The sequence below is a fragment of the Saccostrea echinata genome, unplaced genomic scaffold, assembly GCF_033153115.1.
Source record: "Saccostrea echinata isolate AGI-Se365-2 ecotype Australia unplaced genomic scaffold, CSIRO_AGI_Sech_v1 ptg000046l, whole genome shotgun sequence".
Taxonomy (NCBI): Eukaryota; Metazoa; Mollusca; class Bivalvia; order Ostreida; family Ostreidae; genus Saccostrea; species Saccostrea echinata.
In genome coordinates, this window is record NW_026889795.1 from 9,950,001 (window position 1) to 10,008,815 (window position 58,815).

The 58,815-nt window shown below is 34.3% G+C and overlaps 3 protein-coding genes across 5 annotated transcripts; 1 reads left to right on the forward strand and 2 right to left on the reverse strand.

Moving 5' to 3' along the window:
* Nucleotides 1–9,730: 9,730 nt before the first annotated feature.
* On the reverse strand, nt 9,731–37,673 carry LOC133201900 (probable C-mannosyltransferase DPY19L1). Of its 3 annotated transcripts, none has more exons than XM_061337692.1 (22): nt 37,471–37,673; nt 36,597–36,621; nt 36,287–36,374; nt 34,299–34,436; nt 32,080–32,200; nt 30,174–30,267; nt 29,886–29,943; nt 29,478–29,569; nt 28,894–28,966; nt 26,818–26,922; nt 26,081–26,167; nt 24,422–24,478; nt 22,402–22,482; nt 21,983–22,084; nt 21,614–21,658; nt 21,403–21,429; nt 18,876–18,977; nt 17,665–17,784; nt 13,575–13,749; nt 12,676–12,775; nt 11,953–12,078; nt 9,731–10,921 (listed from the first exon to the last, which is right to left on the reverse strand). In XM_061337692.1, exons 1-22 carry the CDS (start codon nt 37,622–37,624, stop codon nt 10,762–10,764), a joined length of 2,130 nt encoding a protein of 709 aa, XP_061193676.1. In that variant the 5' UTR covers nt 37,625–37,673; the 3' UTR covers nt 9,731–10,761. The 3 variants fall into 3 exon arrangements, with proteins under 3 accessions (XP_061193676.1, XP_061193675.1, XP_061193674.1); XM_061337691.1 differs by lacking the exon at nt 21,403–21,429 and adding an exon at nt 21,495–21,521; XM_061337690.1 differs by lacking the exon at nt 21,403–21,429 and having other exon boundaries at nt 21,587–21,658.
* Nucleotides 37,674–37,985: 312 nt separating this feature from the next.
* On the forward strand, nt 37,986–48,151 carry LOC133202045 (protein SPMIP7-like). Its single transcript, XM_061337821.1, has 9 exons — nt 37,986–38,707; nt 41,289–41,350; nt 43,460–43,551; nt 44,280–44,418; nt 45,030–45,097; nt 45,194–45,235; nt 45,595–45,702; nt 46,698–46,808; nt 47,098–48,151. The coding sequence occupies exons 1-9, from the start codon at nt 38,173–38,175 to the stop codon at nt 47,234–47,236; spliced, it is 1,296 nt and encodes a 431-aa protein (XP_061193805.1). The 5' UTR covers nt 37,986–38,172; the 3' UTR covers nt 47,237–48,151.
* Nucleotides 48,152–53,705: 5,554 nt separating this feature from the next.
* Nucleotides 53,706–55,676, reverse strand: LOC133202021 (uncharacterized). The gene has a single exon (XM_061337799.1). It carries the CDS (start codon nt 55,674–55,676, stop codon nt 53,706–53,708), a length of 1,971 nt encoding a protein of 656 aa, XP_061193783.1.
* Between the last annotated feature and the right edge of the window lie 3,139 nt (nt 55,677–58,815).

Sequence of the window (58,815 nt, forward strand, 5' to 3'; positions counted from 1 at the left end):
AGCATTTTCATGTTATTCAATTTGAAATCATGTCAAAGTAACCCTGATACCTATATTCAATTTAATATCATTTTAAAGTAAAGGTCAAGAAGATAAGAAAAAATGTTTTCTGGGAGACTGTGGGCAATATTGATATATTTCCTTTCCTCAAATGGAAAAAAACTCCAAAATTTATACCTAATTTTCTTCATTTTGCATTGAAAATGCTGGTTTAAAGTATGTTTTTTCGTTGAGTTTACCTAAAAATTATGTACCGATACACCTTATTTTACCCAGCTATATTGTCGCCCGTGTGGCGCGGTGGTTAGAGCGTCTGCTCTAGAGTCGCAAAGTAAGGAGTTGATCCTTTTGTCGCGGGTTCGAATCCCAATGTGGGACGTGGAGACCGGTCCTTCGGATGAGACCGTATAAACTGAGGTCCCGTGTCGCAGTAGGTGCTGGCACGAAAAAGATCCCTCACTGCTCAATAGCCGTAAGTGCCAAGTATAGGACAAAATTTGCAGCTCTCCACTGGCAAGTGGTGGCGTCTCCATATGAGTGAAAAATTCTTGAGAGGGACGTTAAACAACATACAGTCTAGACGAACTCTAAAAACGGTGTGAACTACGAAAACGTAGTCTTTGGCTCCATCATGCATTGCGGCAAAATGGATTATCGTTTGCTTTCTCCAAATATACAGCTGCATAAGGCCAGGTAAAATTAATCTTTAGATTCTCATCCCCGCCCGCCCCTCTTAAAAGGCCCCGCCCCGTTGTTTTTTATTTTGCTTTTTGAGCGTCAAACGTATTATTTTCATGTATTTTTATACAGCAAGAATCTGGGTCAAAATTTAAGAGTTATCTCCCGTCTGTATTAAAAGTCGCGTGGCGCTATTTATAGCAAAAAAACTATGTGAAGAATGGAGAAAAATCGGCAATAAAAGCAGTTTAAATATGTAGGGTAAAGATAATTTGTTAGTATAGAGAAGGTAGAAAAGCAAAAATAACATAAACACATCTAGATACCATCACTGGCATGAACAAGTTTTTAAAGAGATTTTAACCATGTAAAAACAGACGAAGAAAATGACACATGGTCAAGTTTTAAATAACGATCTCCAGTTATATGTGATTTTGCATTAAAAAAATTAAACATCGTCCAAAGACTTTAGAGAATAACAGTGCTAAGGAAATGTTAAATCTTAAAACTGTTCAGGCCTAGGTCTTTTCAGTAGAATATTTTACAGATATACACAATCCTGTTTTGCAAATATGATATATTTTAATGTCGAACATATCAAGTCTCAAGAACGATTGAATGTATGAGGACAGTGGAAATCTGTGATATCTGTATATCACACAGAACAGAAGGAGTTGTTGATAAAACTATAAGGTATTTGGGGAAAGACCGATGAGAAAAAATGCATATGCAATTTATTAGGATCAGCACCCCATTTTGTTTAGCGTGTGCCGTACCTATCTGTACTTGATATTTGTTAATAAAACTATAAATATTTTAATTTTCTATAACAAGAATCTTCTGTAGATATTTAAAAGAATATGAAAACAATAAAATCTTTTCATATTGGCATTAACATAATGCAAAAATTATGTGTACGAATGTTTTGTTGATACTTTCAATTATAAAAAATAAAAAATAAAATCCGCCCACCCGCCCCAATTTTTTAGCAAATTAGGATGAGAATCTAAATTTTAAATTTATGTGGCCTAATGGTGTATTTAGTGCATTGTGACTTTATTTTAATTTATATTGAATGGATAATTACATTTATGAAATTATTTTGTGGATGTTGACTTATTTATTGCTTCAAACTCTTGCATACTAATAAATTGAATATACGACATCAAATTAAATACTGCCGGTAAGAATTATTTTCTTATTTGATTTATTGTCTCCTTGATTTAAATTTTATGTCGTTCCTAAAATAAAGGTGCTTTTATTTGTTTTTGAAGACATCCAGCTTGTATTTATTTTAATCAGAAAATGCGTATTTTTCAACACGGAGCAGAGATATTCACAGGTTCATTTTTAGAAGACATATTGTGACCTTTACTTCTAGAAGAGTGGTTTTTAAAGTTTTCATATTGATAGATTATAGTTTTAAAAATGTTCTCATAATATTTGTTCGTATGTGATAAAAAAATCGGTAAATAACGACGGTAAGAACTTACGTGTTCAATTCAGATGTCGTATACAAATAAAAAATCGGTATGCTAATTTATATGTAAAATTCAGTCAAGTTTTTAACAGTTACAAGATATATTGTCCAATTATGCATATATATCCCTTTTATTAAATGCATATTTACTTCTCAAACGTATCATTTTCTCTGTAATTGATCGGACTTCAAACATCAACTTTGAAAGTAAATATCTCCTTTTTTGCAAATAAAATCAAAAATCTAACAAATACGATCTCTTCCGAAGTCTTTTATTTAGCATTTCCGAGTACTGTCATAATTGCCATATTTTCCAAAACCTTGCATGGACAGTTTTTGTAGACCCATCATTTTTGCCGAAAATCGTCTTTTTGTGTATGTGCGCATGCGCGGACTCTTTTTTCGAAGTTACTTCCGTAAACGCTGTTTTTGGAGTTCGTCTAGACTGACATACAAACAAACAAAACTGAAAATCTGTAGGCACCTTTCATTTACTAGATCTTGACCTTAAAAACTTTCTTCTTTTATGAAAACTTCAAAATTTTGTAACAAAATTTCAGGCATTTGTTAATTTTGATTATATCCTTAAATAACTTCCTTGTTCATGATAAACAAAACTTCATTAATTTTCGTAAACAAAGCCAAACACAGGTGATAATTCAGAGATATAACTATACATGTATATATATAAGCATATGGATTACCAATTATTTGATACGTGTACCTATTTCTTCTTACGGTGCAGGCAGCAGTGAAGAGCGCTCACCAAGTGCTCGCCCTCAGTCTCGTCTTGACGTCTGCGCGTAGACGGTGTACATTGAATTCGCCCTCATGTGTTAGAGTACATATGTGGGTTCGTCGATCTCTTCACCGAAACAGAACCAATATTGACATATAAATGGGCTTTAATCGAGACCCACATAAAATCGCTTTAAAAACTTAAATGAACACAGCCAGGTGTACTCTTTTTTCGAAACATATGTAGACATTTTAATCAAAATGATAACATGTTTATTGCTACCGCGGACCTCAGTTTTATTATTTTCAACAGAACTTTAATTAATTTTTTCTTATACTGTTATAAAAGCTAGATCTTATGTATTTTCATTCGTATCTCAATTGATATGGTTTCGTGTATATTCCTCCAGGGTTGGAATTCTCTACTGAAATGTGTGAAAAGGGGGGGGGGGGTGTAAACAGAGGAGTAGTGATTGAAGTATGCAAACAGGTACCTGTAGACCAAGGAAGAGAAAAACTGAAGAAAAATCTCAAAACATTAAAACATTATAGATAGGTCTAGAGAAAGATCTATGTGCAGGATCCAGATTTTTTTTCTTGGTTGGATTGGGGGGGGGGGGGGGCTTCAATAGCGATACTTATACAATACACTTTCCCCAATTCATGACAAAAAATTGAAGGTTTTAGTATCTAAATAAGATTTTTTAAATTTTTTTTTTCCTGTATAAAATTTGATCCCCAATTCTAAACTAACCCTAAGCTCCGGGAATCCATAATTTAAAAAATAAAAAGATCAATTCCTCAGAACTATGAAGAAGATGGGCGTGTTTGGCGTGTGATCTGCAGGAATGAGGCGTACGAAACATTTATAGTTTAAATGTCTACGATTTGGTCGGTTGACCATAGCTGGACATACTTTACGAAGTTACGCACATGGAAAAATGTTACATTTAGTTTGTAATACTTTGTCAAATTTAATATATCCCCCTCATCTTAATAATTACTACATATAAGACTTAGTAACGCTTCACGTAAATAATAAGCACATATCAGCATATAGGGCAACACAATTACAAGTACATGTATATATATATTAAAGTATCAGTACATGTAGGTTGGAAGAATTGCTTTCGCTTTCGGTGCAAAGGAACCAGAATTTATCTATTTGAAAATAAATAAGTACATAAAATTAAACAGACAAAAGGATTGATTGTTTGTACTAAAAAAAAATATTAACGCTCCATGCGAGGATCGAACCAAAAATATTTGTTTTATATTGCACTGTACGGGTAATGCATACTACTGAGCTATCACCGCTACAGACACTACATGGTTTTTAAAGCGACAATGAAGCACCGCATTACACATTGGAATTTTCTGGGGAAAAGTTTATTTTTTATCGTCTCTGGGCCTCCTTTCCATTTTTTACAAATGTTTGTTAGTTCCTTTGAATTAAAATGCACACAAATAACGTTTCAAAATCATGGAGAGATGACCCAGAGATAGCAAATTTTTAGAAAAACGTGTTTAAAATGTAAGATTTTGTACCAAATGACTCATCTAGCCAATTTTCAAGTTCTCTTTTAGCAAATCAGAATACAATATCGGGAAAATATTGCCCTTTCCTATTTCACAGGAACCCGATACATGAAAAGAATGCTAAAATTTCATGTGACAGATCAATGAAATTTTCACTTTTCAAGTGCGCCCAGATTCCTGCCGAATGCCAATCAAAAGCGCCCTCGTTCTTTATATGTTGCATGGCCCTACTATACAGGGTTAATAATTATATTCTCCCTCACTATGTTCGTCCGAATATAAAACAATTATATTCTAAGTATGAGAGTAATGAAAAGAACTCATATGTTAGGAATGGTACTCGCTATAACCTTTTATTTTGCATTGCCTTATATAATTATAATATTGATTCTGTCTATTATAAATAATTTTTTCATTAATCAATACATTCAGAACCATAAACATACATAAAATATCAAATACATAATGTTTATCTCATTTTTAAATATATGTGTATACCCGTAGGTTATAGCGAGACTCGATAATCGAACATGAATGAGTGAGGATATATATAGTATGTGATCACGTGATAAGTATGGAATGCAACGAATTTAATTTTATGTACGTCCCTGCTACTACTCTTTAAAAGATTTTTTGAATTTCAAATATCACAATCTTAACTCTAGCCCCACCCTGATCCTGTTTTGTAGGCTGTAGCCCCATCCTGACCCTGTTTATAAGCTATAGCCCCACCTGATCCTGTTTTGTAGGCTATAGCCCCACCCTGACCCTGTTTTTAAGCTATATCCCCTCCTAATCCTGTTTTGTAGGCTATATAGCCACATCCTGTTCCTGTTTTGTAGGCTACATGTATATAGCCCCAACCTGATCCTGTTTTGTAGGCTGTAGCCCCACCTTGACCCGCTTTTAAGCTATAGCCCCACCCTGATCCTGTTTTGTAGGCTATAGCCCCACCCTGATCCTGTTTTTAAGCTATAGCCCCGCCCTGATTCTGTTTTGTAGGCTATATAGCCACATCCTGTTCCTGTTTTGTTAAGCATTGAATTCTTATTCTTTGGATGTCGTCGCTCCTATAACAGCATCTGGCCGTGCCGACAAATTGAATACCGCGCGTTAGCGCGGTATGATAGTTTGTCGGCATGGACAGGTGCTGTTATAGGACCAACGACATCCAAAAATAAGAATTCAATGCTTATATTTACATTCTCTAATTTTATCTCTTCATAATTGTTAATTTCGTTAATTTTTTTTTATGAATTTAGCGCCTTTAAGAACTGATGTGCTTAATAGACGTAAGAACCGTTGTGACATGGAAAGTTAAATAACACACTGAAATGAATATTGCGAGGGGGAAAAAATACAAATTAATTTTAAATGTACAATTGTAATATTCTTATAATAATTTAATAAGGTAATTGTTTTAAATTAAACTGAACCAAAACAATGTACATTTTTGTGTTCCTAGAGTATTGAAAATGCATATAGTTCCCTTTGTGTATTCTTTCGCGTAGTGACAGGGTTTCGTGTGTGCTATATAGTATTTAATGTTGTATATTTCCAATAATAAAGAAAAATTACACTGAATGTAAATATTAGGCTATAGCCTCACCCTGATCCTGTTGTGTAGGCTATAGCCCCATCCTGATCCTGTTTTTAGGCTATAGCCCCACCCTGATCCTGTTGTGTAGGCTATAGCCCCACCCTGATCCTGTTTTGTAGGCTATAGCCCCATCCTGATCCTGTTTTTAGGCTATAGTCCCATCCTGATCCTGTCTTGCTAGCTAGCCCCACTCTGATCCCGTAATGTATTACACTCTACTCCTTGAGGCTATTATTTGAACAAACTTAAATGAAGAATACCCGAGGATGCCTGCATATTAATTGAAATGACTTATCATGGCCCTGTTCTTGAGAAGAAGATTTCTAAGCCCCCCCTTTTTTTATGTACATATATACATCAAAAATGTAAAACTCCATTTTCTCACAGTTCTATCTCAGTGGCCATGATTTGAACAAACTTGAATTTATATGCATGTCAGTAGGTATGTTTCACTTTTTTTCTGACTCAGTGTTTCTTTAATAGATGGAAAATGTAAAAATTCAATAGAGAGTGAGACAAATTACTTTTAAGTAGCCTTTGACTCAGGTGAGCTAAAATCTATTTTGTGGGAGGGACACTTATTACATTAAGTCTTTTGCTCAGTAGAGCTAAAAGCCTATTTTGTGGGAGGGGGGATACATCTCATAAGCCTTTGGCTCAGGTGAGCTAAAAACCCATTGGGGGGGGGGGGGGGGGCTTCTCATTAACCTTTGGTTCAGGTGAACTGTAAACATATTTTATGGGAGGGGGGAAACTTCTCATCAGCCTTTGGCTCATGTGATCTAAATACCTAATTTCTGAGAGAGGGACACTTCTAATTAGCCTTTGGCTCTGATGAACTATAAACCTATTTTGTGGGAGGTGGAAATTTCTCATTAGCTTGGGGGAGCGGGGGGCTCTCCCATTCGTCTTTGGTTCTGGTGAGACAAAAACTCAAATGAGCTAAAAACCTTTTTTGTGGGAGGGGGCACTTCACATTACAGATGTATAGTCATTTGCATAGGTGAGCTTCTACATATTTTGTGGAAGGGGTCACTTCTCATTAGCCCTTGGATCGGGTGAGCTAAAAACCATCTGTGGGTTTACAAACCACTTTCGTTTATACGTCATTCTACTGTACATATCAAATTGCTAGGGTTCCACATTTCTGAGGGGGTCTTAAGAAACATTTTTTATTACGTTTATTGTACAAATTCAAAAACTCTAAAAAAAAAATTTTGCAGGAGAGTGAGACCTTTAATACATGACCATTGATTGAATATGAAGAAAGAGAATTTTTAAGGGAGAGTTTAATGAATTATTCTTGCTGAAATATTTATTTATTTACCTCTCTATGTATAGCTTCTTTGTGTGTGTGTGTGGGGGGGGGGGGGAAGGGGGTCTAAAATACCTTTAAGTTAATGTAGCACAAAGAGTTTGTTCAATTTCAATGTAACACCATGCAGCTTTTCTCTCTGACGAATGTACATAATTATGTTTGATTTTTTTTTAACTGACATGAGCGTAAAACATTTATTTGAACATGTTGAATTCTTTAAAACGACACAGTGACGCAAAAACTGGAAAATTGACAAAAATAGAACTCATACAAATTTTGTTCGATTCTTGAAAGTACTATCATGTTTAAAAAAAATTACAGATTTCAAAACCTAAAAAATCTCTTTCTGTGGAGAAAAAATAATTTCTGTCTGCCACAAGATGAAAGTTTTTCCTTATTGTGTGCATGCGCAGAAAAGTTGAAGAGGCTATACCATGATTTTTAAGCCCCAAGAAATAAATGTCGGTCGACCGAGGATTTCGATAATAATACAATCTTCAAAAAAAGATTTTCAGAACATATTCCTCACCTTTGCATGCTTCAATTCAATGCTGTTTACAAATGTTATGCTAAAAACAAAAGTCGTGTGACCTTGACATTTTTTTTTTACACAGGGTGCCTGGCTTTTACCGCCAGGAGAAATGTTCAAAGTCAACAAAGTTTTGATGAACAGAAATCACTGTTGTTTACCTAAGTGGTGTAAAAGCATGCAGATGAGGTTTTCAATTAATTCATCTTGGCCCATCAAAATGTTAAGAATGCTTGAATTGATTAGAAATTGATCGATAACTTGTAAATTTCAATTTATTTTATTTCAGAACTAAGGGCAGATTACTCTAACTACATAAAAATACCACAGAATCAGAACTCTTTAGTGTGCAGTGTATAGAGGGTTCTTAATGATTTACTCGGCACTTTTTCTACAATTGATTGTGTGCTCTATCTTGACTATAGAGAGCTCTGTAACTTTTTCTACAATTGATTGTGTGCTCTATCTTGACTATAGAGAGCTCTGTCACTTTTTCTACAATTGATTGTGTGCTCTATCTTGACTATAGAAAGCTCTGTAACTTTTTCTACAATTGATTGTGTGCTCTATCTTGACTATAGAGAGATCTGTAACTTTTTCTACAATTGATTGTGTGCTCTATCTTAACTATAGAGATGTAACTTTTTTCCAATAATTATTTGATACATACATGTATGGGTGTTTGTGAATAATAGACTATGTATTTGATTTAAATATAAGTCAAATTTTAGATGAAAACTAGAAAATAACAAAACAAAGCAATATCTTTGTCTTCTTTTATTTTCCAACCCCATTCAACAAAGTTCAGAACATACAGAATAAATGTTATATGATAAGACAGCAATAATTTTTAATGACGCACTAATTAAAAATATATGATTTCAGAGTACTCGTTATCTAGAAATGATTACAATTTAACATCTCAACATCTGGCTTGAGCTGCTGATGTAAAATATGTGATTTCAGAGTACTCGTTATCTAGAAATGATAACAGTTTAACATCTCAACATCTGGCTTGAGCTGCTGATGTAAAATATGTGATTTCAGAGTACTCGTTATCTAGAAATGATAACAGTTTAACATCTCAACATCTGGCTTGAGCTGCTGATGTAAAATATGTGATTTCAGAGTACTCGTTATCTAGAAATGATAACAGTTTAACATCTCAACATCTGGCTTGAGCTGCTGATGTAAAACTGTTCATTCTACAGTGACTTCTGTGTGACCAAGTACAAGATAATCCTATATTATGAATCAGTTGTAAAAAATGTAACAATAAAGTTGGTTGATGACAGCTTCTCTCTGTTGTTGAACATGCAGTCAAGTCGGCATCTTCTCACTATCTCTGAAAGACAATGTTCAACTAAAGGGAGACAAATTTAAGCCATGGAATGAAATACAGACTGACAATTATATTTTTGAAAAGGGAATGAACTTAAAAAGAAAAAAAATAGTATATAAACTTGAGAACATAATAACTTGCAAGAATATGTAATACCTGCTGGGACAATATCAAACTGTTACAGTAACTGCTTTCTACTGCATTTTGCATGTTGTAACAAATTAATTTTAATTAACTGTTTGAAAGACTGAGTCAAATGTTCCTTAATCATCAAGCTTTTACCAGGAAATTGTTAAACGATGACTTCTTTCAAGTTCATTATCAATTACTTCTGAGACAAGTTTTCTTTTGTTTGGTTAAATTTCTTATACGAAGCTTTTAACTATTTCATCACCCTACTCTGTCTTAAATACCAACAAAAGTTGAGAAAAATAATTTATGGTATTAAAAAATGTTTAAAAAAACATAAAATAAATAAATAATAATGATAAGAAAGTAGACAAGAAGAATTTTCATGATTATAATTGTACTCACAAACTTTAAATGAGCAGACAATCCTGTCCAGTGATCATCTCATACAAACACAAACCCATGTTAATAATAAAAGCAAGTAATGATCAAATTAACACAAAGTCCAACAGCCAATAAAAAAAAACAAATAATGGGTCACTATGTATAACTTTTTAAATTTTGAACTACAGTAAATCATGGTTAGAGAAAAGACTCTTACAATGAATTCATGTTTACAACGAACCGAGGTCAATAATGTTTACAACTAGATTTTAAACTCAAAAGGAAATAAATAAGTTGAACAATAACAAGGAATTTAACAGCAAGTTTTTCGAAAACATACACTACAAATCTTATCTGTCTACTGTCCCCTTTCTACACCCAAGTCTTGTCATCCAGAAAATATACATAAAAATTTAAGTTAAAAGAAGTTCCAATAAAAGAACAGACATGAATGACTCAATTACATATATACATCCTAAAAAAAATAGCATAAAAGGGGTTTCAAACAGGATTTCTGACAATATTATAGTTTGGCAGCTTATATATTACGCAACTAAAATCAAATTTCCATGAGGAGCAATCTTTGATGTACCAAAAATAAGTACGGTATTGTAAACATTATTTTTTTGGAGCAGGGATAAAAATACTATGTGAAAAGTCATCTCTCAGAATTTTGTATCTTTCCATTTTTTTTTTAAAGTTGTGTGTAATTCTCATACACAGACCATTGTAACAAATGTGTAAACAATTGCTAAAATTTCTTTATCTTATACATAACATTCTGTAATACTGCATGTAAAACACATTTTGGCAAGAAAAAAAATATCCTTTCATAAAGCAATTTGTGTTTCAAAATGATAAAAATAAATATTTCATTCACACCTACTCTTTCATGTTTAAAAAAAAACCAGTCATACATTTTGGTTAGCTATCAAAGATCTTATAATGAGAAAAAATACAAAATATCAGGGACTAGTAATAGACATATCACAATGAAAATTAAACTGGTCTCCCTTCCCCTGCTCTACCACTTTGAGATCTTGAGGACATCATACACATCATTCCGGAACACACGACTGAAGTGAGGCTCGGGTCTTTCTCGTAACTTGGTACATGCCTGGACGGTTTGGTGGCGGTTTTTCTGGTCCTCGATGTCCCAGATCTCAGCCATACCACAACCCTCTCTGTAAAAATCAAGTAAACAGGTAGTGAACAATGAGACATAAATGATGGCCTTTCTCATTATGAACAGAACGAGGAAAGTATCTTTTTCTGATGTAGAAACATTCATATGCTAATTGACGCAACAGCGTGACTTTCTAACCTACCCATCAGCTACATGTAAATGAGTTGCATTATGAATGAGTTCTACAAAAAATAATAGGAAAATTTAATGCTTGAAAAAAGGCATTCTTTTGCTTGCTTTCTGAAAGACAATATTTAATTATGCAGTCAGTTAGGGAATTAATATGGAGTCATACAGGGTGCAAAATTGAAATCCGTTTTGGACGAGGCCAAGCCGAGTCCCAATACGGATTTCCATTTCACACCCTGTATGACTCCGTATTAGGTCCCTAACTGACCGTGTTATGAATTTATCCCGCTGAACACCTTTTTAAATTTAAAAAAAAGAAAGAATATATGAGCATATTATTAAAATATCAATTTATAATCCAATAACAATCAACATAAAATATCATAACAAGTAGCAAGAAATTTAACTGCCTACGCAAACTGTTTCTTACCTGCCATTTTTATTTACAATAATGACGCTTTGAACAGAATCGCGTTCCAGATTTTAATATTACCCCAGGTGGAGATGTAATACGGAAAATTTGTGATTAGCTTTTATCCAATCAGTAATCTACAAATTTGTCTGAAGTGGGATCAATTTATATGCATGCATTTTAATCATAGATTAAATACAAATCTACAATTTCCATGCTCACAATTACAAACAATTGATTTATAAAATTATTAAAGCTTCCCAGTAGATTTGATCCTGTACATGTACCAACCAAACCCATTTATCGTAGCTTTCAGTAAGTGTATATAAACCCATAAATATCACATAATTACATGTATGTTAATTGCATACAAATATTTATTCCACTCGTTTCTCTACAAAGTTGATTTTTCCATCAGATCACACACTTACTGGATGATGAAAACTTACTTTTGTTTTCGGACACACCAGGAGATGATGAATACTTACTTTTGTTTTCGGACACACCAGGAGTTCTCTAGGATGACAAAGTCCACTTTTAGATCCAGTAAGTTCTGTTTGACCTCTGACAAAGGTTTCTTACTGAACATAGAGTACACCTTCATCGTCCTTGCTCTGTGAAACAAACATCAGCAGTATCATAGTAAAATACAGTAAAACATTGTCATTCCAGACTTAAAAGGTCTTCAAGTTGAGCCATCTTTAAAATGTCTGTTTGTCCTCTTCTGACTCAGGGGAAAAAAATGGGTGGGTAGTTAGGTTGAGAATGTTTTTATCCCCTTAGGCTAGAAATTTTCAACATCAATACTGAATTTTCAAAATCTGTTTAAAATGGAAGATAAATAAAATCTTGAAAGTTGTTGATGGGATGAGAAAATTTTAGAGTTAGGCTATTTTTAGCCAGTTGGTCTGGAGAGAGCAAGCAAAAAATATTTTATAGATGGCCTTACATGGATGCAAATGCAGATATTCAGTTGAAAAAAAGGGAATAGTAATTGGGACTTCCAACTACCAATGTTCAAGAGATAGGCGATTCAAATGACTGTATTTAGAACATAGACTTAAAATTCACATTTCTTTGTCCATGAAGCATTTCATAATGCGGCAACACAAATCTGTCTACTATTAAAACTAGGAGCATACTTATTATGACTATATTGATTTCTTTTTATTTTTCAAAAAAGGTTTGTTTTTTATAATATTTTTTTTTACCTGAGTCCAGCGTCTTCATAGTGAGGATGATTTACAATAGGTCTTCCTGTACACAACTTAATGGTCGCCATGGTGGGCATAGGACCAGCAAACACAGCCTCTATATAAATAGAAAATACAACACGATCAGAACTGAGGTCTTCCTGTACACAACTTAATGGTTGCCATGGTGGGCATAGGACCAGCAAACACAGACTCTATATAATTATATAAATAAAAAATACAACACGATCAGAACTGAGGTCTTCCTGAACCCAACTTAATGGTCGCCATGGTGGGCATAGGACCAGCAAACACAGCCTCTATATAAATAGAAAACACAACATTATCAGAACTGTAGGTCTTACTGTACACAACTTAATGGTCGCCATGGTGGGCATAGGACCAGCAAACACAGCCTCTATATAACATGAAGAAAATTCAGTATTATCAGAACTGTAGGTCTTATTAGACCAGAGAATACAGCCTCTATATTAGCTGCAGATCTGTAGCTCTCTGGTCTGAAAAAAAATTGGGATGGACAACCAGAGAGCAAGAGTGCCACCCATTGAAAAAAATGCATATTTATTGCACACAAAAAAATGTGCTGGGTATTATGACTTACGTAAAATGAATAAGGGGCCTGGATATTGAGATCTACTTTTGGGGGCCTGGTTAGTATGACCTATTTTGGGGGGCCTGGATGGTATGACCTACTTTTAGGGGTCTGGTTTTCAATTCACTCCATCAGTTCCTCTCATGGGTTAATACTGTATGAACCTATATTTAAGGTCTGGATACTTTAACTTACTTTTTGGGTCTGGACAGTATGACCTACTCTTAGGGTCTGGATATTGTGACCTACATTTAGGTCTGGTAACTGTGACCTGTTCTGGGGGGTGTCTGGATAGATGACCTACTTTTAGGGGTCTGGACTTTGATCCACTCCACCATTTCCTCTAGCGGATAGTTACTGTATTCTCCCATGATGCTCCACTGATGCATGATATTCTGGACTCCCTCGATGGTCATACAGGCCAGGAGTACGGTTACCACGGCATAGTGCTTCTCCTTCCCTCCTATCCAGCCAAACAGCTGAAAAAATGAAATAACTCTTTTAACTCAGACACCTGCCTTATCTCAATTCACACAGCTTAACAGCTGTAAAACAAAATAACTCTTATAACTCAGACACCTGCCTTATCTCAATTCACACAGCTTAACAGCTGTAAAACAAAATAACACTTATAACTCAGACACCTGCCTTATCTCAATTCACACAGCTTAACAGCTGTAAAACAAAATAACTCTTATAACTCAGACACCTGCCTTATCTCAATTCACACAGCTTAACAGCTGTAAAACAAAATAACTCTTATAACTCAGACAACTGCCTTATCTCAATTCACACAGCTTAACAGCTGTAAAACAAAATAACTCTTATAACTCAGACAACTGCCTTATCTCAATTCACACAGCTTAACAGCTGTAAAACAAAATAACTCTTATAACTCAGACACCTGCCTTATCTCAATTCACACAGCTTAACAGCTGTAAAACAAAATAACTCTTATAACTCAGACACCTGCCCTATCTCAATTCACACAGCTTGAACAGCTGTAAACAATCAATTAGGGTGAGTTAACCATGCATCGGACACATACCTTGCTTCAGACAACTTTCAGCAATAAACTTTCATTGAACCCGAGTCTCCCCGTGTTTTTACTTGTTTCTGTCTTAAAGGTAAAGATATAAACTTTTTAATGATGCCGATTTTTATTTCCATGTTGTGATAAAAATCCACAAGAATGGCCTTGAAATTACATCATATTTTGCATCATCAAAGGGGAGTAACCAGAATTTTATGATTTTGCAATTTTTAGAGTTGTCTCTCTTTTAAATAGACTTCAACGGAACAAGTCGGACCTAGGTAAAATTTATCAATGATTGATAATTTTACAGAAATTTTTCAAAAATTTTACTTCAATGTTTGTAAAATAATTTTTAGAGTTGTCTTTTACTAGTATGTTTATTTCACCGTACATCTGACACAAATTAACCATGCATCGGACACTTTCCGATGCATGGGTAATCACTTCCATTTTCATGTAAAACCCAAATGACAGCTGTTTTTTACGAAAATAGAAACTCTAAATTTTCAGTGAAAATACAAATTATGGATATATGACGACTAGAAGTGGACTCAATTTACTTCTTTAAACTAGATTATTTTAACCCATGAGACAAAGGCGCGAGTTGCCATATTACTAGCATTGAAAAGCCTTTCTAAGGCGATGTGATGCAACTAAAATCTCTTCATATTTGTGGATCGAAATGGTCATTCAAATTTAATTAGAAGTTTAATTTTTTAATAAAAGATAAAAATGTTTCGATATCAGTAATTTTAAAGCACTGAGATCAAGGTATGATATTTTTCTGGTATAAATATCGTATGTCCGATGCATGGTGAATATTGTCTGATCCATGGTGAATTCTGACTTATTTCGAAAAAATCGGTTTTTAATGATATTTTCTCAATAAACAGGGCACGAATGTGTCAAAAATTTATAATTTAACTACATACTACATGTTAAGTTCCATTTTGATAATATTCGGTCGGTAGCGATATCGCTAGAACTTGTTGAAGTGCAAGGGTGTCCGATGCATGGTGAATTCACCCTAAATCCCAGTCATTAGACTGTCTTGTTCCAAAATATTCAGCCAAACAACTGTAAACAATCAACAAAAGAATTCTGTCACTTTCCAAACGAAACAGAAGATATAAACAAAAAAGGCTTAAAGGTGCTTGGACACAGATTTGAAGTTAATATTTTCTCAAATTTTCTGTATAATTTCATGACTTGTATGTTGCTATAGCATTTCATACTAAAATATAATACAAATCTTATTTCATCTCGAAGTTATTAAAACTTCGAATTTCTGAACGCGTTGGATTGACACATCCTTGCGCTTTCACATATTTTAATTTTATTCTTTAAACTTAAGAAAAGTGGCAATTTTGTTGTGTACTAATGAAAAATATTAAAACTATAACCCAGAAAATTCAGAGTAGAAATGTTCGAAAGCAAAACCCACTCACAGTATTGTAAGTCGATGCTCAGTGGTGTGTGCAGAGTTTAACAATTGAACACACCCTGTGAATCGTAAACATTAACAATAACAGAGCTCGTGCCCTGTTTACAAAAACAGTTTACGTTTCATGGGTGTGTTCAATTTGATGAACTCTATACACATCACAGAGCATGGACTGACAATACTGGTGAGCTGGTTTTGCTTTCGAACATTTTTACTCTGAATTTCTGGATTATAGATGTAATATTTTTCATTAATAAATAACAAAATCGCTTCTTTTCTTAAATATTAAGGATAAAGTTAAAATTTGTGTAAGTGCAAAGATGAGTTAATCAAATTCGTTCCGGAATTCGTAGTTCCAATAACTTCCAGATAAAATAAGTTTTTAATTATATTTTTATGTGAAATGCTATAGCAATATATAAGTCATGACATTATACAGAAAATTTGAGAAAATATTAAGTTCAAATCTGTGTCTAAGCACCTTTAATACATTCCTAGAGTTATAATACAGTGGAACATTCTTATCTCAAACATCAATATTTCAAATACCAGAGACATGTCAAAGTGATTTGTAAGTCCCAACCACTTATTCTGTATGCTTTTTAACTTGTTATCTTGAATTCTTGGATATTGTTTTAATCTTGGTCCCATCAAGTTGGAGATAACGAGGTTTGATTGTAATAAGATATGAAAGTTCCCATGATTCCTCAGTATGCTGGCCCCATATTTAGGCCCCAAAAAAATAATTAATAGTTTCTCAGGCCAAAAATTTCAAAATTCAATTTGGCAGGCAGGTTCTTTTTTTTTTTTTTTTTTTGGAAGCAGGTGTTATTATTTTTTTTTTTCCCATGTCATTCGTTCAACAAATTGATGATATCAACTGATTCTTACTTTTTTTGTTCTCTTACATTAATGATAATATACATTCAACTTTAATGTTATTCCAAAAATTTGTTTAGAAGTTAATTCATAAAAGAAATATGTTGTTTATGTAATAAAAACATCTATCTATAAGCATATACGAAAAGGTGAATAACTCGATTTTCTTTTTCAACTTGGAAAAATAAAGAATTGAGTTATTTCCCTTCTCATGTGTCTATAAAATTTATCAATGCGGTAGTTTTTGACCTGATGCGGTGGTGCCTGAGAAACTATTGACTAATTTTTTTTGCCTTATATCGAGCTCAGCGTAAAACATATTTAGACAGCCTAGAATTCATGCCTTGTTCACAGGAATGTCGTTGATTGCGCATTAAATATTTAATTTGCAGTAAATTAATTCAAAGTAAAATAATATGAATTAAACTAATGCAAATTAAATTGGCTTCACAGGACAGTCAATGCAAAGTAAACATATGCAAATTCAAATTTTATTTCTTTATAGTAAGGTTATTATGATGTCATTTGCAAATCATGTCACCTTATGCAGAGCAGATTACATTTGACATAATATCGTGGTGCCTGTACAGATGTTTAGTGATCAATTTAATTTTACTTTGTTTTTTGCTAAAAAATAGTATAAGTACTGATATCTTACCACTGACATGTAGCAGGTGGCTTAATGTTGCTATTACGCGCCAGAATTTAATTTAAATTAGACCTAATGCTAAGTAATTTGATGCACAATAAATTAATTAGAATTATACTAATTTGCATTAAATTCTCTGTGTGAAGGTGGTTCAAATTTAATTCGCAGTAACTTACGTTTAATTCGTATTACACTCCCTGTGCGAACAAGGCATTAAGTTATTAAATATGACAGGTACATATCCAAGGTTATCAGATCAGATATGCTCCACTGGTTAGTATTTAAATGATGCACTACAATGGTTTATGCTCTCAAGTTTACCCACAAATAAGTATACATAGAAACTGATACAGTACATAGCCATGATTACATGTTTCCATTTTTACCTTTCTAGAAGCCAGTAATGAGGTCATGAGACAGAGGTGTGGCGTCCAGAATAACTTCAGCCTCATTATGATGACTGCCATTAGTGTAAAGGCCGCTAACTGGAACATGTGATACACATACTAAAAAACAGAAACAGTTACATATAATTAATTTACATGTAAATGAGAAAATCTGTGGCCTTGAAAGATAATAAACATCAGACAAAGCATCATAGAAACAGCTTTCAGTATTTATCTTTCAATTATATCTAGTAAGATGCCTTTTAATGACTCTTGGAGTGAAACTCAAAATTTATATATATATATATATATATATATATATATATATATATATATATATATATATATATATATATATATATATATATATATATATATATATATATATATATATATATAAACAGTATAATGATAATCAGGTTTTCAAGACATCCAATTTTGGACTGTTAACACATCCTAACAATACAGATTGTTATGTACAGATTTTGACAAAAGTCCAACATGTTTCAGGATTCTTGGCCAGATATGCTACATGTTGTCTGGTTAATTCGATGTCAATCAGTATACAGATATGCTGCATGTTGTCTGGTTAATTCGATGTCAATCAGTATACAGATATGCTGCATGTTGTCTGGTTAATTCGATGTCAATCAGTATACAGATATGCTGCATGTTGTCTGGTTAATTCGATGTCAATCAGTATACAGATATGCTACATGTTGTATGGTTAATTCGATGTCAATCAATATACAGATATGCTGCATGTTGTCTGGTTAATTCAATGTCAATCAGTATACAGATATGCTGCATGTTGTATGGTTAATTCGTTATCAATCAATATACAGATATGCTACATGTTGTATGGTTAATTCAATGTCAATCAGTATACAGATATGCTGCATGTTGTATGGTTAATTCGATGTCAATCAATATACAGATATGCTGCATGTTGTATGGTTAATTCGATGTCAATCAGTAAACAGATATTTAGAGGACTTTTTATATGATCATGATGATGGGGCACTACATGTAATTCAATATCAAAGAAATTTTCCCAACTTTAAAAAAAAAAGTTAAACAATCAAAAAACATCAAAAATAGTTTTTTTCCTTCTCAGTATGTGTTTCTCTAATTTTACTGATATGAGAAACTGACGTCAGATGTGTTTCTCTTATTTTAATTTAATTTTTTCTCTTATTAAAGAGACGGACCTCAGCGTGTGGTTTACTGCGATGTTCTCCCTCCAGAACAATGTCTTCTTCTTCTTCTTCTGTACATGTCTGTCTCCATAGGTTATATTCCAACTTCAACAACTGAAACAGCAGAGGGGAAGATCTCAACAATCTCCTCGTCTTATACAATTAGCCATTTCACGAGAACTGTGGTACTACTCTTTGCAGGGCAAATTAATACATGGTGAAGTTTTTGTTGATAGATAATTAAATGAGGTATATTAAAAAATTACTTTTACATCATATTTCACCAAAATATACAATTTTGCCCTGCAAAAAAGTAGTACTCAGTTATCGTGAAAGGGTTTATTTTTTTTTAACAAATGGCATCAAGATTTCTGAGCACAGAGTTAAAATTTTGATCAATAAGTATGATAAGTCAAATTCATTACACAAAATAAGGCAAATTAAGTCATAACTGTCATAATAATTTCTCAATACAACCTTTTTCTATTATATAAGACTTTGTTTCATGCAGCTTTGTTGTTAAGAATGAAAATTTATCAATCAGAAAAACACAAAGCTGACCTTGACAGCCAGAACTATAACGACGACCTCTACAGACAGAACTCACCTTGACAGCCAGCACTATAACGACGACCTCTACAGACAGAACTCACCTTGACAGCCAGAACTATAACGACGACCTCTACAGACAGAACTCACCTTGACAGTCAACACTATAACGATGACCTCTACAGACAGAACTCACCTTGACAGCCAACACTATAACGATGACCTCTACAGACAGAACTCACCTTGACAGTCAACACTATAACGATGACCTCTACAGACAGAACTCACCTTGACAGTCAACACTATAACGATGACCTCTACAGACAGAACTCACCTTGACAGTCAACACTATAACGATGACCTCTACAGACAGAACTCACCTTGACAGCCAACTCTATAACGATGACCTCTACAGACAGAACTCACCTTGACAGTCAACACTATAACGATGACCTCTACAGACAGAACTCACCTTGACAGTCAACACTATAACGACGACCTCTACAGACAGAACTCACCTTGACAGCCAACTCTATAACGATGACCTCTACAGACAGAACTCACCTTGACAGTCAACACTATAACGATGACCTCTACAGACAGAACTCACCTTGACAGTCAACACTATAACGATGACCTCTACAGACAGAACTCACCTTGACAGCCAACACTATAACGACGACCTCTACAGACAGAACTCACCTTGACAGTCAACACTATAACGACGACCTCTACAGACAGAACTCACCTTGACAGCCAGCACTATAACGACGACCTCTACAGACAGAACTCACCTTGACAGCCAGAACTATAACGACGACCTCTACAGACAGAACTCACCTTGACAGCCAACACTATAACGATGACCTCTACAGACAGAACTCACCTTGACAGCCAACTCTATAACGATGACCTCTACAGACAGAACTCACCTTGACAGTCAACACTATAACGATGACCTCTACAGACAGAACTCACCTTGACAGCCAACACTATAACGATGACCTCTACAGACAGAACTCACCTTGACAGTCAACACTATAACGATGACCTCTACAGACAGAACTCACCTTGACAGCCAACTCTATAACGATGACCTCTACAGACAGAACTCACCTTGACAGTCAACACTATAACGATGACCTCTACAGACAGAACTCACCTTGACAGTCAACACTATAACGACGACCTCTACAGACAGAACTCACCTTGACAGCCAACTCTATAACGACGACCTCTACAGACAGAACTCACCTTGACAGTCAACACTATAACGATGACCTCTACAGACAGAACTCACCTTGACAGTCAACACTATAACGATGACCTCTACAGACAGAACTCACCTTGACAGCCAACACTATAACGACGACCTCTACAGACAGAACTCACCTTGACAGTCAACACTATAACGACGACCTCTACAGACAGAACTCACCTTGACAGCCAGCACTATAACGACGACCTCTACAGACAGAACTCACCTTGACAGCCAGAACTATAACGACGACCTCTACAGACAGAACTCACCTTGACAGCCAACACTATAACGATGACCTCTACAGACAGAACTCACCTTGACAGCCAACTCTATAACGATGACCTCTACAGACAGAACTCACCTTGACAGTCAACACTATAACGATGACCTCTACAGACAGAACTCACCTTGACAGCCAACACTATAACGATGACCTCTACAGACAGAACTCACCTTGACAGCCAACACTATAACGACGACCTCTACAGACAGAACTCACCTTGACAGTCAACACTATAACGACGACCTCTACAGACAGAACTCACCTTGACAGCCAGCACTATAACGACGACCTCTACAGACAGAACTCACCTTGACAGCCAGAACTATAACGACAACCTCTACAGACAGAACTCACCTTGACAGCCAACACTATAACGATGACCTCTACAGACAGAACTCACCTTGACAGTCAACACTATAACGACGACCTCTACAGACAGAACTCACCTTGACAGCCAGCACTATAACGACGACCTCTACAGACAGAACTCACCTTGACAGTCAACACTATAACGACGTCCTCTACAGACAGAACTCACCTTGACAGCCAACACTATAACGACGACCTCTACAGACAGAACTCACCTTGACAGCCAACACTATAACGACGACCTCTACAGACAGAACTCACCTTGACAGCCAGCACTATAGCGACGACGGCTACAGAAGGAAGGAGTATCGTCTTCAGTAATTTCCAGTAAGTCTGTAAACAACAGGAGGATACATACGTCATCTGTTTGATTCCACATTTATGACCAACACATAAAAAATTGATGTTTGATTCAGCATTTATGACCAACACATCAAACTGATGTTTGATTCCACATTTGCGACCAACACAATAAAATTTATGTTTGATTAGGCATTTACGACCAATGAAATAAGATCATTTTAACCACAATATATATATATGAATTCATATGAATATGAATATATGAATTCATACTTGTTCACAGTGAACTTTTGTAGAAACTGTACAGTACCTATAGCAAATATCAATATAGAGCTTACGATTATAAAATTTTACCTCAGCTGCCAGGAAGTCAAACTCGGGAGCACACGTATACAACATGGTGTGGAAGTTATTGAAATCCGAAAACTTGCTTCTAAATATATCTCCTATATGTTCCTGTAGACACATAAATATCAATTGTTCAGTTAATTAATTAAATATTAATCATTTCTCTCCAATTTGACAAAAATATCAAACTAACATAATCATTATTACAGAGGAATAATCAACAGAAATGTAAAAGAAAAAACATTATTTTTTCAAATATGAACATATCTGAATAATAAACAAATAGAGTTGAAGAGTGTATAAAAAGATACAATCAAAAGATTAAATCTAACTGCTTCCTGAACCCCCCCCCCCCCCCCCCCCCCCCCCCCGGCATTGGTTTAACTATACAAAATAAGGAACCAGTTTCTATATAAAACACTTACATCATCTGTGACATTGAGAGCTTTGGAGATGAGGTACTTAATTCCCAGTGTTCCAAATAACAGTAAAATACCCTGTACTGCCTACAAAATAGAACAGATATAACTAATAACTGTAAAATACCCTGTACTGCCTACAAAATAGAACAGATATAACTAATAACAGAAAAATACCCTGTACTGCCTACAAAATAGAACAGATATAACTAATAACAGAAAAATACCCTGTACTGCCTACAAAATAGAACAGATATAACTAATAACAGTAAAATACCCTGTACTGCCTACAAAATAGAACAAATATAACTAATAACAGAAAAATACCCTGTACTGCCTACAAAATAGAACATATATAACTAATAACAGTAAAATACCCTGTACTACCTACAAAATAGATCATATATAACTAATAAGAGTAAAATACCCTGTACTGCCTACAAAATAGAACATATATATAACTAATAACAATAAAATACCCTGTACTACCTACAAAATAGAACAGATATAACTAATAACAGAAAAATACCCTGTACTGCCTACAAAATAGAACAGATATAACTAATAACTGTAAAATACCCTGCACTGCCTACAATAGTACATATATAACTAATAAGAGTAAAATACCCTGTACTGCCTACAAAATAGAACAGATATAACTAATAACAGAAAAATACCCTGTACTGCCTACAAAATAGAACAGATATAAATAATAACAGAAAAATACCCTGTACTGCCTACAAAATAGAACAAATATAACTAATAACAGAAAAATACCCTGTACTGCCTACAAAATAGAACAGTTATAACTAATAAAAGAAAAATATCCTGTACTGCCTACAAAATAGAACAGATATAACTAATAACAGAAAAATACCCTGTACTGCCTACAAAATAGAACAGATATAACTAATAACAGAAAAATACCCTGTACTGCCTACAAAATAGAACAGATATAACTAATAACTGTAAAATACCCTGTACTACCTACAAAATAGAGCATATATAACTAATAAGAGTAAAATACCCTGTACTGCCTACAAAATAGAACATATATATAACTAATAACAGTAAAATACCCTGTACTACCTACAAAATAGATCATATATAACTAATAAGAGTAAAATACCCTGTACTGCCTACAAAATAGAACAGATATAACTAATAACAGAAAAATACCCTGCACTGCCTACAATAGTACATATATAACTAATAAGAGTAAAATACCCTGTACTGCCTACAAAATAGATCATATATAACTAATAACAGTAAAATACCCTGAAGTGTCTACAAAATAGAAAATATATCACTAATTACAGTAAAATACTCTGTACTGCCTACAAAATAGAACAGATATAACTAATAAGAGTAAAATACCCTGTACTGCCTACAAAATAGAACAGATATAACTAATAACAGTAAAATACCCTGTACTGCCTACAAAATAGAACAGATATAACTAATAACTGTAAAATACCCTGCACTGCCTACAATAGTACATATATAACTAATAAGAGTAAAATACCCTGTACTGCCTACAAAATAGATCATATATAACTAATAACAGTAAAATACCCTGTAGTGCCTACAAAATAGAAAATATATCACTAATAACAGTAAAATACTCTGTACTGCCTACAAAATAGAACAGATATAACTAATAACAGAAAAATACCCTGTACTGCCTACAAAATAGAACATATATAACTAATAACAGTAAAATACCCTGTACTGCCTAAAAAATAGATCATATATAACTAATAACTGTAAAATACACAGTACTGCCTACAAAATAGATCATATATATTAAGTAATATGTACATACTTGTATATGTAGAAAATGTGCACAGATTTACAAACCACTAAAATATATGTTGATAAATGCAATCATCATCATTATGAATTCAATTCTTTGCCCAAGATATTTTCCTTTGCTAAGAAATTGAAGTCTAATGGAAATGTGAAACATTTTGTTAAGTATAAAGTTTTATTATTTATAAATTTTAATAAATTCCTCCTTCCTTACCCAAATTATTACTCTGAACTTCAGTATATTGAGGAATGGTTCCATTGATACAATGACCTGTTACAAAAGTAAATGAAATAATAGTAAGTGAAACATTCAGTAAAACAAGTACATCCAATGTTCATGTATATTTGATTTAACTGATAAGATAATACCGTACACTGTATACTAAGTTACTTTCTAAATGAAACATTCAGTACAGCAAGTACAAACAACGTATATTTGATTTAACTGATAAAATAATGCTGTATACAGAATTACTTTCTCTTTTTCACACTTGCAAACAATTTTGTCTCGTTTTAAATTCACTCAAACACAATTGTGCTAAAGTGATAATGCTGTTTACTTTGATATTTATCCGTTTTAAATTCGCAAAGAGCTAGGTTCACTTTATGCATAAAAAGGACCTGTCCATGTACCCCGTTTTATCAACCAACCCTAGGTATTATTTAATACATTAATATAAAGTAGAGACCTGGTGCTTTCATTAAGTATAACAAATTTTTCTTTGAGAGTCCAGGTATTGGAAAATGGGCTTGTGAAACTGCAATGTTCTTGCATTTTGTAGGAAACAGGTATGCTTGAGTGCAATCAGCAAAGAAATAAAATATATGTTTACACCCCTCAATCCTAAAAATAAAATGTTTCATAATCTTCAGAAACTGTTCTATAATTATATACTTGCATATATCAGATCAGAGATGTGTTGTTTACAGAATTAAAAAAGTTTGATCTTTTTTAAACCATTTTTGAGGTTTTTTTCTCTCAGAATATGGCTATAATAACAGAATCCATGATGTCATAATGCATCTGCTAGCAAGAAAATGAAGTCATTTTCAATAGGTACACAATCATCAATGGTTTAAGTGATATTTGATGTATTGTCATCTGTAAGTAGGCAGTTTTGATTTTTCAGAAATTCACAAGGCCAAAAAAAGGCCCTTAGTGAACCTTGTTCTTTGCAACAAAGGCAAACATGCTGATGAAAAAACTGAGGTGTAAACTTTCTTGTTTGCAGTAATTCATTTTGATTTGTTTTAACAATCATTTACATGCTTGGTATTGTGAAAACTTAACAGCCTTATATTGTGGATTATTCCTGTTTTTCTTTTTTTATTTTTTCAATGATAACATGTCGCCCGCATGGCACAGTGGTTATAGAGTCTGCTCTAGAGTCGCAAAGTAAGGAGTTGATCCTTAGTCGTGGCTTCGAATCCCACTGTGGGACGTGGAGACCAGTCCTTCGGATAAGACCGTATAAACCAAGGTCCCATGTCGCAGTAGGTGCTGGCACAATAAACATCCCTCACTGCTCAATGGCTGTAAGTGCCGAGCATAGGACAAAATTTGCAGCTCTCCACCAGCAAGTGGTGGCGCATCCATATGAGTGAAAAATTCTCAAGAGGGACGTTAAACAACATACAAACAAACAATGATAACATTATAATAATAACAGAAAAAACCCTTTAACAAATTCCATTGGCTGTATCTTATTCATGACAGAATGGAGGTTTTGACTGTAAATCTAATTCATGTCAGAATGGAGTTTTTGACTGTATATAATTGGCTGTATCTAATTCATGACAGAATGAAGTTGTTGACTATATATAATTGGCTGTAGAATGGAGTTTTTGACTGTATATAAATACATGTACTCACAATGATGCTGATAAGAGATGAGAGGAAGAATGAGGTCAGCAACATTTCATTCCCAAACAGGAGCACGTAACTGACCAGTAGACCACTCTGTAGGAAAAAATAGCATCATAAAATAACATCACAAAAATAACTAAGTAAAACATCACAAAAATAACTAAGTAAATGTAACTGACCAGTAGACCACTCTATAGGAAAAAATATAACATCATTAAAACATAATTAATCTATGCTTCATTTTATCACTAACAAGTATACTATAAACAAAAGGCCCATGGGCCACACTGCTCGATTTTGGCGAAAGAAAAGCAAAAATCAGTTCTACATTGAAAAGTTTAAATAATTATAAAAGTGGTCCCAACTTACCTCCTCTGGGGGAGGGGGCATAATTTGAACAACCTCGATGCTTAAATATTTCTTTGATAATCATGGCTTAAAGGATTTTTATCATGTCTCAGAATCTTTTGCTATGACAAAGTTTACATGCCTTAAGATCATCCATTTAAAATTTTCTGCTAGAAAATTAGTATTTTTCATGTTTCCAAAGTTTGAATTTCTCAATATGCATATTTTAATCACCAATATTATGCGTCGTTGCTCTGACGTCACAGTTGTCAATCCTGGTCAAACAAAATACTTACTGTGTTTACAAACAACTCAATTGATGCGTCTATTAATTTTTTAAACCTGTTTAATAATAAATAAGTGATAATTGGTTATTTACAGCTAGTAATACCTACCAGTAACCCTGTTAATATGACCTTGACCTTGTGTGATCCAATGTAGCCAAGGACATAGGTACAGAACACTGCGACTCCCTGAGTCATCAAAGCAAACTGAGCAAACTGCCAAATAAGAGGAAAAAGCTAACATTTCTCTACAAACTTTTTCATGGTAATTTACTGAATACCTGAACATAAAGTTAGTATTGAAGATCAAAGTACAGTATTTGAAATAAAATACAAAATTTAGATGGTTATTTACTGAATATTTAAACATGCCATACATTTAGATTGGTAAATGTTAGTATCTAAAATTTCAATTATATGTTTGCACATATATGAGGTAGCTAAATAAAGCCAATTTACAATAGCTACCTTTCACAGTAAAACACACATATAAGGAAGTATCAGGGACGGATGATTTTGCTTCGTTATAAGCATAATGTGTTATATCTGTTAAGTTTACAACATATTTTAAACTCATGGGGTATGAAAATCACTTTGTTCTAAGCATCAATTCATTATAAGCATGTTTGCTATAAGTGTGTTTTACTGTACAGTAAAACTTGGATATGTCATATTATGTCTTTATGTCAATTACTTAGGCTAGGTAAAAGTGAGATCAAGGTCTCAAATACTGTTTCAACTGTATTATCCAATATACTCAAATATCCCTGATTTTTCTTTCCACTCTTAGTTAAACCATTATCTTACAAACTTATCTAATTATAATTTTTTTTTTGTCAGTCATGTTAAGTTTTCGCTGTATATAACACTTTTTTATTCTTGAAATATTCACTTAAAACAAGAGGCCCATGGGCCACCTCGCTCACCTGAGCACATTGGCTAGGAAAAAGCACAAATCACTTCAGTATTGAAAAGTTTAAAAGGGGGGGGGGGGGGGGAGGGGGCTTGGATTTTGAACTACCTGAGGATGCTTCCATATCAAAATAACAAATGGCTTTGCTGTTCTTGAGCAGAAGATTTTTAAAGATTTTTTTCCTAAATATTCCCTTGTTAAAAATTTGATCCCCAATTGTGGACCCCCCCCATCATTTGAACAAACTTGAATCTACACTACCTGAGGATGCTTCCATATCAATATGACTTAACAAAGCTTTGCTGTTCTTGAGAAAAAGATTTTTCAAGTTTTTTTTCTGTATATTCCTATGTAAAACTTTGATCACCCATTGTGGCCCCACCCTACCCCTGGGGGTCATGATTTGAACAAACTTGAATCTGCACAACCTGAGGATGATTTCATATCAATATGACTAATTGTGGCTTTGTTGTTCTTGAGAAGAAGATTTTTCAAGACTTTTTTCTATATATTCCTATGTAAAACTTTGATTCCCCATTGTGGCCCCACCCTACCCCTGGGGGTCATGATTTGAACAAACTTGAATCTGCACTTCCTGAGGATGATTCCATATCAATATGACTAATTGTGGCTTTGTTGTTCTTGAGAAGAAGATTTTTCAAGATTTTTTTCTATATGTTCCTATGTAAAACTTTGATCCCCCATTGTGGCCCCACCCTACCCTTGGGGGTCATGATTTGAACAAACTTGAATCTGCACTACCTGAGGATGATTCCATATCAATATGACTAATCATGGCTTAGTTGTTCTTGAGGAGAAGATTTTTAAAGATTTATTCCTATATATTCCTATGTAAAACTTTGATCCCCCATTGCGGCCCCACCCTACCCCAGGGGGTCATGATTTGAACAAACTTGAATCTACACTATGTAATGAAGGTCTCACATAAGTTTCAACTTTTACAGCCCATTGGTTCTTGAGAAGAAGATTTTTAAAAGATACCACCAAATTTTCACTAATTCTTAATTATCTCCCCTTGAAAGAGGGGGTGGCCCTTCATTTGAACAAACTTGAATCCCCTTTACCCAAGGATGCTTTGTGGCAAGTTTGGTTGAAATTGGTCCAGTGGTTCTGCAGAAGAAGTCAAAAATGTGAAAAGTTTAAAGACGGACGGACAGACAGACAGACAGACAGACGGACAGATGGACGACGGACAAAATGTGATCAGAAAAGCTCACTTGAGCCTTCGGCTCAGGTGAGCTAACAATACAGACCTGCCACGGCAACATGAAGCTGACCACAGCTATTGCTATCCCTATACTATGGAGGTAGGAGGGTTTCTTCATTCTAAGGGGAGAAAAAAAAAACAATTAGTATGGAAGTTTGTACAGATCTTGATGTCCAACCATTTACAACAGAGGGTAGTTGTGAAACACGGCTCTCATAACACTCTATTTATATCTATGGTCATTAACAACATGGGGTAGTCAACAATGCCTAAGGGTGTTGGTCCTGATAATACTCTATCTATATCTACAATCATTCAAAATCAATAGCACTGACCTCCTCTGCCTTTAAGTTTTTGTGCCAAAATTAACAGAAATAACTTTTTGTTCTTTTTCTACTTGTGTCTAGATCTGGACCATTAATCATTCTGATTATAGTGTTTCTTTCTTTCCTTAGAGTATGTGTTACTAGGAACATCTCTATTATAAGGAATGGATACACACAGCTAGCCTTACCTTAGAGTAACATCTCTATTATAAATAAAGGATACAGAAAACTAGCCTTACATTAGAGAATGTGTTACTATGAACATCTTTATTATAAAGAATGGATACATAAAGCTAGCCTTTACCTTAGAGTATGGGTTACTAGGAACATCTCTATTATAAGGAATGGATATGCGAAGCTCTCTCTCAAGGGTGGGGTCCACTGGACTCTTGTACACTGTTAACAAAAAAAAAATTGTTTCAAGTGTTTGATATAACTTGGTACTTATTTCTCAATAACTACTGTATACAGTGAAATTTTCACCCCTTTTGTGCTACACAAAGATGGGCGAATTTAAAGCAGGGCAAAATCAAAGAACACGGTATAATTTCTTAAACAGAACTATGACTGGGCAAATTTAAAACAGGGCAAAATTGTTTGCAAGTGTGAAAGGGCGAAAATAACATGGGGCAAAAATAACCCTGTACACAGTATTTATTACATGTGACCTTTGAATGTGTAGGTTATCATGGTTACTTGTTTGTACTCTTACCTCGCCGTGGTTGTAGAAGAATGAGGCCACAGTCAGAATCCCCCCATACACACTTCCACTGAAGAAGAAACTTGATTACATTCTCTTAATAATTTAATACATGTACGAGTTTTCAGTTTACTCAATAAGGGAGATAACTCAGATTTATTCTTCATCAGAGTTATTTTACATAAAAATAAATAGTTTCTTTAATTAAACCTCTCAACATTTATTATGTTTTTATATTGGCATAAAATAAAATTTTTTCATTAACATTTCTGTAGTTGAACAGGTATGGAGACTACCTACCTCAGATACACACCAAACAAAAAGAACACACTCATCATAAAACCATTGAGAAGGAAGACTGCCTCTACATAAAAATAGGAGGGTTCTCCTAGACCTAAAAATAGATATAAACCACTGAGAAGGAAGACAGCTCTACAAAAAAATAGGAGGGTTCCCCTAGACCTAAAAATAGATATAAGAGAAGGAAGACGGCCTCTACATAAAAATAGGAGGGTTCCCCTAGACCTAAAAATAGATATAAACCATTGAGAAGGCATACGACCTCTATATAAAAATAGGAGGGTTCTCCTAGACCTAAAAATAGACATAAACCATTGAGAAGACAGACAGCCTCTACATAAATATAGGAGGGTTCCCCTAGACCTAAAAATAGATATAAGAGAAGGAAGACTGCCTCTACATAAAAATAGGAGGGTTCTCCTAGACCTAAAAATAGATATAAACCATTGAGAAGACAGACAGCCTCTACATAAACATAGGTAATCAAAGATTACGAAGCTCACCTCGACGAATGTTATCTACATGTAAGGCAAATTTCACATCATATTTTTTTTCTAGTTAGGGTACATCCCAAGATCAATATCCATGCAAGTTTGATTTAATTATAGACCTGCTCAAACTTTTGACCTGTTTAGTAATCAAGAAAATTTTGGTCATTTCCAACATCCAAAGCAAGTCTGGAAGTTTTCATCCTTAGATGCACCATCTATGCAAGTTTAATCATAACAGGCCATAATATTATATAGCTACTCCAAAAAAATTACCCTGGTCACTCATCTGGAAAATGTACGTCAGATTCAGAATCCAAGGCAAGTCTGGAAGTGTCCATCCCTAGATACATCATCCATGCTAATTTGGTTAAAATATGGCTAAAATTCACTCATGTGGAAAATCTAGGTCAGATCCAGCATTCAAAGCAGGTTGGTTAGTGTACATCCCTAGATGCATCATCCATGAAAGTTTGGTCCAGGTAGGGCTTATAGTTTCTTGGGAACGAGACTACTCCTAAATCTAAACCTGGTCTCACATGTGGAAAATCTAGGTCAGATCCAGCATCCGAAGCAAGTGTGGTAGTGTCCATCCCTGGATGCATCATCCATGCAAGTTTGGTCCAGGTAGGGCTTACAGTTACTTAGGAATGGACCTGCTCCTAAAACTTTAACCTGGTCACTCATCTGGAAAATCTAGGTCAGATTCAGCATCCAAAGCAAGTGTGGTAGTGTCCATCCCTAGATGCATTATCCATGCAAGTTTGGTCCAGGTAGGGCTTATAGTTACTTGGGAATGGACCTGCTCCTAAAACTTTAACCTGGTCACTCATTCAGAAAATCTAGGTCAGATCCAGCATCCGAAGCAAGTGTGGTAGTGTCCATCCCTAGATGCATCATCCATGCAAGTTTGATCCAGGTAGGGCTTATAGTTACTTGGGAATGGACCTGCTCCTAAAACTTTAACCTGGTCACTCATCTGGAAAATCTAGGTCAGATCCAGCATCCGAAGCAAGTGTGGTAGTGTCCATCCCTAGATGCATCATCCATGCAAGTTTGGTCCAGGTAGGGCTTATAGTTACTTGGGAATGGGACTTGCTCCTAAAACTTTAACCTGGGACGCCGACGCTAAAGCCGACGCCGACGCCGGGGGTATAGCATAAGCTCATCTCGACTTCGTGGAGGTGAGCTAAAAATAGGAGGGTTCCCCTAGGCCTAAAAATAGATATAAGAGAAGGAAGACAGCCTCTACATAAAAATAGGAGGGTTCACCTAGACCTAAAAATAGATATAAACCATTGAGAAGGCATACGACCTCTATATAAAAATAGGAGGGTTCTCCTAGACCTAAAAATAGATATAAACCATTGAGAAGGAAGACAATTTCTACATAAAAACAGGAGGGTTCCCCTACCTACCCTCACAGCTCTGTACAGGGGACATTCCCTCTCCTCTGTTGACTGTCCAACACATTTTGGTCGGCTTGTTTAAGGATGTCATAACAGAATCGTACCATCGGTATCCTATACCCAGGGCTACCTTAAAAATGTAAGAAAATTAATTAGACCACAATCAATATTCTGTCCAGTCTAAAAGCTACTGTTGTTATCAGAAATTTTCATGCAGTTTAATACAGAAGAGTATTTTTCTGTTGGTCATTAAAGGACTGCAAGAATCCCCTCCCTTGATAGAAGCAGGTTTTAAGCGGTAAAAACATGAAAGTCAAACTCGTATAAAAGACATACTTTATTAAATTGTTGTTGTAAATACATTTTGTTCCTTTTTATTATTGTATTATATACTATAAAGTCAAGTTTAATACTGCGATCAGATTTTAAGTTCTTGAAATAATAAAAATTTTGCGTACAGTTGAAATTTGTTATCTCAAACACTGATATCTCGAATACCAGGTTATGTTGAAGTGGGTTGGTAGTCCCAAGCACATTTGCTTTAACACATTTTACATTTTTCTACGGAAGCCCATTTAGGACCTATCAAAAAATATTTTTGAATTCGATATAATGAATTGTCAAATTTGTTAGAACGAATTTAATTCGTTATAACAGTTTCTTTGAATTCGTTATAACGAATTTAATCTGTTATAACAAATTTGTTGAATTCACTATAACGAATTGAGAAATTTTGTTATAACGAATTAAATTCGTTATAACGAATTCTAAAACTTGTTATAACGAATTAAATTCGTTAAAATGAATTCTTTAATTTGTTATAACGAATTAAATTTGTTAGAACGAATTCGATAAATCATTATATCGAATTCATGTATTTTTTTTTCTACAGGCCCTGATTGTTGAATTTGATTAAACGAATTTAATTCATTCAAACGAATTTAATTTGTTATAACAAATTTTAGAATTCGTTTAAACGAATTTAATTTGTTATAACAAATTTTAGAATTTGTTTAAATGAATTTAATTCGTTATAACCAATTTTTGAATTAGTTATAATGAATTCAACAAATTTGTTATAACAGATTAAATTCGTTATAACGAATTCAAATAAAGTGTTATAATGAATTGAATTTGTTATAACAAATTCAACAATTCGTTATATCGAATTCTAAAATATTTTTTAATAGGTCCTAAATGGGCTTCCGTATTTTTCAAATCCTTGAATATATTGAAGTTATATTTTGGCCCCATCGAGTTCAAGATAACAAGGTTTGACTGTATATGCAAAATATAAGCATGTGGTTCGAATCATTTGCATGAGGACTAAAATACAGATTAAAAGAGCAAGCAAGGCCCTTAGAATTCCCTTTGCGTCCTTAATGCTCTGTGATTGGTTACAATTGGTTGTTATACGAAGACGCACCTTCCCAAGTCAAGGGTTTCCAATCCATTCTGCTCAACATAAACCCTTGACTGAATAGACTAAGTTAGACGGGGTATCCTGCCGTCTAGTGAGAATACATATTTTGAACTTTATACTGAACTCTGCTATTGACCATTCATAGTAAGCGAATTAAACCGAGAATGAGAATCAACATTGGAAGTTGGTAGTAAATTCAACATAACTTTACCTCAAAAGCTGCCACACGCTTTTAACTGGGTTATTTACTGGTAAAGAAATTTTTGTTGGGACTAAAACTGGCATATTTTTCTGTTTACAGTTTATTTTCAGGTTAAATAAAACAATGTTTTTGATTGGCTGATGCAAATTTTATGAGGCCAATCAGAGAGCGCATATCTAACCCTGTCAAACTCGGTCTATTTGGTCAAGGGTTTTTGTGGTGCGGAGTGGATCAGAAACTCTTGACTTGGGAAGATGGTCAACACACATTCTGTTATTCATTATACAGTATTAGTACTGCATGTATAAGACACTATGATTGGTTCAGGTTCAGACACAGATTCTGTGATTTGTTAGACAGTGGTAGTACTACATGTATAAGACACTATGATTGGTTCAGGTTCAGACACAGATTCTGTCATTGGTTCAGATACACATTCTGTGATTGGTTCTGGTTTAGACACATTCTGTGATTTGTTAAGACACATTTTCTGTGATTGGATCATAAACATGTTATGTGATTTGTTAAGGTACATGTTCTGTGATTGGCTATTGGCTCAGTTACATGTTCTGTGATTGGTCACACTTTGTTATTATTCCTCACCTCTGGATAAAGGTTGAACCTCTTTAGGACATTGATTGTATCTGGATATTCTGTGATGTTGTCGTACATTATTTCATTCAACCCGTCCAGGAATGAGGGAGCTTCAATGATGGTCTTGAAGTAGGAAAAATAAAGACCCTACAAAGAAAGGAGATTGAACTATTCATAAACTAAATATACATATCTGTCCTTGAATTTATATTGTTTGACAGTTTCCAGTTAAACTGCCTGAATGCCTGTTCTCCAGTGAAAACGGATTACAGAGCATAATTAGTCCTTACACGGTAACTGCAGTACTGCTCTTTTGCAAGGCAAATTTATATAATTTAGTGAAGTTTTATCAAAAAATTGCTATTTTGTCATATTTCACCAAAATATATCAATTTGTCCTGCAAAGGAGCAGTACTGTGAAACAGTCGATATGGAGTCATTAGCAAAGAGAGGTAACTCTGATAATAGTTTCCATCATTCATTTCTTGATAGACTACAAGGTTTAAGAACAATACACCATTTGAATTTGAATGTAAACTTTGCCTTTAAAATACAATTTATGTACTTAAAAACAGATTTACTGTATACAGAGATATTTTTGTCTTTTTGCACTTGCAAAGTTTTGTTTCCTTTAAAATTGCTGGGCTTAAAGGAGATATCTACTTTTATTTTGAATTTTCCCATTTTAATTTCATCCACTTGCAACAGGGGTAAAATATCAACAGGCTCACTGGTCACATTGCTCACCTGAGTTATTATGACTCTGCTGTTCTCTTAAGAAAAAGATTTTGAAATGATCACACTAAATTTTCACTATTTCTGAATTATCTGCCATGGAAGAGGGTCAGCCCCTTCATTTGAAAAACTTGATCCCCTTTACCCAAGGATATGCCACATTTTAGTCAAATTTGGCCCCGTGTTTCAAGAGAAGAAGATAAAAATGTGAGCAGTTTAAGAAAACACTGACACATACAATGGATAAATTTCGATCAGAAAAACTCATTTGAGGCTTAGGCTCATGTGAGCTAAGAAGGGCCAAAAATTTCACTGCAAACAGTAATATGCATCCCCAAAACCATTCATTTGTCTGAGTGTATTTGCTGCTTATTGGAGAAATTGTGGTATCTTACGGCCATTGTCTCAGACATGTAGTTGTGACTTTGTACATTAGAATTGTACGATACAGTGATTTATTATATACCCAAGTGTGTATCACTCAATTTTACTGTAGATTTCGTACAATCACGTGAAGGTGTGATCCGACTTTCCGGATCACCACACTGTGGTTTTCTGAATCCATATCACCCCTCTCTGAAATTGATGACGTAGTACACAGAAACATGACATTATTTTTCATTGACAAAATGCTTTGTTTAATGGAAAATCTTATATAATTGATCTCAAAAGTTTTTTTTAAAACTATATTTTGCTAGTTGTAAGGGAGGTATATAATGAATAATAAATTTATCATTATAACAGTAACTTGATCCGAAGAGCCGTATCACGTCTCGTTGACAGGCGCGGATCATCAGATCCGCGCCTGTCAACTCGACGTGATACGACTCTTCGGATCAAGTTACTGTTATAATAATGTATATATAACGATCATGTGTTTCAACAATATGCATATCGTATCATCATTCCGGAATAGTGATACCGGAAGTGGTTTTTTACTTTACAATAACATTTTAAAAAATCAAAACAAAATGGCATCCGAAATGAGCGTGAAGGAATTCCTATAGTAAGTGATCAAGTAATCAAAGTGGTCTTTACCAAAATATACAATAAATTACTATTATACACTTGATGTTATACTGTTATACCTTTATTATGTCATTATACAGAACAAAAGAAACAATTTTCTGCTTTAAATTGTATATTCAATTGTATCATGATACACAGTTGTATCATGTCGTAGTATCATGTTACGTATCGTATCATGACAATACCCGCGATGCTTAAGCCTATTGTACATGCACAATTCATTACAATCCTACCATCTCTGTTCTAAATGATAACTCCCTTTCCAGGTTTGACAGATGTGAAAAATGTTTATCCCTTTCAAACATTCCATACACATGGTTCCTACAAAGGAAATTAAGAAGTTTAATTACAAAAATATTATCAAATTTTAATAATTAATACATAATAAATATTTTCCCTCTTGTATACTGTGTGTTGAAAATAGGCTTAGAGTTACATTGAAAATTAAAACAAGACTAAACTTATGAATTTTTTTTCTTTGTTTAGAATAAAATATCTGAAGTTTGAGAATCTTAAAAACAGTGATGACAATAAGATACAAACCTATGCATATATCCTACAGAGATGGCTGTAAATGAAGAGGAAAATTAATTAACAAAACTTTTAACCATCTGTTTTCAAGCATTACGTCTATTAGTTAGAATAATCTAACTGTGCCTAGAGACAAGCCCTCACCACAGTTAGAATAAGTCCCATATACTTGCAATGTAGCAAATCAGAGCGTATCCTCTCCAAAATGATTTTGAAGAAAACAAAAGGAGTTGTGCCAAAAATAACTACCAAATTAATCATAACAAACCATTTGGAGATTGCACATACCTTTTAATCTTAATTCCGTATAAAAACAAAAATACAACTCATTTTCTCAATTTTTTTTTCTCGCTTTGAGTTTACATGCTATTTTGACATTCCGAACTCTCTGGATTGTTAGTAGTAAAATCACTGAATCAGAGTTATCGCCCGTGTTTATTCTGCTACATTGTCAATGCACAGGATGAATTCTATCGTTAAACCAGGTCCATAGGACAATATCATTTTTACAATGGAATGTTCTATCTAATATCTATACATCTATAGATGAAATAATTCTATTTCTAAAAAATTAAACCAATAAAGTGACAAAATTGGAAAGTTCCAGTTAAAAAAAAACCATGTAAATGCTTGTTGTCTTAGAAATGAAAAAAATGATAAAAAAAAAAATACTTTCGGAAAATTTTAAAATTTCCCAATTTTTATACTTTATTTTGTTTTCTTGTTTTAACAAAAAATAATAAAATCAACAAAATGCTGCAGGATTTTCCCGAACTGACTATTTAAGTAATACTAACAGTCCCTCACAGGAAGTTACATTAAGCCAGCTTTGTTTATAAAATGGATTACGTGTACAAAGTCTATGATGAGATGAAAAAACACGTACCTAAAGCAGCAATGAATAATTTATATAAAACATCGCCTGATTTTCCACGTTCTCCTTTACTGTCATTCCTTTTTGTGGTTTTCTTTCGCGTGGAATTGCTTGATTCTGTGTTTGCACTCGAGTTTTGATTTTGGTGCCTCTTCTTAGCTGCCATTTTTGTTTATCGACAAAGTCGTACACAGAAATAGTCGAGATTTTATGAAAAATGAACTTAGCTTTTTGCTTGAAATTCTTCACCTCAAAAGATTTTTAAGATATTTCTGGTCAAACATTAAAAAAGATAATCCATCCATAAACTTAAGAAAAAAAAACACTGATGAATTATATTCATTATAGTATTCATCATAATATTGAAATCGAAATATTTCTCGTAGACCTTATCTTGATAAATGAACGCGTGTCCTTTTCATCACACAATTTAATACTTCTTCTCCATTATAATAAGAATGTTACACAAAAAATTTAACTTAAAAATATATCAATTTTTATATGTATTGAAATTTTCAGTAACTTTGCATGACGGATTTAAACGATCTCTGAACGGGCACCTGCATCTTCCGGTTTCGTCCATATATGGAAGTTTCCGGAGTATCCACGGGTAACACGGTAGTTTACAATATGTCGGACGTGTAGAACTTTAAACCTATAGATTTTGTGATAATCACTCTAAACTTTCATACTACTGGATAATAAAAAGTGAAAATGGCCACAGCAATAGTTGAAGGGCCTGTCTTGGCCGACTCAAATTTTAAAACCCGTCCACCATTCCAGTCTTATTTACAAGTAGACTCAAATGCTGGTGGGAATACCGTGCAACAGATAGTAAACCATAGGCGGATCCGACAGATGAAATTCCCCACCCTGACTGGGAGGGCTGATGTTGACTCCTTTAAAGATTTCCCCGCCAAAGATATCGGATTCAAACGCTGGAATGATGAGGGCGACTTCCGGTCCAATGCGCCTTATAGGGACTATGATAATATTGTTGACCCCGTGTCTGGTTTTGTATCGGCGGGAGGGGATGTCGACAGGGGTACAGGACATAAGAAAATCAAACCCCTAGCCCAGCTTAACGATGTCCCGCAATGCGCCCCTCCACAAAGTAAGAACTCGGACAGGAAAACTTTTGAGAAAGCCCCTCCGGAGTTACGACGCTCTAATACGTATGAACCCGGAGCTCCATCTTTCTGGAACAGTAGGAAAACCTCCGATGAATGGATAAAATCTCAACTAGGAGGTATATTAAGATTTTTTTCTAGTTTAAAAAATTATAACAATGTGTTTAATGTTCTTTTTAAAATGCATATACATGCATGTATATGTGTTGCTTGTTGCATGTTTATTGTGCCAAGCGGTACCTCTTACAGTTTATTTATTTATTTATTTATTTATTTATTTATTTATTTATGTTGTTGTTGTTGTTGTTGTTGTAATACTTCTACAAAATGCAAAACTGCATGAACATTTCGTATGGCATATATTTCAAGAAAATATCTATATTAAATATTAATAGATAACTTAATTATTCATATACTATTACGTATAAATATGATATTTTGATCAGATACATTTGTACACATGTACTGTACTTTGTACTCAAATATTAAGCGAAACAGACACAAATGAATAAATCTACAGGTGCCAGAGAGGAAAGCTACTGAGTAGATTTTTATGGAATTTTCAGCATAAAAATAAGAGAACTCCAAATTACGGAAAAGTAATTTATTTATTCATAAAATATTTTTTTATGTACAGTATACATGTACACCCTTTCTCTTCTTTGTATGCAGGGCAAAAAAGTAAATGAGGTCTCTATCTGAAATGTTAAAAGTACATGACACTATAAGTACATGTATATATGCATTGCATTATAGAACCCTTTAAGCGTATGTTGCATTAGAAACAGCTTTTTCTATCTAAACTTGTTAAATTTTATTATATCGCGAGTATGAAATCCAGTCAAACATTTATTCTAGGACAATTATCATAATTATTATTATTATTTATTATTTTGTGATTTTTCAAATTGAATACATGTGCTAGGAGAACTATTTATGAAACAAAATGATTTTTAAAAAAAGGGTCTATATACAGTATAGGTATTAAAACAAGAGGAAGGGGGGCTGTCCACAAGCACCCGTGCCCCCCCCCCCCCCCCCCGCCCCATCTCTCCTTGGAAGTGCAGTGTCCACCCCTTGTTTCCAATGTTAAATTAAATTTAGGTGTATTAAACATAAGCATTTGACGTATTATTGATTACTGAAAGATCGATAAATTTAGCAATCAAGGTAAACGAAATTCAACACGTTAATTAGCGAAGGTAAACTTCTCTTCCGTGTATTCTACTGGAAAGTATCTACATAAGTACAGGGACATATCTACTTGTATATCTACCTGTATACTTAGACCTGGATATACAGAACAGAACTGTTTCTATTCCGTGGGGTATATAGGCTTTCAATTAATTACCATACTATAGGCAGTCATTAGTGAAATTGAAATTTAAAGGTAAAACATAATCGGTTCAGCAATCACCTGAAAGGCTTATCCTAGATTATCAGATAATACATTGGAATAAAGCTATATGTATTATTCTGGTAATTTTCATAAATAAAAATTAAGAGAGACTGTGGTTCGCTAAAGGTGGTTGGTTTGGGGGGGGGGGGGGGGGAGGGGAGGTGGCGATCTGTCTTCCCCTCTTTGGCTGCAATGGGGTATAGGTGTTACATTAAAGTTTTAGAATTCATAGAATTTAAAACTATAAACTATAACATTTCCCCAAACTTCACAGATTTTTTGTTGTTGTTGAAGAAGTCAGTGTGAAATAGTAAATTCACCAAAACATCAGATGTCCAAGTGCTCAATTACAGTTATATACTCTACCTTTATTTAAAAAGTTCCAATAAAATGGTTTTTTCTTCTTTTTTAAAATCAAAATGTACTTAAGATATAGAAAATGTATAATTTATTTCTCAAGTATACCGGTATGTGTACACTAGACATAATTTTGAAATATAATTTAATGATAAACTTGAAGTTTAAATGTCATTCCAAAAGAAGAATGTCATTTTTTTTCAAATCGTTATACATGTATATAAGTATACATACATATATTTGAAAAAAAATCAAATGAGTAATTTAAACACCTAATATTCTTTTTAGCACTTTGCTATTTTAATTACATGGTATATTTAAAAATAAATCTAATACATTAATGGGACAATTCTTTATATCTGGGGCAACATTCTGTGATCGATATTTTGTCAGAAATTTTATCCTTTTGAAAACTTTTTGCGCTAATCAAACAATTCGGACATATGATCGGATTCGTTGTAATCGACCTGTCTAAATTTAACAAGACGTTCATTGTTTTACAAACAAAAAAACATTTAAAGGTCTTGTTTATCTGCATAAATAACTAAAGGGTATATTGTCATAGGTATTTAACGGACGACCAAACTCAATAAATTCCTTCATCTGCTTCCACGGCATGTAGAATTGAGACTATGGCAGCTTTTTTTTTCTTCTATCGATTGAACATATTCTTATTTGCAATTAATTAAAACTCTAATGTAAATACATGTATTCAACATTCAACGAAACGAATAGAAAAACAACTGTTTTGTAGATACATGTATATGTATCATTTGTTTAAACACATAAAAGCTGTATACATGTACATTTTAAAAAATATATATAACATTGACTATGAAGTTAGCAGACATTTTTTAGTGAATGTCAAAATATTATATCAATATAGTACTGTAGATAAGCGACATGTATAATTTATATAATTTGTACAATACTTTGTCTTTCAGGGTGGACTAGTGATTATGACCCCCGTAAGGACCCCCCGGAAACGACAAAATGGAGGTCAAAGGTAAACCCATCGACAAAAAAAATTATAAAAATAATAAATAAATAAAAAAAAAATAAGATCGTTACGAGGGTAATTATTCATTCGACAAACCTCGGCTGATTCCGTTATCTTCATCAAGAGGTACGAATCGGCCGAGGTGTGCCGAGTGGGTCATTATTGTACATATAGACGTATAATTATCAACTTTATCGTACATACTGCTGTATAGATTAAAGAGAGGGGATAATCAAACACGTGGATAATGCAATAAAAAAATTGCAAGATTTTTAAAAGATGATTAATTCTTCGTGTTATTTAAAAACATGTTATTTAAAATCTAAATATTGGCAAAATCCATATTGCAAATAAATATTACAGTGCAGGGAACTAATTTTGTTACATAAACCAGCATCAGCATAAGCATTAGTAGCATCAGGATCGAGTTAGCATCAGGATCAGCATTTAAAAAACAGCATTACCAGGATCAGCATCAGCAAGCAAAGGATAAAACCAGCATTGACCTACATAAAATCAGCATTATCCTACTAGCATCAGAAAATCAATGAGTTTTAATTCAGTAAAAAATTAAAAAAGAAAGAAGGAATATTGGTTAAAGTATTCACATTACTGATACATAGTGAGATATTATGATCAAATAATTGTAAAAGGCACTTTTATTGCTTTAAACGGCAATGCTGAAATTGATTATCTACTTCCGGTAGCATGATGCTACTTCCGGTAGCATTGACCTAATTATAAAACAGCATCAGGATAAGGATTACAAGCATTAAATCAGCAAGCAAAGGAAGCATTCAAATCAGCAAGCAAAGGAAGCATTCAAATCAGCATTGATGCTGTAACAAAATTAGTTTCCTGCACTGTATAATGTTATTTTGATACCTTGACAGGATGGAAGTTTCAATAAGGTACTTTTTTTAAACACAAGAATTTTAAATTGTTCACACTAGTACTATGTTTGTCCTCCCATGATGCAGCAAATGACTGACACACTTTTTTTTTATGTCTAACTCTAATCGCACATCGGATTAATTAAATAAAATCTAAGAAATGTCTCGTGCCAGAAAGCCAAGATATATTTTTGAATCAGCAAAAGTTTAAATTTTAAGCAGTATTATACTTCTGAAATAATTTTGAAAAAAAAAAATAAATCAAAATTTTCATCATGTAATCTAACATCAATGCTAAAATAAATAAATAATTAAAAGAGTTATCTCGAATCTAACATCAGTGCTAACATGTTTTTTCATGACCCCCCCCCCCACCTCCGATTTCCCATCAAGATCACAGCTAACGTAACTGGAACCTTTAACATAATAAGGGGGGGGGGTGTTCCCATCCCACCCTCTTTGTGTTCTTGTGAAATTGAAACAGCACCAGAACAGAGAATCAACCCACCTTTATAGGACAAAATTGAGAGAAGGGAGAGGACACAACATCGTGGGTCACTGTACTGGGTGCTTTATTTTCTGTAACGTTCAGCGTTAAAATGTACAGGACAGAAATGTTGTCAAAGTTTTATTAAGACTGACGCATGGGGAAAACACACAGCTTTTTGTGATTGGGTCACTTCAAACACATTTGGCTTATCTTTAATTAAATTTTTAAATTTTTTTGTTTTTTGTTTTTGGTAAAAAAAAAATTGCACCAGTATAAATGGAATTTTGGTCATTAAAACTTGTTGAATGCAAAAAAAGAGTTCATTAATAATAATTCTAAAACGAGCGTCAAAATGTTAATTACTCTTTTATACAGCTCTTTTCATAAAGGGGGTAGAAAATTGTATCCATTGGAAAAAGGCTTTAAAACATCACCAGATTTTCAAATATGCATGGAAAATAGTACATTTTAAGGCTTTGGTATGAATTTGTGAAATAAAAATAAATAATACCTAAAAAGGAATTTAGGAATTTTTGTTTCACGGGATGGGGGGTGGGTGGGTGTAATTTCTCTCATGCAACGTATCGTTTATTAAATTTACCTCAATTTCATTTTTATTTCATGTCTTCTGTTAGAAAATGGTCATTAATTATCAATATACAGAAAAATTTATTTAAGGTAAGCATAATTTCTTTTTCCATTAATTTTCTTTACATCGTCTTTGTTTTTCAGTCAGCGTTTGTCCCTAAGCCCCCGTCAGAACAGAGCAGGGAGGGAAGAGATCACCTCGCCCTGAAATTTATGTACGGCGCCTCCACACAGAAGTAAGTCATCTATGTTTTACAAGTATTTAGCTACCGATCCTGATTTACTAATTTTCAAGTTGATGAACTTTTTTATTTGGATCAATCAAGGAAAAAACAAGAGTCTAAAAATATCACAGAACACCTGTACAATCTACATGTAAACACTGATACAGAAAAATACAATGAAAACGTGTGGTTTTCAAGTGACACAATTAAAATCAATGTGTTTCTGTTAGAACTTAATACCTCTTTAGTCCATAATGAGTCATATAAAGTCATTTTATGCTAAAATAATAAATATTGACAGTTATCATTTATCTATCAATAAACTTTTGTTTCTATTTTGACCAACAAAATCACATATCCTGTGAGATATTGAGAAAGTCATTCATTTGAATTCTACATTAAATGAAATATCTATACCTTAATTTATTCATTTTCTATTCAGGTCATACGAGAAAGTATTTTTTTTTTAGATTTATTAATCTTGATTTAACATACATGTACTGTATGTGTACTTAAAAAGTGGGCTTCATATTTTAGCCGCTTTGGCGCACACAACGATGCGCTAATTCATGAATACCGCTAAGAAATCATTTATAAATACAATAAACGGCATGGATATGTATAGCGCTAATTCATGATTTCGCCAACAACTCCATACCCAGTAAGTGCTCTAAATTTTGAATACGCCAATTTCTGTACACGTACAGTATACTATAAATCTCTATTCATTTTCTATTCAGGTCATACGAGGAGGTACCGTGGGACAATATGCTTCCCCCCAAACAATGGGCACCTGTCAGTACCCTGGAGGAGAGGCCGGACATGATATCACAGACCTACACCCTCAAAAGATACGACCCCGCGGCTCAGGAATGGCAGGTGAGTTACATGTAACGTAAACAAAAGATACGAACCCGCGGCTCAGGAATGGCAGGTGAGTTACATCACTTACATGTAACGTTAACAAAAGATACGACCCCACAGCTCAGGAATGGTAGGTAAGTTACACGTAACGTAACCAAAAGATACGAACCCGCGGCTCAGAAGTGACAGGTAAGTTACATGTAACGTAAACAAAAGATACGACCCCATAGCTCAGGAATGGTAGGTAAGTTACACGTAACGTAAACAAAAGATACGCCCCTTCCCTACTCTCAAATGGGCGAATTTTAAACGGGACGAATTCAAAGAACACAATATATAATTTCTTAAACAGAATTGTGACTGGATGATTTTTAAATGGGGCAAAATTGTTTGCAAGTGTGAAAGGGTGAAAATAACACAAGGCGAAAATATCCCTAATACAGTACGACCCCGCAGCTCAGGAGTGGCTGTTATTAAGTTATATGTAATGTAAATAAAAGAGAGTTTAGACCCATTCACGCGATCAGGAATGAAAAACAAAATGTGTGGAAATATTTATATACACTGTACAAGTATCTATACAGACTGGCAGATATATAAAACATCTGTTCAATGGTCTTTTATAGGGAACTGGAAGGTCTTGGGATTGGTTTCAAAGGAGGCGTGGTTATTATAAAGACGGACCAATCAATTTGTGAGTATGATCTTACATGTACCAAACAACATGTTATCTTCCAAACCAATGCTGATAAAAAATTTTGTATACATGTCATTTTGTGTTTCTCTTTAGCTCTAGCCCTTGTCCTAGAACACAACATATACCTAATTACAGGTAAGATATTTACAAAATGTAATCTAATTGCATATTCTAAATTAATGATAATTAAGTTACTTATACATGTATACAACACATACTTAATAATTAACAAGTTACATGTACATGTAAGTTAGTTTCACAATATATACTAAGATATACCAAATTGCAGGTTAGTAATTTAAACAACAACATATAATCTAATGCAGCTTAGACCTTGCATCATGATATGCAAGTATTTATACATGTGAATACATAAAAAATCTGTTGCAAAGATTCCTTTTGTATATTCCCCTGGCCTGAAAAAAAAATTGTTAAAAAGCTCATCTTTTTTTTTCAAATACCTATGCATCTTTACTCACACATTTTTATTTCAGTGGTTGTGTAGGAGCAGATAACTTAGATGAGAAAGACAATGCCAGAGAACCTTTCAATCCCTATACCATCAAGAGAGTGAACATTCCTAGATACAGCGAGACAGGGCAGTAAGTACAGCTGCACTATTGATTATAACGACCTGGCTCCGGGGCCATAAAACTTAGATGATCTGAACTGTTGATTCTAATGACCTGGCTCCGGGGCCATAAAACTTAGATGAGCAGAGCTGTTGATTCTAATGACCTGGCTCCGGGGCCATAAAACTTAGATGAGCAGAGCTGTTGATTCTAATGACCTGGCTCTGGGGCCATAAAACTTAGATGAGCAGAGCTGTTGATTCTAATGACCTGGCTCCGGGGCCATAAAACTTAGATGAGCTAAACTGTTGATTCTAATGACCTGGCTCCGGGGCCATAAAACTAAGATGAGCTGAACTGTTGATTCTAATGACCTGGCTCCGGGGCCATAAAACTAAGATGAGCTAAACTGTTGATTCTAATGACCTGGCTCCGGGGCCATAAAACTTAGATGAGCTGAACTGTTGATTCTAATAACCAGGCTCCAGGGCTATAAAACTTAGATGCATATGAGTTCTAACTTTTGATCTCAGTCTCACTTTCAAAAAAGGAATTATATTTATTGGAAAAGTGACACTGAGATCAAAATTGATCTCATCTAAGTTTTATGGCCCTGGAGCCTAATTGTTCATCACAAAATAGACAAGATTTCCACAAAATAAAGTTCTATAGATAACTAAAAAGCATATGTTTCTTGAAAAATAAAATTCTACGAAAATTATGTCAAGATCTTCATGTGTCTTCCTCTTTAGAACTTTGAATTGCATTACAAAAAAATCCAATAATATAAGTAACTGAGATTTTAAAAAATCTTGGTTATATGGAAATTATATATCACTTCCAATCCCTCATATCCTAGAACTTCCTGGTATGGATAATTATAAAGAAATACATTATAAATAACTTACATTATAAATAACTAAAATATTTATGTCCCAAGGAATTCCTTATGAACTAGTTTTACATCAATTATAATGCACAAATTTAACTTTCCATTCTTATTGAATTCTTTGATTTCTTTTCAGTCGGCCAAACATCCCAGGCTATCAGGGCTGTACTTTGTGGCAGGGAGTCTATGCTCCAGCTCATTCTATGAAAGTAATTAATGCTCAGAGCACCACTTCAACGGTTCATAAGTAAGTAATTAATGCTGCACCACTTCAGCAGTTCATAAGTAAGTAATTAATGCTCAGAGCACAACTCCAACAGTTCATAAGTAATTAATCAGTTCAGCAGTTCATAAGTAAGTAGTTCATGCTCAAAGCATCACTTTAATAGTTCATAAGTAATTAATGCTCAGAGCACCACTCCAACAGTTGGTCAAAGCCTCTCTCTCAATACTTTGTGTATTTTGGGGTCAAAGCCTCACTCTCAATTCTCTGTATTTTGTGGGTCAAAGCCTCACTCTCAGTTCTCTATTTTTAGATCAATGCCAATATCCCCCAATAACTCAAACCACAAGCGGGAGTCTCAGATGTCTAAGATGGTGACCACTGTTCCTCCTTGTAATCCATTCAACCAGATCAACAAACTGGAGGAGGTGCTGGAGAGTAAAGTCCAGTAAACAGTTAATAAGAAAGACGTCACATATCAGACTGTTCATTCTTTATTGTTTTTTGGAAGCTCAATGTTTACCTTAAGTATTGAATAATGCATAGTAGTTAAGCTACGTTGATAAGTTGGCCACATTAAGGAGCTGGCCATTGTGGATACAAGAAACTTTTTTTTTAATTGAATTTTCCCAGAAAGCTATTTTTCTTCCTTATCTATTATATCTGGTGTTATATATGTTAAGTGTATTGATTACTGGTTTAGGGTCCTTAAAATTGGCCCACATATGTATTCTACACAGGCCATTGTAAATTTTCATTGCGTTAAAGGTACTTTTATTGAAACTGCCTTGTGACTTTCATGTCGTCTCTCTGGGAAGTGAAAATGATTTGAGTGTGCATAAAAAAGCTCAAAGTCTCAATGTTCAGGACAAATCAGTATTATTTTTATAAATGTAGACGATATATAAATAAAGGTAGTATTTTTCGTTTTGTAAATAAATATTCTGTAATATTTTTAAGTTGTTATGTTTCCCTCTATATGTTGTAAGATGATTGGTTAATATCATCAAATTCTGCACACTGCAACTAGATTTCCTATTCTTATGGAGTGATGCACTACTATAACTATGTCAGTTTTGTTGTTAGTGGGAGGAGGAAATTTAATACATGTTGTATCTGTTGTATGAGAGTTTTCCCTCCTAGCTCCCCTTATTTCTGCTACTGTTGAAAAGAAGAATAAATATTTGTGCAGCTCATAATGGGTGGTATTATGGGTGTATGTGTCAGATGATTTTAATTTTCTTGAGTGAAGTATTTCATTTTATTTTTTTAAAATCTCTTGGATACTGTATATCTGTTGAATCCATTTACTGAACTATTTTATGTATTTTTTTAAGCAAATAAAAATGTGATCTTGTTTGTTTTAACCTGTGTTCTATTCTTTATTTGTTCTTTGGACATTTTAGTTAAAAAAAATCTCATCAAGACTTTGAAGATTTAATAACCGACAAAACAAAGTTGTTAATTTATTAATCGTTTCACTGACAATTTTCTATTGGCAATATAAGATATCTATGTATACTGCCCCATAGATCAATGGTCTAAAAATGAAGAAAATTAAAACAAAAGGACCAATCGCATCGATATCTTTTCATTAATTTTTATGTTGACTCTAACCTTTCTGATTTGATCCTTGAGATTCTGTGAAATCACTTATTTTCGTGGAAGTTAAATTTTCCTTGTTTTCGTGGTATGACGGAGCCTCGAATACAGCCCCCCCCCCCCCCCCCCCCCCCCCCCCGAAATGCTAAAATTTTATATAACAGTATCGTGTATCTTCTTCATCCACGAAGAAGAAATCCCCCGAACCAATATTTTATTCTCAATCCTAGAAAATTTGACCCCTCGAAGGGATTGTATAGTCTGTAAGCACAATTATGTTTTAATTTCATGTATAATGTAGATTCAAATTTGTCAATATCATAGTCCAGAGAACGGGAAAAGTGGACGAATATAAATGAACATATCAGGAAAACCTCTTTAGAAATTTGTTTACTAACCACAGCAGGGCTATGTACAATATTACTGAAGCAACTTCATGTAGTGTTGGTTTTGTTCACATAAGTTTCCTAGTGGTGAGGGCACAAAGGATGTAAAAATTCATCATTATACCTCGGATTTTTTTTTGTTTAAATCGTCTTCTCAAGAAGAGAATGACCACAAAACATATTGATTGGCAGGTATTTTTATACGTTGTACGTTTAGATCTGCTCGATCTGGAGCAAGGTTGGGCCAACAATATTGAGTGGAAATTTTACAAAATACAAAGGGAAAAGCAGAGTATGATAATTACAGGTCATAGAAAATCTTATTAATACTGTATGTACAGATTAATATATTTGTTATTTTCGCCCCGTATTAGTTTTGCCCTATTATATGTGCAAACAATTTTACCTCGTTATAAGTTCGCCCAGATAAAATTGTTCTAAAAGATATAACTATGTAATTATTGAATTTGCTTCATTTTCGAGGGCGACAATTTTTCTATAAATATTTCATTTTATATACAAAATATATGTTTACAGTAATCCAATGTAGATTCAGATATGCTGACGCGGGTACCTCCTTCAAGTTAGGGATGGAACAGCAAATATTGAAAGAATCTTTCAGGACTTTTTGTCATTCAAAGACGATCGAGTCAATATTAGTAAAATTACAATGCGCGCGTACACTCCCATGCAGTGTTGACTCGATCCAAAATCTTGGCTCGAGGTTTAAAGCTGAGGCTACAGTTGGGGATCAACTGTAGCGGAGCAGCAATTAACACAAGATGGTTTCAGAGTGGTGCCGTTTATTACAAGGATTATATACTAGTACCAGATTCTGCAAAACAATAAAAAATTCATTAACTAAATTTGATATCACATATAACAGCAGAATCTGTTGTCATCATAAAATCAGATAATTACTACATATTAATTAGGTCATAAAATAATAAATATTGACACAAGTCAATGAGTTATATCTCTTGACAATCGATATTTCTCTTTATATATTCACTTCATATAGTGGATAATAAATATTTACCGTATACATATAGCTACATACAATGTACCAAACTATGGGTACGAATCCATCTTTAATATATTTCTAATACAGTATATATGTCTTGCTATGGATTTAATATCTACAATTCATAAATAACATTTATACAATATATATCCTTTGTGTCATAAAATACATTAGTTCATTACAAAGATTAAAATCAACTAGTTCATCAGCTTTTGACAAACTTAAATAATTTATTAAAGTAGGGAAAAAACCAGGGTTCTGGACCAGTGTCCTCCCATAGAGTTACTATGGAGGATCCTCCTGGTATCCTCCCAGCGTGTGAGGATACCCATGACGTCATCTAATGAATTTAATTAACAAATTAATTATGAAATATTAATTAAAATTAATTATATTTTGATTATTAATTACATAATTTTTGAAACGATATGATTCTGTCATGTGTAGTCGGAGTGTCAATTAAATTAATTATATAATTATACACACTAGTAATCTCAAAATGTTTCAAACGCATTCGATTCTAACACAGATTCAATTCAACTAACTTTAGAGTAACTTTCAAAGAGTTAAGGCTTTTATGACATTATGTAACCATTTTCATTAATGATATTATTTTTCCAAAAAGAATCATTTGAATTAGTCTCCCTATATCATAGAGTAGCCAACAAAGGTGTTATAGATAGTCCTCGCCAACAAAGGTGTTATAGATAGTCCTCGCTTACAACAATAATTGATTCAAACACAATCGGGAGTTGCACTAACAAAATTTGAATCAGTGACAAGAGACAACATTTATTTTTTAATTAGATTTTTATTTTCCCCGTTACAATTATGAAGCATGGGTTGGAGAGCCATCCCATGTCCATTTTACAATGACCTACAGCCTAGTCTATAATGTACAATACATTTATTTACACTATGAGAGTCGTCTACCATCCATCATATCATACTGAAGCGATCTGTGTTTATGTACGCTCTTTCTGAAAAGATGGAATCTGATGTTTGACCTGTCCAGGGTAGTGCACTCTCCTATATCATAGATTTGAAACATCAGACGCCTTGATCCAAGAATTAAATTTCTTTGGATAATAAAACCATTTGACGAAATATTGTTTGTTATTCCCCTTTCCTCTAGTCTTTAATATTTTTTCAACTTTCCATAGATCATCGTCTTTCACATCCACTCTTTGAAGTTCTGATTGATAAAAAGATCCTTTGATTTCATCTCCGTCAAAATCCTCTACTCTGTAGACAGGTAAACCACCACGTAAAATCCTCTGAGAAATGATAAATATTTCACCCGTCCACCTTTCGTCATATTCGAGAGAAAATGGATTCCTGAGATGGGTAAGTCGAACGTGGTCACCGATTTTAAATCTAAAAGGTTTTCTTACAGTCTTCGTCTTTTTAATAACTGTGTGATCCTTTGGCCAATACATTTTCCACCACACAGCTGTTTCATTTCCACTGTTGACAATTTTAGGAGTCATACCGATAGTTCGGTGATATGTGCTATTGTAGCTTTTGACAAAAGTTTGAAGTTTTTCAATATATGCATACGACTTTTGGTAAGTAATAAAACGATATATCCTTGTCTTCATGGTTTTGATGACCCGCTCGGCAATTGCTGCTTTGGTTTCATTCTGAGCATAAAGATGTTGAACATCATGATCTTTGAAGAGTCTCTGAACTTCCTTCGCTCGAAATTCCTGTCCTTTATCTGTTCGTATTCTTTTAGGTACTCTATCCTCCTTGAAAATGTCCTCTAAAGCAATGGCTACTGTAACCCCCTTTTTGTTTTCCAAAGGACGCATCCACAGGTACTTTGATAGAACATCGATCACGACCAGTACATACATGAATCCTTCGTTGTACTTGGCAAACTTGGCCATATCCATGAGATCTGCAGACCACTGGTCATCAATACCCGTCACCATTATTTTGTTTCGTTGAAAACGTCTCCGTAGTGGTCTTTGTAAGCTGTAAGCTTCTTGTTTTTGCAACCATTTCCTAATTTTGTATTTGCTAATTACATATTTACCGTCTTTTCTCACATACCGGAATAATTTGTCTGGTCCCAGAAAACTACCAGCATTATTTGGATTGTAATAAATGTCACGTAAATAGTTCTCCCAAGACATGTTTCCTCGTCAATCTCCAGCGGTAAAATGAAATAAAAGTTATATATTACATAAATTTATGGAGGACAATTTATTCACCATTTTCATCCTCGGTTTCATCTTCAGAATCTGTGTCATCATCTTCATCATCTGTTTGTTCATCGTCTGTTAAATACATCATCTCCTCAAGGAGATGTTTGTACTTCCTGAGAGCCATACGAACAGCCGGTAAGTTTTCATATCCCTTTTTAAGGAACTTTTCAATACTATTCATTATTTTTCCGTGGATCTGTCCACCTTTCAAGTCTAAAATGTCCAGAATAGTTCTTCCATATAGGTCTAAAAATGCAATAAAATTGGTTTCCTGCATTTTGTTATTTGCTTTATTTTCTGCTTCCATTTTAGACAATCCCTCTTTTCGATATTTTTTGAACTTTTCATACCACGTATCCTCATTTTTAACCTTTGATCTTTTTTTCATTCTTTTGAAGTAGTCTTCTTCTGTTGATGCATTAGGAGAATCATCGTCATAGTCCATTGCGTATTCATCTGACTGAAAGATATGCTGCTTCTTTTTAAGTGGTTCCTCATAATCATCCAGAGGGAGTTGTCGTTTACGATTATCATTTTCCGGGCACCATCTCTTGACATGTTGTTGGAGGTCATGCGTACTATCAAATACGAGTCCACAATCATCACAAGATGCCATCATAGAACGCAAAGATGTATCAGTGGATTCAAAAGTTTGACTCTTTACTTCACCAGAGCTATTTAGATGCGTCCTTTCTTCTTCGGAAAATCTTTGCAAATGACTTGTTGTTTCTGGTTTGTGTTCTTTTATAGGCATGTCTGTGAAAATTTCAGTGCGCATGCGCATTGATTCAGGCGTTGTCGGTTTTAAATCTATTAAAAGATATCCAAAGGGTTTTTCTGTTGCTTCTTTGAAATGCCTCATCAATTGTTGGGTATTTCCAGGATACATCTGTCGAGCCAATGTCATCACTTGTTGTTTGTCTATTGGATTTTTAAAAAGAACGAGATAATGACAGTTTCGTCTTTGGGTTGGATCTTTGTTGTAGAACAAGTTTTGGTTAATAGCGATGACTGAAAGGTTTCTATGATGGCTTCCTTCAGTAAACAATTCATTGATCCGGGAATCCTTGGAGGTGCTTGACATCATATCATCTAAAATCAACACATTTCTTTTTTGAGGATTTAAAAAAGAATCCTCTTCCAAATCCATTGGTATTCCTCGAATGAATTCCACGCTGGGGAAAACCGTGTCCTTTATGACGTCATACAAAGGTTGCCACCGTTTATAAAGCCAAATTATCCGTTCTGGCGGGGGAGCAATTTTGGTTAGACAGTTTTGTAATAGTAATTTGACAAAGTATGTTTTTCCACATGAGGTTGGTCCCGATACGTTTGCAGTAAATGGATGCTTGAATTGAAAAATCTGCTGCTGCTGCTTAAGATGTGTTTCCTGGTATTGTTTCTTTGAAGCGTCATTTATCTTTTGTTGCGTTAAAAAGGTTTCTTCTTGCAGTTGATTGTTTAAAGTGCTGTATAACTCTTGCTGCTGCTGCTGGGTTAACATTGTATATTCCTGCTGTTGGTTGAAACTTACGGTATATCCTTTATCTTTCCTCGGGTGTTTCAGTTTCAAGTGACGCTGTAAATCATGAGGCCACACGTAAGTTTTGGGGCAGAATTTACATTGATTCATGATGATCGACGCTGACTCCTCGACTACAGAACATCAAATGACCAGTCTCTCTCATGTCACTTCTTAAATACTCAAAGTCATTGCATTATGGGAAATTCTCCAATGTCCATGAGCTAATGTGTGAATTCCATCGTTCAATATATAACGTTTGTCATCAAAGGGGGAAAGAGATGTTTTGTTCAAGGCAATGGTATGTATCTGATGTTTTTCTGATCTAAATGTAATCATGGTTTCCATGTGAGATTCTCTTTGAAATAAACATTCTTTGTACGACGAATGGCGCATAATCACCGATTTGCTGACACCTTTAGCTGTTGGTCCATAGGTAAGACTATACATTTTTGGTCTCAAACCTACAAATTCTGTCATAGGCTCTGACATGGTTTCATCTTTCATTTTACCCAAGACCTTTTTGTTGGTGTCATCATATAGAAAATGATCACTTGGGTAATCGCTGAAATCAAAATGGTGCTTTACTTTCTCCAGATCCTTGTACAAGTCTTCCGTAAATATATTGTAACATAAGGAATCTGTGTCTGTGAACAGTAACTCTTCATTTCCTCCATATGTGTATTTGACATTGTTGTAGTGGAAATGATACATCAGTACCTTTGACATTTCTAATATGGAAAATCCAACGTATATAGGGCAATTCAAGACAAGATTCTGTTTTGTAAGTTCCACCGATGCCAGATCTTTGTTGAATATCTTAAATGATTTGAACCCTGGTTTTGCTGTAACCTTAAGAAGCCTTTGCTCCCGGTGAATAAGCTGAATATCTACTCGTTTTCTGAGATTTTCCATTGTCTTTCCAAACACACTGTTATTCATTAATTTGTAGAAGTCTTTTTCAAAGTCATTCTTAGCTGCTTTTCGCATGTTTGTATTAAAGTCAATGTACTTTTTCAACCATGGCTCCTGTTGAAACGCAAGCACTTGATGAACTTTAGTGACCTTCATACCGAGTGATAAGTATAGCTGCAAATTCCTATAGTGAATTACGTAATCGGTTTTGTTGTGGAGATTCGGAACTAATTTTCGAGTTGATGTTTCAAGAAGATTCAGCTCTTTGAGTAGTTCTTTCTGGTAGGATGATAGCATATTTGGTTTCACTTCAAATGGTTCTGGTGCTAACGGATAATCACTGTGAAGGTCATGTAATTCTGCTGGATAATCAAGATCCACTGATAAAATGTAGCCTTCTTTAAAATCTTCACTGATATTTTGAATATCAAAAGAATTTATTTCCTCCTTGGAAAGCCATCGGAATCCGTGTGATGTAAGAGCTTGACTCATTGACCATCCATATAAGTTGTTTGCATCTAGATACATGAGGTAATTGTTTGGTTGGCTATGATTGTAATCTTCTACATATGGATTGTTAGCTTTGGCGTATCTTTGTGATATCATAGAAATGCCTCCCCTCAGACCCCTTTCAATGAATAGATGCATGTCAGGGTCTGTAAAAAGTTCTAAATGAACGTCTGTCATTTTTAGAGCCGCTTGCCATGCCAGTCCCGGGGCAGTGTAAAAATGTGCTGGGTCTAGTCCATAAATACGAAGACAAAGATTTCTAAAGTTTTCAAATACATCGGCTAAAAGAATGATGTCAGTTTCCATATAGAGATCGTGATAGTCTCCTAAGTCGGACATCTCAAATGTTTTCCAAACAGACTGTGCATGATAAAAATCAGCTTCTGACAAATCCTGATCATCAATACTACTATGAAAAGCTGATCTCTCTGGAAGACATTTTTCTCGAAATTTATCTATACTATCCATGTACTCGTAGGGATACACCCCTTTGCGCATGAGTAAATTCATCTTTTCGTTAATTTGACCTGGATGCTGCTTTTCAATATAGTGATGAAGGTGCTTAAACTTCTCTACACCTTCCTTTGAAAGGTTTTTCACAAGTTTTTCTAGAGATGTTGACAGAAATTGAAAGGAATCAATGAAATCCAGTTTTCCCATTGAAAAAGATATGTACTTTTCATGGTTCTGTGGAATGCAGCTCAGTGTTTTGGTTTTCATTTTTCCAATTGCTTGCATGATTATGTGGGAGTCGTATCCCCTTAAATTGTGAAATAATACAGGTATGCGTTCCCGTTGTTTCAGGTTAAGGTTGCATGTATTATGTGCAGCACCTCGGAACTTCCCAGTTACGTGGCAATGGTCGCGAACACGATCTGCACCCAATTCTTGCATACATATATGGCATTTTTCAGCAGTTTGAAACAAGTTTTCATCGTTTGTTGACATCTCAAGAGGCAAAGGGTTCCGGAGAATTTTCATCAACCTTTCTTCCACTTGCACCATGTGTCAACAAACGTTTCGGCAACATTCTCTCCTCGGTATGTCACGTGATCTTCCGTAAGATTGTCATCAGGTCCAACAATCTTATATGTAAACCCTGAAGGAGTGTGTTTTGCTAGCTTAGTTGTACTTGGCTTAGACAAGTTGGGTTGGCATGTTGAAATTTTGGAGGATATGCACTCAAAATCTGCATATATGACAAAATTAACTTTCTGTTGCTTGGAAACGTCAGAATAGCTCAGCCACTTATTTTCCTCTGAAGGCATTTCTATCCTTTGAGCTCCATGCACTTTGCAATAAGGTCTGTGCTTTTCCAACAGTTTTGCTTTTGTAAAGCCATGTAAACAATAGCAGCAGTAGAAATACTGGTTGCGATCGCTGTTTTGTTCGGCTAGAAGTCGATTAAAGTTTTTAATCCAGCAGTAATGTGATCGTTGTCCGTTTGTTATCACTAAAAGATCTACGTGACGCTCGAAACGCTGCTTTGTCAAATGAATGAGATAAACATGTCCTTTTTCATAACCAAAAACATTGACAGATATGCCATTCTGGATTTCGAACTTAATAATGTCCTTCATCTGCATTGGAAATTCTATTCCAGTAAAGTCCAGTTCATCAACATATGGAGCGTAATTTGAAACCCTTTTGGCATGGTGTGCTGCTGGGTGTAGCGCAGATAAGATAGCCCATTGGAAGCATTTCTGATCTGTATTTTGTACGTTCACAATGGCTTTTTTGACTCTCAGTCTGATTGGCAGTGGGATAAAACTTGATCCTCGTAAAGGTTTGTATTTAGCGACATTTAAGGTCAATCCTATAATTTTATCGAGTGTCCAATTGCTACCCTGTCTCTGATACTCTAAAAATGAAGTCATTATCTTTTTGATGCTATCTTGTAGGCTTTGTTCCAAATCAACGACTTTTAATGCAATATGACAACGTCCATGAAAATGAGGCTCCACCACTTCCGTCTGACCTTTCGTTTCCTTTTTGAATCGGACTTGCATTGTTAAATACCATTTGATACTTTGTCTTTTCAACAAGGCAGCCCTCAGAATTTTCTTAATTTTGTCAAAGTTGGAATGTAAGAATTGAAGGGGGTCAAATTTCGTCTTATTTAAAGCGGGTAAATTGTAAACCTTGAGATTTCCATTTATTGATTCTTCTTCTGTAATGCAATCATTGGTTTCATTGCTTGTAAGGCCTCCTCCAATTTGATTGTTTTCTTGAGGTTCTGTTGACATCTCAATGTCGTTCTCGTCTACTGGAATGTTTTGATTCTCAGCACAGGAATTTGGAACACGTGTCATTGGATGCTGTATTCTCATGTGGCGTTGAAAGTTATTTTTTCTTTTAAATTGCATGCCACAGGTAGTGCATTTGTGCCCAGAACTTTTATGAGCTGACCTTAAGTGGCGATACATATTTGATGAATGTGTAAATGATGCTCCACACACATTACATATGACAGACTTCATTGTAGACAGCTAATCTGAAAATAATTAAAATAAACAAGTAATTAACAGAAAATTTTGCATTAGGAGATATATATATATATATATATATATGTTTATATAATTTTATTTAGATAGTACTGAACTCTGATTAAGAAACCACAGTTTCAAGACCATTGCACGGCCATCAACATCCCTGTCACCAGGGACGGAGCTCCGCCCACCGAAGTAGGCTCACATGAACTTGAGTCGGACAGGTCTTCCCGATAATGACGGGGACATGTTACGTTAACGCTCTCCTGTCCGTTGTGAGCTAGTAACATCGCCCTATATCGGTACACCTTGTTCATGTACAGCAATGTCTCAGAATTCATAATTTATTTCATATTGTTAATCATGTCTAAATTGCTTGTATTCATATTTTATTGTAATACTTAGACTAATTAGCGATGCCTCTTCAGTTGAATACAGTAAACCCTCTTTAAGGCTGTTTCTACAAATAAAAAAAAAGTCAAATAAATAACAATTTAATAGATTCAAAGTGTTATTAAAATTAATTAAACTTTTTTCTGAGATAATCACAACCTAAAGAAAAACACATATCAGTATAATTAAAAAGTTTATCATTAATAACCACAACTTAGAAAAATCAATCTTAACATTTTCCATTAAAATATGATTAACTTTTATTTTAGATTATTCTTTAGAAAGAGTGACTTACCTGACCGTCTGGTCCACCACAAAGTGATGAATTTGATTATCATCGGTCTTTATATACCCGTTATACTGACTGTGAAAATTCTTTAATTTGATTGGATATTTAAAAAAAATGTTAACCCCAAAACTGATTTGATGCATTAGATGGTAATGACCGCTTCCGCGAGAAGACGCTTTTCCGGTGTCTCGCTTGAATTCTCTTGCTTCACGTTGCTATATACAGGGGTCATGGATAAGCGTGTATGTTTCTTTTGTGTGACACACATTTTATGAATATTAAGGACAATCATGAATAAAACTTTGTAACTTTAATTTGGATTAACCTTTTGACCGGTATGCCATATCAAACTTATGAAATTTATGTCGAAAACTATTGACACATTGCTCATTTTACTTTTCATTTTCATTTTACTTTTCATTTATTGTCAATTTGTCACTGTTTTAAAATGATTGAAATGTTGTTAAGGGTTAAAGATCCGCTGTGAGGATTCTTGATCATTATAAAGTTCAAGTTCTGACACTGATGCAAACAGCTAGATAGTTTTACAAATAAAATGTCAAAATAAGCACGTTTAAAAAAACCAATATGGCGTCTAATTTTTGATTTTAAACCAGTTTAATCTTGTCTATAATGCTTGTCGTGACATGTTTACCTGTATTCTATAAATAGAAGTGGCGTTATTAAC

Bases quoted from the DNA above. Each gene is read 5' to 3' on its own strand.
- LOC133201900 (XM_061337692.1), bottom strand. From the start codon at position 37,624: ATGGCAGCTAAGAAGAGGCACCAAAATCAAAACTCGAGTGCAAACACA. The intron at 34,437-36,286 runs GTAGGATTGTAA...CTTTCTTTGTAG, and splicing joins TATCATTTAGAACAGAGATG to GGTCTTTATTTTTCCTACTT. The intron at 32,201-34,298 runs GTGAGGAATAAT...TACATTTTTAAG, and splicing joins GGTTCAACCTTTATCCAGAG to GTAGCCCTGGGTATAGGATA.
- LOC133202045 (XM_061337821.1), top strand. From the start codon at position 38,173: ATGGCCACAGCAATAGTTGAAGGGCCTGTCTTGGCCGACTCAAATTTT. The intron at 44,419-45,029 runs GTGAGTTACATG...GGTCTTTTATAG, and splicing joins CCGCGGCTCAGGAATGGCAG to GGAACTGGAAGGTCTTGGGA. The intron at 45,703-46,697 runs GTAAGTACAGCT...ATTTCTTTTCAG, and splicing joins AGATACAGCGAGACAGGGCA to TCGGCCAAACATCCCAGGCT.
- LOC133202021 (XM_061337799.1), bottom strand. From the start codon at position 55,676: ATGAAAACCAAAACACTGAGCTGCATTCCACAGAACCATGAAAAGTAC.